General features: G+C 39.0%; 4 protein-coding genes across 7 annotated transcripts; 3 read left to right on the forward strand and 1 right to left on the reverse strand.

Moving 5' to 3' along the window:
• Positions 1-23,211: 23,211 nt before the first annotated feature.
• On the reverse strand, positions 23,212-37,698 carry rps19bp1 (ribosomal protein S19 binding protein 1). 2 transcript variants are annotated; one of them, XM_019360339.2, is made up of 4 exons: positions 37,549-37,698; positions 24,898-25,071; positions 24,524-24,621; positions 23,212-24,133 (listed from the first exon to the last, which is right to left on the reverse strand). In XM_019360339.2, the coding sequence occupies exons 1-4, from the start codon at positions 37,559-37,561 to the stop codon at positions 23,984-23,986; spliced, it is 435 nt and encodes a 144-aa protein (XP_019215884.1). In that variant the 5' UTR covers positions 37,562-37,698; the 3' UTR covers positions 23,212-23,983. The 2 variants fall into 2 exon arrangements, with proteins under 2 accessions (XP_019215884.1, XP_003459399.1); XM_003459351.5 differs by lacking the exon at positions 37,549-37,698 and adding an exon at positions 26,542-26,732.
• LOC100711525 (3-mercaptopyruvate sulfurtransferase) lies at positions 26,783-31,737 on the forward strand. The gene is given in 3 exon segments (XM_005464865.3): positions 26,783-27,969; positions 31,310-31,507; positions 31,510-31,737. Coding segments are annotated over 3 exon segments (876 nt in total). The 5' UTR covers positions 26,783-27,389; the 3' UTR covers positions 31,608-31,737.
• LOC106097203 (interleukin-2 receptor subunit beta) lies at positions 31,769-50,829 on the forward strand. Of its 2 annotated transcripts, none has more exons than XM_019360338.2 (10): positions 31,769-32,610; positions 44,972-45,165; positions 45,270-45,381; positions 45,499-45,589; positions 46,115-46,202; positions 46,320-46,453; positions 46,616-46,820; positions 47,917-47,998; positions 48,124-48,202; positions 48,694-50,829. In XM_019360338.2, exons 2-10 carry the CDS (start codon positions 45,075-45,077, stop codon positions 49,672-49,674), a joined length of 1,863 nt encoding a protein of 620 aa, XP_019215883.1. In that variant the 5' UTR covers positions 31,769-32,610; positions 44,972-45,074; the 3' UTR covers positions 49,675-50,829. The 2 variants fall into 2 exon arrangements, with proteins under 2 accessions (XP_019215883.1, XP_019215882.1); XM_019360337.2 differs by lacking the exon at positions 31,769-32,610 and adding an exon at positions 39,536-39,725.
• Positions 50,830-51,105: 276 nt separating this feature from the next.
• Positions 51,106-60,361, forward strand: LOC102083298 (apolipoprotein L3-like). Of its 2 annotated transcripts, XM_005464866.3 has the most exons (12): positions 51,339-51,357; positions 53,109-53,201; positions 53,364-53,535; positions 53,986-54,163; positions 55,219-55,320; positions 55,444-55,536; positions 55,808-55,894; positions 55,986-56,025; positions 56,120-56,171; positions 58,859-58,988; positions 59,068-59,256; positions 59,576-60,361. In XM_005464866.3, exons 4-12 carry the CDS (start codon positions 54,155-54,157, stop codon positions 59,996-59,998), a joined length of 1,125 nt encoding a protein of 374 aa, XP_005464923.1. In that variant the 5' UTR covers positions 51,339-51,357; positions 53,109-53,201; positions 53,364-53,535; positions 53,986-54,154; the 3' UTR covers positions 59,999-60,361. The 2 variants fall into 2 exon arrangements, with proteins under 2 accessions (XP_025764131.1, XP_005464923.1); XM_025908346.1 differs by lacking the exons at positions 53,109-53,201; positions 53,364-53,535; positions 53,986-54,163 and having other exon boundaries at positions 51,106-51,357.
• Positions 60,362-60,948: the final 587 nt, after the last annotated feature.

Consider the following 60,948-nt stretch of genomic DNA (forward strand, 5'->3'; position numbering starts at 1 on the left):
CTATTGTAGTCAGTGTAGCAAGTGAGATCTGTGAGAATTAAAACAGGAGAGATGGGATGAAAATGAGTAAATGTCAAAAAACAGATTTTAAAGTTAGATATATGATATAAATCAAGAGGGGGGAAAAAAGACGACTAACTCTTTGGAAGGCGGGGACACTCCTCACTTTTGCAGACCAGTAGCAGTGCAGCAGAATAAACAAGGAAAGGGTTTTCTTATTTCTCTCCATACTTCAAGTAGTCAGTTTTCTTCCTTAGAGACCGCTGGGATGGTTTGTTTCCAAAGTTTAGTCACTCAAAGAGTTGAAGGATTGTACTCACTTCAGTACTGACTGCTTCTTGATTCTCCTGCACAGATAAGTATACATGAATGAAGTAAAACATCATGGGGCTGATAAGATACAGACGTCAGTCTGATTCTTCACACTTTTTTTGTGCATGCAGTCACACACAAACACATATAGAAATACATTAATACGAATACAACAAGAATAAGCAGTCCTATAAACAGGTGATAAAACAGAAGATGTTTCACATCCTGCCTCATTTTGTCCTCTGTGCTTCCACTTACACAGACTAAGAAAACAGTCAACGACTTCAGTCAGTGACTTACCTGCTGGTTGACCTGCGACTGATCTGCTCGCAACTGCTGATTTGATTCCATCTGATATACTGTCAAAGAGCATCATGGGACATCTTTGCGTATTACCTGAACCACCCGAAAAAATTCAGCTGATTAATAAGGTTGTATTTACTAGTATACCTATAAACATACAGTTCGGTGGAAACCACCTCCTCCTGGGTTTTTCTTTCAGTTTTATCTGTTTTTATTCATTCTTTTTCTTCTTTGACTGAAGTACAAACTCTCAGTTCCTCCAGGATGCAGCATTTTTGAGTGTGCACAGCAACACATACAAAACACAGCGTGTTATGTATATTAATGCATTAGCAGTAGCTGCGTTTGCATGTGAAACACACTGACATTTAAACTGTATTAAAAACAGGATGAACAATTAAATGTGTTTGTTCAGATTTAGTGTTTTGCATCCATGTGCAAGCTAACCTAGAAAAGTTCACCCAAACTTTTCTTTTTATCGTGATCAGTACAAACATGTTAAGTTTAAATGGACAGTGCTGAAGTTTTAGGTTCTCTATGTGTTTAGATTCTTATTTGCATTATTTATAAAATCACATATAGTATTTGGACTTTATCTCAAACATATGGCCAGAGTCTGGAAATGATTTTCAGCTAAAATCTATTTCACAGTTAAAACAGTTGATTCTTGCAGGATGTGGAGCAAAAGAGTGGAAGCAGCTCAATCACCTGCTTAAGAGCTCCTGAAGCAGACCAGTGTGCCAGGTTAGGGAGTATAGTTAAGAAGGGTTTTAATTTAGATAGTAATGGTTGAAGCTTATGTTATTGGTTTGTTTATAGTACGTGTTGGAAATGTGTATATGTTTGTTATGTGCTCTAATGTTATTGTATGTTTGTTTGTGTGGAGGGTTGTGTTTTCATTTTGATTAGTTAACCCCCATACTTGGGCTAGTCCGGATGCTCACCTGAAAAGGTAGAGTATAAAAGGAAGCCATTTTGTTTTTAGTTGGGGTTGGTGTTTGTGCTGTTAACATGTGCCTTCTTTAATAAAGTGCCAGTCCATGGATATATTTTATTCCAGTCTGCGTCAATTATTGGAAAGAACCTATGACCGCCGGCCAAAACTGACACGGACGGAGATTGTTAAAGTTGTTAGCATCTAAAGAAGGTTTTTTCAGTATAGCATTGACTGAAGCAATCTTGAATAAGGAGGGAACGATACCGGTGGTGAGTGAAGAGTGAATGATAGCAGAAAGGAAGAGAGGCAGGATTTCACAAGCCCTGTAGGCATAGGGTCAAGATGACATGTGGCAGGCTTTGATTTACATATGAACTCAGAAATGTCAGTTAATGAGGAAGATGAAAAGTGGGAAACGGCTTAAAATGGAGAAAAGGTTCTGGAAGGGGGGGTAGACACAACATTTCAACTGAGTTGCTGGTGGATGTTATTGATTTTTGTAGTCCAGAACAGCATCAGAGAGTTACAGGTTTCAGAAGAATAGAAGTGTGGTGTATATTGTTGGGGGGCTGAAGAAGTTTGTTGAGAACCAAAAACAAAATCCTTGTGTTACCCTCATAAGAACTGATAACACCTGAGTAGAAGCTTTGTTTGACCTTGTTGATGGAGTCTTTATACTGAAGTACATGGTATTTGTAGATTTCTGCATCAACAGTTAAGCCAGATTTTATATATCTACGCTCTAGCTGCCGAGCTTTGGCCTTCAATGCTCGGAGGTCATAGGTAAACCAGGCAGCAGAGCGAGCTAAGGAAGCAGAGTGGGTTTTTACAGGAACCAGAGAATCAAGGACACCGAGTAAACAATTATTATAATATAACAACAAGTCATCGGGAGTAGAATAGAAGTCCGGAATCTGTATATTGTCCAATCTGGCAGTGAGATTGTCCATATCAATGTTCTTGATGTTGCGGAACCAGATGAGATGGGTTGGTTTGGTAGAAGAGCAGGTGAGAGTTTTGTCTTCACTTAACAAGAAACATGCGTTGTGTGACTATAAAAGTTTATTCTTTTATCATCTTTTGATTCTTTTATTATGAACATACTGTGGTGGAGAACAAATCCCCCTCGCAGAAAAAATAATGTCACAGTTAAAAAACTTGGTAGAACTTTATAATAATATCACACTTTTAAACATTATTGAGGAAATAACAAGTGTTGTTGGGATTAAATTTATCTTTAAGGCTAATACTTGATGATTAGCAACACACATTTGTTGATCCTTTACTGCACACGATGTGTTGTAGAATAGTCTGGATTCACTCTGATGCTGGCAGACATAAACAGGGGGAAGACCCCTCACAGGAATGTGGATGGAGGTTGTGATAGCTACAAGACAACCCCCTTCTTTAACTCTACAGGCCAGACTGGAGAACGACAGGTGGTTGCCATGGTAATGGGAGTGTTGCCTGCAAAAGGGTCATCTCCATATAAGGCTGATATCCAGAGAGGTGCAGAAGAAGAAACGTGCGAAAGTATCAGACCAAAGGCCACCCTCAACTGATTCCATCAGTCATGTTGACATTCTGTTTCTGTGACCCGCCATACAAGTCTAGACTACTTGGGTGTGCTGCTCTTTGTTCGTTTGGCTCTCCTGAGTGAGCAAAGAGACACGGCAGCCGTTTTTTAACTTGAGCCTTCAAATGCTTAATAAATTTAAAACAATGCACTTTGAGCATGTTTGTCTTCTCTCTCTCAAAAATGAACCTAACAGTGTGTAATTCATGTTTTATATACAATTACTCCTCCTCAGTATGTCATTTTTAAATACAGATATATTTATACATCTGTTACTACTACACCATGTACAGCTATCACTGATAGTAACTCACTGTTAGTATGAATTAAACACTTGCTAATACCTTACTAAAACATTAATAATTCTTAACATTGGACATTATTATTAAGTGCTACCAAAAACCTAAGTTTTACATAGATCTGTGATTTTAAATATCTGGGTACAGGTTGCAATGTGTGCTGTGAAAATTTATAGCAATTCCACATGGTTACTTTTTTTCTTTCTTCATGCTGGTGACTCCCATGATGCAGTGGGGCTCCAGTCACTCCAGGCTCCCTTGCGGTGCTGAAAAACAGACCGCACACGAACACGTGCCTCGTACCTCTCGCCTCGTATCAGCAACTCTGGCTCCAGCTCTGCCTTGCACTCCTGTCCACACTGAATGCCACATTTTTTGTGCACAGCAGGATCCTGACACACAGAAAGCAGCGCGGGGTTGAGAATGAATCTTGCTTGGATTCACACAGCCACAGGGTTGTCATTTAAATGTGCACTTTTAAGATCACTTTACACTTAAACTTGTTCACATTGTGTCACAAAATCTAAACTTACACTCCATGACTGATCCTGCTTCTTCCACTGCACTACACTTCTGTATGAACTGATCCTTTCATGTTTGTGGACTTGGGACAACCAGGAAACAGAGGTGAAGTTGACTTTTGGCTCCGCAGGAGGATTCACCTTTACTGCAAGATCACACACACAGTTGTTTTAGGTCACCATGAATAGCTCACATTGTAAATCACAAAGAGCAAATATATTATACTGTAGATTACACTCACTACGACAGGATGGCTTGAAGGAAGTAATTACACTCTTCATTTGGTTGCAGTTCAGATTAAGGGACAACACATGGAAAGGCAGAAACTGGAAAAAAATGTTTGTCAAATTTCAAATTTGATTTAAAGTCACAGATTGGAGTCACAAATAGCCAATCAGACATCAGAGTAGATATAAACAGAGCAGCCATAAAGAGAGAAGAGATGAAGCTTCTTTAAGACAGATAATGAGTACATGTATCACCGCTCAGTACAAGAGTAAAGCGGTGCAGGTTGAACTGTTCAACAGGCAAAAGTCTAGTAAAATAGAAATTAAAATATCAGAAGCAGAAAATGAGAATTAATAGATTCACTTAAAAGGTTTTTTCTATATTTTCAGATTTCATTGCAACTTCACTTTCTTGCCATTAAAAAGAAGCAGGACAAAAGCTATAATTACCTTAAACTTCACTTCAAATGCAGAACATGGAAAAGTCAAAGAGCATGATTCTGGCAAAAAAAACTATTTTTAAAGATCCCTGCTCACTGACCCCTCTCTCTCTTTCATTAACTGCAGTATATGTGCTTGATAATTTGGCTAACCAGTTTTTAAAATTAATCCAACATCGATCACTACTTAGACTACAAACAGAGATATAGGATATATGATTGTATATCTGGGGCTTGAAAACAATTAGATTTTTTTCACACACTCACAGTGTATTGAATTTCAAAGATCAGGGAGCACTTCTTCCGGGCTGGTCTGGAGACATCAACAGGCTTTAGGTCACAGGAAGCACTGTAAGAACTGAGAAAAACAAAAAAAACAGTATTAATCTCTTTTTGGTGCACATGATGACAGGTGTGCTTTATGTAATGTGAGTATTATGTGTTGAGGATTTCTCTTTGTGACTGAGGTCCTTACAGGCGTCGAGATTTATATTGAGCATCTATCGTGCATGCAGTGTCATCAGACACGTATTTGCTTTTCCACAAACATGTGATGTTTCTATTGTAGTCAGTGTAGCAAGTGAGATCTGTGAGAATTAAAACAGGAGAGATGGGATGAAAATGAGTAAATATGTCAAAAAACAGATCTTAAAGTTAGTTATATGATATAAATCAAGAGGGGGGGAAAAAGAAGACGACTAACTCTTTGGAAGGCGGGGAGAATCAACAGTTTTGCAGACCAGTAGCAGCAGAATAAACAAGGAAAGGGTTTTCTTGTTTCTCTCCATACTTCAAGTAGTCAGTTTTCTTCCTTAGAGACCGCTGGGATGGTTTGTTTCCAAAGTTTAGTCACTCAAAGAGTTGAAGGATTGTACTCACTTCAGTACTGACTGCTTCTTGATTCTCCTGCACAGATAAGTATACATGAATGAAGTAAAACATCATGGGGCTGATAAGATACAGATGTCAGTCTGATTCTTCACTCTTTTTTTGTGCATGCAGTCAAACACAAACACATATAGAAATACATATAAACAAATGCAACAAGAATAAGCAGTCCTATAAACAGGTGATAAAACAGAAGATGTTTCACATCCTGCCTCATTTTGTCCTCTGTGCTTCCACTTCCACAGACTAAGAAAACAGTCAACGACTTCGGTCAGTGACTTACCTGCTGGTTGACCTGCGACTGATCTGTTCGCAACTGCTGATTTGATTCCCTCTTATATACTGACAAAGAGCGTCATGGGACATCTTTGCGTATCACCTGAACCGCCCGAAAAAAAAAACAAAACAAACAACAACAACAACAAAAAGGAAGGTTTAATTTTGTAATACGTCACTGCCAGAAATCGAGACGAGCTCTTGAATACACAAAACTCCTCTGACGAACAGATTTAGTGTTTTGCATCCATGTGCAAGCTAATTATAGTAATTTTGTTGTTGCAACAAAACGATGGAAGGACCCCCCCAAATGACATCGGCGAAGCCTCAACTGGGAAACATTTTCTGTCAAGCTTTTGGAAACTGATGATTTCTGGAACTGTGATTGGAGGATTGGTTTCTGTGTTATTGTTCATTGTCTGAATTATTAAAAGCACTGCATTACTACAATGTCAGAGCCCAGCCATATTTATCTATGAGGCCAGATGAAACTGTTCATTTAGTCCAATATAAGTATATCTTATAGACATAAAGGTCTGGATGAGTCGGGCACAACTAAACTTATTGTAATGACAATTTGTACAAAATACAGACTTTCTAAGTGGAGTATAATTACTTTGAATCATGACTTTTCTTCTTTTTTTCTCTGATATCGATGTTTTAGCCCCTCTCACCATTTTCACAGAGGTGTGAGGCACCTTCCGTCTTCTGACTTTTGGACTTCCCCTGACTCAAAACCTCTTATCTCTTTCTTTCTTTGCAAGAAAATGACTACAATCTGCAAAAATGCACACAAAATGTCAAACCACATCCGAACTCAAAAATAAGTTTGTTTCTATTACGAAAAACAGTCATTTGGTATTCAGAATAATCTTTCCTTCCCTTTTCACCTTTCATCTTTTTTCTTCACATTAGTGTTTGAGGAGGATTTGAGGCCACATCTTCTAACAGGTGGTAAAGAAGCTAGTCTCAGCCCTGCTAACATTTTATACAAAACCTCATTCTGGTACGTATCATGAACATTAATGATAATATTTCTTAACAACCACCTTGATTACTGACTGAAACCCATATTTGATATCTGTTTACTGGAGCTCTTCATATGAAAGATCCTAATGCAAATGGAGGAGGCCAGCATTAAGATGATCAAGCTAAATTAAACTACCACATAGATTTACTGATTTTGCCATGCTAGTTACTTGGCATGAAAGACCACTGACAGCTAAAGTACTGGAGGAGGAGGAGTGGCCTTGTATGTGGACAAATCCTTGAAATTTAATATGGTGGATAAGATGACGATGGTGATTGATAATGTACTGGAATGTATTATAGTTGAAATTTGTAAAGAAAAAAGTAAAAATGTAACCATTAGCTGTATATACAGAGCTCCAGGTAGTAGTATTGGGACATTTATTGAAATAGCTCACAAAAAACTTCTCATTTGTGGAGATCTCAATATTGATTTGCTAAACCCAAATAAACATAAAACCACTGACGAATTTATAAACACAATGTACTGTATGAACCTATTCCCTAAAATTACTAGACCTACCAGGATCACATCACATTGTGCAACTCTCATAGACAATATTTTTACAAATGACATTGAAAATAAGACTGTAAGTGGACTCCTGATTAACGACATAAGTGACCATCTTCCAGTTTTTACAATCTATGATAGGAATTACAAGATCAATAAAATGGACAGTAAAAAAAGAGTACAGACGAGTAAGAGCAGAAGAAAGAATGAATGCATTTAAAAAAGATTTATTGAAACAGAACTGGGGTGAAGTATATCAGGAACATGACGTTAATAGTGCGTATAATGAATTCCTTAGAATATTTACATTATTGTACAATACCAACTGTCCATATAGTAGGAAACATAAATATATGGACTGTCCATGGATAACAAAAGGTCTGCAAAATGCATGTGTAAAGAAAAATGCTCTATACAGAGATTTCTTAAGAAAGATGCAGATGCAGAAATCAGATACAAAAGATATAAAAATAGGTTAACTAATATACTTAGATATAGTAAAAAGGAATACTATATGAAGCAATTACATATAAATAGAAATAATATTAAAAGATTACGGGAAATACTGAACAGTGTTATAAAATGTGGGGCTGGACAAAAGAACTATCCTAAGTATTTCATTTGTAATGACCATGAAGAATACAATATGGATGTTGTGGCAAATGGTCTCAATGAATTCTTTGTAACTGCTGGACCAAATTTAGCAAGAACAATCACTGATCCTGGGGAAGCACAGGAAAAACCGCATACACTGATAGACAGAAATCCATATTCTATGTTTCTCACAGCCATTGATGAAAATGAAGTTTTTGAAATGGTCAAAAAATGTAAAAATAAGAAATCTTTGGATTGTAATGATATTGATATGATAGTGGTTAAAAGAGTAATTGAGGCTATTATAAAACCGTTTACATACATCTGTAATTTATCATTTCAAACTGGTCAATTTCCAGACAGAATGAAAATAGCAAAAGTTATACCTCTATACAAATCTGGCAACAAACACCAATTCACAAACTACAGGCCTGTCTCTTTACTACCTCAATTCTCAAAAATTATGGAAAAACTGTTTAACAACCGACTGGAAAAATTCATAGATAATCATAAACTACTCACTGAGAGTCAGTACGGATTCAGATCAAGCAGATCAACATTATTGGCACTATTAGATTCAATAGAATACGTCACAAATTCCATAGACAAAAAGCAATATGTGGCTGGGTTATTCATAGACTTGACAAAGGCATTTGACGCTATGCTTCCTGTCTATTAAATAACTCCGGACCCAATCTAAAACTACCCCTCTGACACTATAACGTTCCAGTTTTCTTATTAATATATCATGATGTAGTTTGTGAAATTAAATGGTGGTTGCTCCTTATGTATGGACATTGCTTGTGGTGTACCCCAAGGGTCAGTTTTGGGTCCAAAATTCTTCAACTTATACATTGGACACTTTACAGAGGTCGTTAAAGTATTAAAAATGGTACTCTTTGCTGACCATACAAACTTTTTTTTCTCTGGTGATGATCTGCAGAATTTATTGGAGGATATGACTAATGAAATAGGTAAAGTGAAGTTCTGGCTTGATAAAAACAAATTATCATTAAATTTGAATAAATCTAAACTTGTGTTATTTGGAAACAGTAGTTTAAATACAAATGCTAAGATTCAAATAAATGGTGTTCATATTGAAAGAGTCAGTGAAAATAAATTTCTGGGGGTAATAATAGATGAAAAACTTAACTGGAGAGCTCACGTAAGATATATTCATTCCAAAGTATCACGAAGCATTGCGATACTAAACAAGGCAAAGCAGGTATTAGACAGAACATCACTTCATATTCTATACTGTTCACTGGTTTCACCATACTTAAGCTATTGTGCAGAGGTCTGGGGCAACAACTATATAACGATAGTTACATTCACTTTTTACTCTTCAAAAAAAGCAATTTGAATCATCCACAATGTAGGTTATAGGGAACATACAAACTCACTATTTTTGCAGTCTGAAATATTGAAAATTGCCAATTTAGTGAAATTCCAAACAGCAAAAATTCTATTCAAAGCAAAAAATAAAGAACTGCCAGGTAATATTCAGAGTATGTTTTTTATGAAAGAAGGAAGTTATAATTTAAGGGGTTTCTGTAACTTCAAAACAGGGAAGGTACGTACCACAAGAAAAAGCTTTTGTGTTTCTGTGCATGGAGTGAAACTGTGGAACAGTTTGAATATGGAATTAAAGCAATGTCCAAACATAAAACAGTTCAAAAAGAGTTATAAAAATATGATCTTCTCAAACTATAAAGAAAGGGAAAATATTAAAATTAAGTGAATGTCTCTATTTTAAAAATTTCATGATGTGATATCATAGTATATAGTATATATTATATCAGAAATCTATTCACTATTTTTATTACAGATTATATCAGTGAGGAAGCTGATTAAATATTAACTGATGGCAAAGGGGTGGGATTAAATAAGCGTGTACTTCTTCCCACTCCCTTTCAACATGTAAATGAATCAGAACGGTAGCAATATTGAAATGTATTGACTATTGTATAGGATTTTTTTCTCTCTCTTATTTTCTTTACTAAATGTACCTGTATATTGTTTACATGTTTGAAATAAATTAACAATAACAATACTTGATGATAGAATTGCATGGTGAAAAAACAGAAGAAGAAAAAAACAATTCACATAATAAAAACCAAGTAACCTTTGTTACTTAACCTTAATTAGTTAGCTTAATTCCATGCCTTTACTTTTTCTGTCATGGTAAATGGCCTGTATTTGTATAGTGCTTTACTTAGTCCCTAAGGACCTCAAAGTGCTTTACACTACATTCAGTCATCCACTCATTCACACACTGCTGATGGCAAGCTACATTGTAGCCACAGCTGCCCTGGGGCGCACTGACAGAGACAAGGCTGCCGGACACTGGCACCACCGGGCCCTCTGACCACCACCAGTAGGCAACGGGTGAAGTGTCTTGCCCAAGGACACAACAACCAAGACTGTCTGAGCCGGGGCTCGAACCGGCAACCTTCCAATTACAAGACGAACTGCCAACTCTTGAGCCACGATCACCCCATGGATTGCTGTATGAAGGCAGGAGACGAGGACCCAAACGCAGGATTGAAAGAGGCAAACATGAAGTCAAAACAGCTTTAATGCTGACCTCTTAAGTAACAAAACCAGGCAGGCAGGCAGCGGGAGAGGGTGAACCAACATTAATGGCATGACACTGAACACAGGAGGACACACTATAAATACACAGACAGGAACATGAGGGAACGAGGAACAGCTGACCTAATGAGACCTTAGACCTAATGAGACAGAGGAAGCAAAACTAGAAACACTCACATAACACATGGACCTTCAAAATAAAACAGTAAATCCATGGACAGAACTCAGAGGTACAACACCGACAGAGAACGGCGGGAACACAGAGTACAGGGACCTGAGAGACGTGAGACATTACTGACTGGGGAACAAGAGAATTAACACAAGGGCGGAACTAAACCTAAAATCTAGAATTCACAATCTCAGCAGAACAAGAGAAACAGAAACCAAAACCCCAACAGTCATAAACCATGAACCAAAAGGAAAACAGACATCAAATGTATGAGGCAAGTAATAAGAATTATGTAGCAAAGAAAAAAAAAAACTATAATATAGATTCCTGAAAGTAGCCACCCATTGCTTTGTTGAAAGCGCTGCAAACCCCTGGCCTTCTTTTAATAAGCTTCATGATTTAGTCACACCTGTTTCCCTTTACAGGTGTGCCTTGTCAGGCCAGGTTGGTACCCTGCTGACAGCCCGATTTCACAACTGTTAGAATTCATATTATGGCAAGAACCAATCAGCTAAGTAAAAAAAAAAAAAATGACAGTCCATCATTACATTAAGAAGGTCCTGTCTTTATTCATTCATCCATTTCGTGCCACTTATCCGGGTTTGTGTTATGGTCTGTCAGTTGCTTTGTGTACTAACTCTTAGAATTTAGTATTAGAATTTACTGAATTCCTTTCCTCCCAGTCTTCATCAGATTATCTGCCAGTTTTGTATGGTAAACAGACTAAACCAAGTTAATTTTGTGAAACTTACCTTTTGTGTTCTAGCAGTCCTTTTCCTCCTCTTCCAGTATCTCCTCATTGACTGTAGGAGTACTCCTCCTTTTCCATCTCATCACATGGACCCTTCAATGATTACTTACCGCTTCACCTGCCTACCTACGCTCCAACAACTTCATCCTCAGCAAGTCACCACCCTGCAGACCCAAACCCCTTCTGGACGTTGCCTTCTAATAAATCAAGTAAGCAACCTGGATCAGTCTTTTTTTGTCTTTATGGATTTTTGGATGTTTTGGGATTAACTCATCCTGTGTCCTTCTCCCTAGACAACTCACCTCCGCTACCTGTACATTTTCCCAGAGCATTGTGAAAGCCCTATTGGTCGAAAACAAAGTCCTGGGTCTGCCTGGGTGCCTCTTCCTGTTCAGACTTATGGTGTTTATGGTAGGATATTAGAAAAAGAAGTAAACTATTCATTCAAATATAGAAAGCTGCTGGTTGCAGTGGTGACACTAATGGTATGTTCTGACTATATTATTACTTAACAACTGATTTATTGTACGCTTCAAATCCTAAGTGTTAGCAAGTGCTACATGGTGGTATATATGATAGGACTTCTAATTGCGATATTAAATAAATAGTCTGACTAAAGTCTCAGGAGAAATCCTTACAAAGAAAATATGACTAATAAACATGTTTAAGACATTTACAGGCTCATCATTTGGAGAACTAGTTTCATGACTTTATTCAGAGAATTAACTGCTGACTGCATGTATCTGCATAATTTCTGGTAGGTTTTGAAACAGTTACTGATTAAATGTGAACGTCAATCTGCGGTTTGTTCTGAATGGACAGATCTTAGTCATAATAATACACGTAACAGAAAAAAGAAAATATGAGGAGGGTGGAAAATGGCTTCAGTGGCTTGCGTCACTATTTCATACTCCTACTGTAAACCAAGGCAGGAAACCGTCAGAGAAAATAGCTTCGTTGTAAATTTGGCTGCATTAAAACATATTCAGTGTGAAACACTGGAACAAGTAATTGTCACAATCATTTTTCCTGTATGAAGAATTTATTTTAATAAGTTAAATTACTTAATTACTTACTTAAAATTAGCATGTGAGTCTAGCCTAGTTTGGCTCTTAGAATACTTTAATCAATGAATTTCTGAATTGTTACCTGATAAGTGACTGGAAAATATGACATCCTACAATAAAAAAAAAGTTTATATCTACTAAATTACCTAAAATAGTATATCATCATCATTACTTAAAACTTTCCACTGTCTTGTCTTACTATAAAATTTCAATTAAAATACACTATTATTATTTTTTTCTACGGAGGCTTAAATGGTTCTCAGGCAGTTATTGCAGCAGGTCATTTACATCAGCGGTCAACAACCCCTGGGTCACGAACCAGTACCAGGCTGCGAGAGTTGAGGCTCGGGTGTGAATGGTTATGGTTTTCAGGGTTTTTATTGCTAATTTTTTAATCGTTTTTATCGTTGACTCTGTTTCCCTGGGTCTTTTCCCGTGTGTTATGAATAAATCTTCTTTTCTGTGGTACCGGTACTGGTTTTCTTTTGTTGTATTTATCTGCAACACCTTCAAGGCCGGTCTGTGAAAATATTGTCAGACATAAAACGGTCCATGGCGCAAAAAAGGTTGGGGACCGCTGGTCTAGTACACAGGTACTGCATAATCAGACACAGAATCGTTATTATCATTATACAAAATGCACAACTGCAGAAAGAAAGCAATCTCTTAAAATGTTTTTTTATGTGCAACAAAAAAGAGAAGGCATACACTTCAGTTTTCATTTATTTATTATGGCAACAGCCGTTTGGTTTTTATCAGTATGTGTTTTAGCTTTTATTGTCTTGTACGGCCACCCAAAGGGTAATAGCTGGAACAGGAGATGTGTCTTTTGGATGCTGTGGCCTTTACTGTGGCAGTGGGACCCGTGCCTTCAGCATGGTGGTGTTGTGGGCAAAGTGCAGGCAAAGAAACTTGAAAACTTGACGTATATGGGCTGAGGGTCAGACCTGTACTCTTATTTCTTCAGCTTTTCTGGCGTTGAGGACCAGGTCGTTTTTGCTGCGCCATGGTGACAGTTTTTCCAACTTAACACTTCATAATGACTGGTGTGAGATCCACTGGCCAGCAGCCATTTAGAAAGCTGTTTTCCCCCCCCCGGACAGGGATGACGGTTGAGTACTTCAGACAGGAAGGGACAGTGGTCTGTGCTAAGGAAAGGTTGAATAATTAAGACCTCTGTGAGCTGGTCAGCTGGTGTTGGCCGGTAGATGAGATGTAGTTTTTTTTTATGTTTGAAGCGGACAAAGGAGTAGTTCAAACTCAGAGCCGTGAATAGCAGAGGAGTTGGAGTCAGTGATATTTCGGACCCTCATTCCAATACAGTTTATAACAGATCTGATAATGGATATAAGTTAATTAAGCCTGGACTCAAGAGGCATGTAACCCTACATGACTTCAGGTTTTTTATGCAAATTATCAACACGCATGGTATCCACCTAAACAGACACAACCAATCCACAAACTCTCCCGACTTCATGTAACCGGGTAAACAAAGCCTGGTTAGCTAGCTGAGCTCTCACAGACTCCAAAACATCAGGTTTCACTACGCTCTGACCAAAATTCACTGAACCAGGCACAAAAGAAGACCACAAGAAATGCGTAGTGTAGCAAATTTGCTAACACAAAGTGTCGCTTACCGTGCCGGTTTCCTCCGTTGTTTTCACCCCTGTAGCTCTGATAATGGCTGTCAGTCGTTTATTTTTTTTGTAGAAATGTCACTAAAATCTGGAACCACTCTAAACCCTCATTATAAGAAATAATTTGGCTGCCTGAAAGAACCTGCACAAGACCTGTATGTCTCTTGGATCCTGATTATTTTTTTCATCTTCTGTTTTGTTGTGTGTCCACAGCCTTTTTGATCAAAAGTTGACATGGTCCCTCCTTTAGATGAGGTGGTAACTGTACTTAAATCTATACTTGACTATTTGTTTTTCTGACAACTCTTTACTTTTACTACCTACATTTTTTAACAAAGATCAGTAGTTTCTACTCATATTTTTAAACCGGATTTGTTACTCCAGGTTTATTTATAGCGTTTATATTCAGGGGTTAAAGTGGGCTGGGAGGAGTGCAGGTGTCTGCATTTTGTGGTTGCAATACTTCAAAATCTAGTTAGCTCTACAGAAGAAGAGGAAACAGGAAGGGAGACGTGTTTTTAAGTGGCAAGTTATTTCAAATTCAACATTGTGTTGCTAGCTAAAGGCCCAGCTGCTTTACTTCACGGGGTGGGGGGTTAGATTTAAAGGTAAAGACTGCTCAGTGACACTTGATAAACTTGTATTGGATCTGTATAGGAAGTGTTTTGATTATGTATTTTCATGTTGTGAAACTCCTGCAAAACAAAGCCATACTAACTTTGTATTATTCAAGTGCTCCACTTTGACCGACATGGGGTTTTGGGGTTGTTTTTGTTGGGGGGGGGGTATAGAATTGGCCTCAGTCCTGGTCATGAAAACCAACATTTAATTCATATTCAGAACTTTAATCCTTTAAATGCCACTTAAATCAAATAATCCTAAGGATTTATAAATGGAGAAATGCATTTCTTTTTTTTTCCAAATAGTACATGCAACCTGATTTATACTTGACCATCACTTCAGCTCAATGTATATCAGTAATTAATAGTATCAATGATTGTGACGGAGTTGCACCGTCCCGGGCCGCAAACAGCTGATCTGAGCGCATACACCCACCACCACCACTAGTCTACTATTGTCGCACTGGGTTACCGTGGCTGCACGTCATTTAGTCGACCGGGCAGATAAACAAAAAAGGGGTGAGAGGTATATTTTGAGCGGCACAGACGGTGGCCAACATATTTTTTTTGCTTACCTTTAATAAAGCCGGTCACGTAGACTCTCCGTGATTGCCGATTATGCAATAATCGATAATAATATATACATAATTCAAAGTATATATTAGTCACATGAAAAACAGGAAATGATTGTAATTGGCTATTGATGGGGAGATGCCGTAGTTTAGACTTGGAGCCCCCTGATTTGTTCTCCTCAGTCCTCCTGCATGACAACGGTCATGAACCTCCAGTTAAGGATCTTGCCCTGCGTGAGAAAACTCCTCCACACCTTACAGTCATAACCAGGGATGTTTTATTTTCATGCTGATGTAAGCTTTGACTGACACAATGAAGTCTCTATTTCTTGTTGACTAGAGCACACCATGGGGTTAATGCTTGTATCCTTTTAATGAGTATTGCATCAACTATTATACATTGCAATTCATGTTAAAAAGAGACTTTATCAAAAATCGTATTTCAATCGTATGCCAACAACCTTGTCCAGGTTATCTACGCTGCCTTTGCACCTATTGTAGCACAGGATTGCTGCAGGCTTCATATTTTCCCCATCACTGCCTGTGCTTGGTGCTCAAAAGCATTCTTCCCTCAACTGGGCATGTAGGACTCCGCCATGGTTATTTTGGTGAAGGCAAAGACGGATGACAGAATCTTCCTCTTTTGTAGTGGAACAAATCTATTGTAGCTCTGGTTTGTTTCTTGCGATTGTGCCAACCAGAGCCATTTTTTTCTCCCTCTTCCTTCTGAGGAGTTCCTCTGCCAAGGTGAATGGCGTAAAGTTGTCCCATGTGACAGTGTGTCCTTGGAGCCATTCTGTCAGTTGGAGCACAATCCTGGTTAACTTCCCGGGAACTACTGGGTGGGGAGTGGGATTTTTTTTTCCCCTTCTTTTCCCCCTGTGTAAATTTGCACCTTCCAAGCATAGGAGGTTGCCGCATCATGGGTGACCCAGATTTGAATGCCATATTTTGCGGGCTTGTTGAGCATATACCGTTGAAATCAACAGCAGCCTTTGAATGTAACAAGCTGTTCGTCAACATGCACATCAAACCCTGGAAAGAACAACAGGGGAAAACAAGCAACCCATTTTTCCCACAGGATATGATGTGCAGCAAGCTTGTCATGCCTGAAGCGTCCCAGGCAGGTGAGCCTGTCATCAAAGCGGATGTTCAATTCAATTCAATTCAATTCAATTCAATAAAACTTTATTGATCCTGAAGGTTGACCCCGAAGGAAATTGGGTTAAGGCTGCCGACCTTTGCCAGCGCCATCTTACCCTTCTGACCATACATACATTACACAAACATCACATGGGGTAGATGTTAGCACTGATCTGAGAATAGCGGTAGTGGGGCATCGTAGCACAAAATATTGCCCATCTGGTCTTCTCATCCCACAAATCACGTGTTGCTTCATGCCTTGAGTGGTAGACGCCAGCTAGAATCAAAATTCCAATGTAGGCTTTCATCTCAACTTCCTATACATCGCTCCAGTCCTCACACCTTTGCCTCCCATGCATGTCTTGTCATTCTCCATTGGATATGAGTTCTGTTTGGATCCCAATGGCTTTTTTTCCCAAAATCACCTGGGTTCTACTGGCTTGTGTGTGATTCTGAAATGTAATACTACATTGGTTAATTTATTATATGTTCTTTTCAATTTGTTCTACAACTCCTGTTGCACTTATCATCTTCAAAATACCTGGTTCTTGGATTGTGTAATTTTTCATGGACTTTACTGAGCTAAGTAAGCAGGACCAGTACCATGACATCCTGGACCCTCACAGTCCAGTAATGCTGCATGAACACTTTCCAGGAAATGGGTCTTTGGTGGGGTTTCCCCAACATCTTTCTCTAATGAATATTCAGTAATGTATGAAACTATTTTTAACAATATTTCTTACTTTCATGCAGAGTTATGTGTGGTGTTATTTAAATTTCTCATTAAGGTTTTGGTAGTTTAGATATGCGTGACAGGATGATTTCAAAATTCCTTTTTTAAAAACGAACAGATTGCATTTTATTCAGTTAATTTATCTTTTTTATGTAACCTGCACCCAATTTCTGTGAGACAATGAGACACATTCATTTGGAATGACAAAGTAATACTAACTTGCTTTGCGGTCTTCAGCAATCACTTTTCATCAACATCCAGAGTCCCCTTTTTTGCATGAGGAGTTTCAAGTTGTAGTGCTTTGTTACGTTCCTGCCACTACAAGGCCTGCAAAAACACTACTGCTACACTATGGACAACCCCGTCATGTCTTTCATTGAAGAACAACATTCAAGGAGCCCAAACACATGCATTCCAAGCCTGCAGTTTTCTGAAATGCAGGGAAAAGTACATGGAACTACTGTTAGTAGTACTTTTAAACCAGAAATATTAAATTGTCATACCGTTATTGATATAAATGTACACACGTTTTTTAATATATACACAAAGATCCTTAGCATTTTTCATGATGTGGCTCAAACATCAATGAAGACCAGGAAGGTTGAACGTCTATGATGGATGCCAACCAATGATTATTGAAAAGTACTTCTGCAGCAGATCCTCCAGACTTGTTCTGCAGAATGTCATTGAAATTGATTGGAGGAGTACCAGTGATCCATCACACACAAACATTACACGCCTTTTGTAGACCTGATTCCCAAAAAAGTCATGACATCTGTCTGAAATATGTCACAGAGGATGGATTTTCACACCACCAACTTGTCTACACAGTAAGTAATTTTTTCCCCCCTATTATAGCTCCTGTTGCATCAAAGTACACAATTTCTTTGCACCTGTGATCAAAAAGAGACGATGTCGGGGGTTTTTTTCTTCTTTTTTTTTAACCATATCATTATGGACTTTGGATGCAACAAAATCTTCTGCAGGACATCGTTTTCTTCATCATGATATTGTTGAATTATGTTGTGTAAACAAATGATCTCATTGGGATAGCTTCTTTTTACTTTTCTTTGGGCCCATGCAATGTTTCTTAACACTTTTGTTGGAGCATCATCCCTGCACCCAGGATCTATCACATTTTTGTGCCAATTTCTCCAAAGCAGGGTTCTAGACTAACTTTTTGCCACGGTTAGGCGCACCCAAATTTTTCAACCGCATCACTTAAAACCACAGTTTTACATGTGCACTTTTTTGGGGGGGAAATGCTGTCTATACAGACACTATTAATTTGTAAATGATTAACTAACAATCTTGTCAACACAAAGTTCTTTATTTGGAGCACATTTCTACAAGAAAGATAAGTTACTGAAAAAGTGCTTGTGCTTAAAGTGCTTTGGCACTCTTTGGCAATATTGCAGACAATGTTAAACTTAATCATCGAGAAAGTCGAGAAAGAGAAAACTGATTCTGATGCGTCGGGTCCGCACTTTGTGTTTACGTGGAATCTGTTTACCTGCTCTCATTTACTGTTTGTGTAGTTGTTCAAATAGTTTTGTGAGCTTTAATCTGAGATTCTGGCGTTTCTGGCAAAATACATTTATATTTAAAAGTCGATTTAGGATTTCATGAATTGATATCGCTTTATTCAAGCTACTCACCTCCCTCTTCCACCTGCACTTTCAAACGTACGAAGGGGTCCCGCCCCTGACTATCTCTGATTGGTTTAGACCACGATAGGGGCATAATGTGTGTCAGTTGCTGACCACACAGAGACTTTCAGAGTTGCGGATTTTTTTTATTTATTTTTTTTGTACTCGAAAAGTTGGTCGCACCGGTGCGACCTAGGATTGTTTTTAGTTGCACCATTGAAAAATTTGGTCGCACTTCCGTCACACTCTAGAGCCCTGCTCCAAAGACTCCAAATACAGACTCCTGGTAATCTGTTTACGAGGAGTTCTCCAGTAGTGTGACGAGACTGTGCACGCATGGGGCGTCTTTTCAGGTCTTTGGTTCTAATGGCAGATCTCTTTGAAAACAACTTCCACTTTCAGTGTCCTTTTGTCACAAACCAACACATGCAGTGACATGGCAGGACTTAAATCAGTACCCTATACATATTTTAAATTAAGCTTGTAACTTACTCTTATCGCTACTATACTGAAAATGCACAAGTGCTAATTCACTGTTTGGAATATAGCACACTTTTTTTTTCTTTTTTAAAAAAAATGAAGCTTATGCACAAGTTGTTGTAATTGCTCATCTGCCAGCTTTCCTGGGTGTTAGGCTGCTGCTTTTCTGTTCTCTACATCACCACTGCGTTACCACACTGCCAGTTTCAATACTGACATCATTATTTTAGTCTAATCATCTTCTTGCCTGCTTTCTTTGGGAAAGTCAGTCTCCACTTTGTAGATTAAAACTGCTGTTATCCTCTTTCAGACTCATTCATGCAACCCATCTCCACCTCATACACAGATTCCTTTCAAGCCTTAGTCTACATCTTCACCACCACCAGTACCTAGACTCTGGGGATGGGTCCTCTCTGATTTATTGAAACAATTTCTCTGTCTCAATAAATCATGTCCAGTTCTTCAAAGCGATCTCTCTTTTTTGGAATATTATACTAGATTATGTCTATATTGAATGACCAATAAACCATATACACCAGCTGTTAAAGGGAGTTGTTCTGACTGGACTTCATAATGATAATGCAGTGCTTTGAAAGTGCTATTAAATCCAATGACAAATTCAAGCCTGGTCATACTTATTTAGTGATGGAAACTTTATGGACTTTATGACCTGATGTGGCCATCTGCCTGAATCACTTCACTGAGATGATATTTATAACAACCTGAACAGTGTTACTTATTAAGCTTTTTTTTTTAGCAACTATGCAACATACTTAGGCTTTTCAATTCACATTTAATTTTAATCTAACTAATAACTAAAAATACTGATGTTTCATTCCCTTATATGTCATTATGTCACATTTGACAGGGCAATGTGAGAAACTATCACGTGAAAACGGTGACGAAAATACGTTTTACAGAAATGATCCCACGCTGTATGTATAACAGCAGTGAAATAACACAAGCTGCTGTGTGACCTATAACAACAGTGGTCATTGTAGCAATAACCCACTAAACTACTTTAAAAGAGAACAACTTTCTGGGAAAATCCAAATTATGAAATACTGTATATATGACAATAAGTAGTAGCATCATATTATGAAGACATACATGAATACTTGAGACGTGACTAGTGATGAGCACGAACATGGCACACGGTGAACAGACGACCTGACCAAAAACAAGTGACAACTCACAACATAAGTACACAAGAGGGAGACGAGAGAAGAGGAAACACACGGGGAACATAGCAGAGGCGAATAAACATATTGACACAGAAAGCAAAACTGAATGCAGTAAACTATCAAAATTACATGGAAAATGGGAAATTACATGAATGCATATGACAGACAGGGGAGACATGGAATGAGACACAAGGACGGGAAGAGACGTAAAAACAGATGAGACGACGGACACATACTGGCGACACAGAGGAGAGACCAAAACACAAGGGGAACCTAACAGACAAGAAACTAAACAGGGAATACAAGGAACTCAGAGCATAGAATAAATTCAGGACTACCTAATGAACCTTAAATCATCATCATTATAATACATAACAATCACCAAACCACAAGAAAGTCAAAATGCTGGGTCAAATAATCCAGATCCATGACAGCTGCCCTGCCAAACAAAAGAGACTTTGAATTGTGGTTCTGTCAGGAAGCTCCTCTTTGGAGCTTCCTGTGACCTGTGACCACGAGAAGCATTAGGAGGTGGTCAGAGGAGGCCTTAGGGTTGTTTTGACTGACCGGGAGACACTCTGTGAGCCTCACACCAAGGACATCAATGTGCTTACTGAATGTATGACTACATAACCTTCTGCACCGACTCCATTGTTCCAGCTCTCTCTCCACATTGCATTGTTGCCTAAGGTGAATGTCCTGACACCCCACCCATCACTTTCACTCACGACCAGGTTTAGAGGCAAATGAGGAGACTCCACTCAGGCAAGTCTGCTGGACCAGACAGGGTGAGTCCCCGTGTCCTCAAGGCCTGTGCCCCCCAGCTTTGTGGAGTCTTTCAGAAACTGTTCATGTTGAGTCTGAGTCTGCAGAAGGTCCTAGTGCTGAGGAAGACATCATGCCTTGTCCCTGTACCAAAGACGCCACGTCCCAGTGGCCCCCAGGATTCCAGGCCTGTAGCACTGACCTCCCACATCATGAAGAACCTGGAAAGAATCACCCTGGACCAGCTCTGACCCATAGTCAGACCACATCAGCATCAGCTGGATGCATCAGCAGGGGTGATGAGATAGAGTACTGGGCTGTGGTCGACTCCTTCGTCTCGTGGTACAAGCAGAATCATCTGCAGCTCAATGTGGCAAAGACCAAGGAATTGATTGTGGACTTCAGGAAGACCAGGAAACCCTTGACCTCTGTTTCAATCCAGGGGGTCGATGTGGACATTGTGGAGGACTATAAATACCTTGGAGTACACATTGACAATAAACTGGACTGGGTCAAAAACACCACTGCACTTTGCAGGAAAGGCCAGAGTCATCTCTATTTTCTGAGGCAGCTGAGGTCCTTCAACATCTGCCAGACAGGATGTTCAGGATGTTCTGTGAGTCTTTTGTGGTCAGTGCTATCCTCTATGTTGTTGCATGCTAGGGCAGCATGTCAACATTCTTGATATTTATTTATAATCACCTCTGTCAATCCTTGATATTTATTATTGAGTGATTTGTATATATTGTGCTATTTCTTAAATGTCTTAAATTTGTAACATATAGTATTGTTAAATAGTCTAGTCTGTTTCTGTTACTGTTATTTATACTGGAACAACTGTAACCCACATAATTTTCTTAGGGATTAATAAAGTATGCTGATTCTGATTTCTGGAAATTCTGGAAACCTGACCATCCAAAATGGAAGATATGGACCATAGAGTCATCTCTGCAAACTGATGTAACAATGGTTGAAGTCAAGTTTTGGACTCAAATTCAAATTCAGAATAATGGAATAATGGTAGAATAATGGACCAAGATTATCTGAACTGTATTTGAAAAGATACTGTGACGTCTTACAATCGCCAGTTAAACCATAAATAAATTTGGTCTGTGATATGGAGTAAAATATTTAAACTTTGTTTGCGAAAATACAGATCCTGTGGAGGACTGTATATCTGGGATACATATATATATACCATATCTATATCAATCTATACCAGCACAGAAGCACAGATGTACTTTTTAGAGATGTTTTCAAAAAAGAAAGACTATCAGTGCACCCAGAGTTCAGGTGCAAGGCACAGGCAGCTAAAGCTGTGGTGGACAAAATGTTTGACAGAAATAGAGAAAATGTTATTTCATGTCATTTGTTTGACTTTTGTTGTAGAAAGTTAAGATGTTTCGTCGGCATGCGATGTATCTGGGAGAATACGACGGCCGTGGGCGGAGTTCCTTTAGCCATCAGTATTGTTAACTTTAGCTAACTAGTGTGCTAACATAGCTTATAAGACTAGTGTCAATCTCACTTTGGCCATACAAATATGATAGGTCCTGCATTATATTGATATTATACTTTATATACATTGAACTTTAAAATAACATTTTCTTAAGATGGAAACGATATCGGTCTCCATCCAGCAGATGTGGTGATCTGATTTGCCTTGACATGAATGATTCAAAAAACATGAAACATGGTGAAAACCCTTTTTGTCTATGTTGGCACTCTTTCCCTTAAACAAAAAAAGCCCACCTCGAAGGGGAAACAGTTAAGAGCTCACTAAATGAAACAGCTTTTTTTGGTTAATCTTTAAAAAATGTAAAGTGTGAAAATGTCTGTGCTCTTCCCCTCCAGACCTTATTAGGTCACCTTTTAACCTAATAAAAGCAAAATATTGATCTGAACTGAACAAGAATAAACCCATGGCATGAGTCATTATTTCATTACTTTAATAAAGCAACAAGTTTGAGGATGACCATATGAAAGCACGTGTTTATAGGAGGAATGATGAAAATGATGGAAGCTATTAATTCAAGGTGGTTGCAACAGAAATCCCAAACCTTTGTGCTGACTGTGATATTATTTAATAATTGATTAATTAGCAACTCTAATATCTTTAGATCTATGAGATGTTTCATGCAGTTTTATTCCCAGAATTACAGCTTTTATTGAAAAAATAATTCAATAATCTTAAAAAAAAGTCTAAGAAGATATCAAAGAAGAAGGGATGAGAAACAGAAATGTATTGTATAAGTCATCCATAAGCCCAGAATTTCAGGAATTTGTTCTCTCAAACCACCCTGTAATGGCTCTTGCTAAGCTTATCTGGTTATTAAAGCCGTGAATGTGGTGTTTTTCTTGGCTGTGAATTAAAGGTGAGCTTCATTAAGTTTTTAGTTCACAAACAATGAAACAAAGGACTTGCGAGCTATGACTGACACAAATCATATATCAGTAATTTCCTCTCTCTTTGCAAATGACTTTTCACACTTTGTCTATGAAGTTCAACCTGTGGTTGGTTCAAAATGTACGCATATTAGTCACGCAGACACCCTTAAAAGAAAAAAAAAAGGAAAAAAACCCTCAAACCAGACAGACACTACGTAAACATGAATTAGAACAAAATCTAGTCCAGAAATCCACTTCAATCCTCCAAACGCAGCCCTGGAGCTTCTGCTGTGGGCGCAGTGTCTTTGTGTCCGTTTCATTTCTTTTCCTCCACAGTCCTGCCAAAGTATTCCTTCTGAAACTGCTGGAACTCCTCCTCAGTGAACAAAGACTTTGCCTCTTTGGCCTTCTTCGCAGGCCTGTCCGGGTGATTTCTTGACTGCCTCCCTTTATTGTGGTTCACGATCTAAGTCAGACAGAAATCAAATCAGCACTTTAGGGCCAAAGCCACTTGTAGACAACAAAAGCAGTTCATCACTAGCCAGTGATGGCTATGAATCTATTTAGGTTATCAACAATGCAAAAAATAAATAAATCTTTAGATCTTTACTGCACAGGATGTTTATTGTTTGCCGACATTAAAATTGATACCATCGGTGCATCTACTAGCATGCTGAGCGGTACCACTGGATGCCACCAGTATTTTTGTGTCTGTGAGTAAGCTGCTTTTTTATGTAAATATGACTCTTCCTTTTAAATCCTGCTTAACATTTTGGACTCCAGTGTTCCAAGAATAGACAAGAGTCACAGATAATGACAGTACTTGTAAAATGTGAGGGACTGATGACCTGGTTACCTTCAGTGTGTCAGAATCTGTTGCTTTACAGCCAGTTTCCATAAAGTATTTGAGGTTCTCACTCAAATGGCTCTTCCCCTGCTTCTTCCTGAACTCCTCTACAATTCAAACCAAAGAACAAGAAATTTAGAGCACCATCAACTGAATATTAGACTGTAAAAGAGTTTACATTACTGAAACAGAACAATTATTCAGATTTGAGTTCTTTTTCAGTGAAAGGCTGTACATTTTACAACTTAGTTTAAGACCAATGCTGCCACCTACTGGTCCTTACATAAAAAACACAAAAGCATCTGTACTAATTGTTTTTACTTTTTCACAGATGTCTTCTATTCTAAGCATGAAGAAGACTGAAATACAGCAAGCAGACTGACCCACTGCAGACTTGATCCTCTTGTCTTTAACAGTGGCTTTGCTCTTGCCAGGCCCGAGACGGCCTTGCAGTCTTTTGACCTGCTTGGTAACTCCCTGCCGCTTGGTGCTCACCAGCTCCATCACTGTGGCTGAGCTGGGGGTCTGCTGCTGCTTCTTCTTCACTTTAGTGACATCTGGCAGGAAACAAAAAGACAAGCACAAAACCCAAAGTAAGCTGCAGACAAGGAAACATGTTCTTTTAAGAATGTGAATCGATCTTATTGTCATTCAAAAGCTATACACTAATCATAGCATATCTGAATGGGATCGCGTTGCACTGGCTCACAACATTAATAAAAATTGTAGTAACAAACAGAGCTATAGAAAAATAATGTAAAATGCATAAAAAATATACTGTATAAAACACAGCAGTATTGTTAAATTACCAGTATATTACACTTATAGATAGTAATGGAGTATCACAGCAGCAGGGAGATCAGTCCACTGTGTGTGTGTGTGTGTGTGTGTGTGTGTGTGTGTGTGTGTGTGTGTGTAGATGGGAGGGGTATTAAAGAATTAAAGTTTAGAAACCTGATGGCTATGAGAAAGAAACTGTTCTGACTCTGAATCTGACTCCTCTGCTCCAAATACACTCTTCACCTGAGACATTGCTGTGCTCCCATTACAAGAGAACTACAAAGCTAGAAACATAGTGCTGCCGTCCACCTCCACCACAATGTCAAAGTCAAAGTCAAAGTCAGTTTTATTTGTCAATTTCTTCAGATGTACTTGCCATACAAAGGAATTGAAATTACGTTTCACACTGTCCCATGCGTAGACATAGACAACAATAAAGTGCAGATGCACAACATTTAGGTAACATACAGGATATAACAAGACAGGACCTACACATAACGTATAATAAAGTGTAATAAAGTAAATAAATGTTATTGATGAGAAGCTGTGTGTGAAAGACAGTGCTGTTTGTGGTCCACCAGTCCCCATCAATTGTCTCCGCTTGCCGCATTCTTTCATGCTGGACGATGATTGAGTTGAATGCGGAACTGAAATGCACATTGTGAGTCCTAAAAGGTGATAATCATTAAGACATGGGACTGGACTGTTTTTAGGAACTAGTATGATGGTAAAATTCTTGAAACATGATGGTCCAACTGCATGGTTCAGTGAGGTATTGAAGAGGTCTGTGAGGACATGACCCAGCTGATCTGCACATTCCCTGAGCACCAGTCCCGAGGCGCTGCTTTGGTACATCAGTTCTTCTCAGGGTCCTCCTGACATCAGCTGTGCTGAAACCAAGTACCCGCTCACCCAATAAGGAATTGCTTTCCTCACAGGAATGTTATGTAGGTTGAGGTTAAGCATAGTACGGTTATTCACATACGACACTTGTCTTTTTCAGGCTCTACGTTGCTATGATTTAATGACGACAACGTGATTTCCTTATTAAAGACCTCAGAAATAATATTCAAGTAATCAGGTTTAGACCTTAAAGCAACAGTATAAACCCAATCTATTACAGCCCAACTATAACAATGTAAAAACACTGATCAGTCACAAGGAATGGTCAGAATTATACTAGCGAGAGCGCTAATGTCCAATACTGTTAGCCAACTGGCACAGCAAGCTGAAGAGGCTAAACTGACCTTTAATGTCATTGCTCAGCAGCTCCAGTCCTCTCCTGATCAACGAAGCCGACATCCTGATTCAAGCTACAAAAGTTTTCTTCTACTTTCCACAAACTACATCCACAGAAATCTGCTTTTATAACCGGGTAACAACATGTGGTTCCATAAACATCCGGCAAGCTCGCGTGCGTCGGTTAAAAGCAGTCGGCTTGACGAGGTAAAAATGAACAAAGTTCCTACCTGGATAATGCTGCTGGACCTGTTGTTATATTTCAACTACTTTAGTTTAAATTTTTTATTATTATTATTATTAGTAGTAGTAGTAGTAGTAGTAGTACTACTGCTACTACTACTACTACTACAAGTGGTAGTAGTAGTAGTAGTATCAAAACAGAAGGGGCGCACTATGGAAACTGTGGGACAAGGAGAAAGTGTAGTAAAATGATAAGTCATGCTATTTTAAAATGTAGGTCGAAGCAATCTCCAGATTAGGTAAAGAGAATTAGCCAATGAGGTGGCTAATGAGTGGCTCCAGTCCTCTGTTATTTTCACTTCCCACGGAGATGGGTTAATAGATTACGTTTTCTGTTGGAGTTGAAAAAAAATATGCATGTCTCGCTGCAGGCTTACGAATGAGTGTCGGTTTTCAGACTTTGTCTAAAATGTAGGCTAATGCCATTTTTACTGTGTCCCCCTTTCACTTTTATCAGTGTCAGGTGAACCGAGGGGCGTGACGGTTTGGCATGCGCTCTCTCCCCACCATTAGTACCTTTGCTCACTCGACCGCTCCCGACTTTTGGCACGGTTTTGTTAAATACCGTGAAACTTAGGTAAACTTTGTAGCCTGTCTGCATCTTCAGTTCACCATGGCTCTCCAAGCCACCGCTCTGGTCACCTCTAAGTGGCTGGCTCGGGCTGTAAAGGTCCAGGGGAAAATGCGGGTCTTGGACACTTCGTGGTATTTACCCAAACTGCGGAGAAACGCAAAGAGCGAGTTCAAGAAGAAGCACGTGCCGGGAGCAGCTTTCTTTGACATTGACCAGTGCTGCGATAAAACCTCTCCTCTGGACCATATGTTGCCGTCAGAGGACTATTTTGCGGAATACGTCGGGAAATTGGGAATAGAAAACGACACGCACGTCGTGGTCTACGATGGCAGCGAGTTCGGGGCGTTCTCGGCGCCCCGTGTGTGGTGGATGTTCCGGGTGTTTGGGCACAGTGCGGTCTCTATGCTCAATGGGGGGCTCAGGAACTGGGAGCTGGAGGGTCGACCTGTGAGTGACCGGTACGTCAGACCCACAGCGACCGAGTTCAAAGCCTCTCTGAACCGCTCGTGGATTAAAACCTACGAGGATATCCTGGATAACCTGGAGACTAAAGAGTTCCAGGTGGTGGATGCCAGGCCCACAGGCAGGTTCAAAGGACTGGACCCTGAACCCAGAGACAGTGAGTAGTCTGCATTAGAGCCTTCATGATGGTTACAGTCCTGCATGCCCCACTCAGGCTTTTGTTTTTCAGATTACTGACACCCTCATTTCATCCCACAGACTACAGGCACACTGTCATGAGGGGGCGTGTACTGTATCTTTATTCGTATTGCCCCTTGATGACAAATGCCTTGATTAAGATAACTTCACAACTCAGTTATTGTTGGGACACACTTGTGCCAGGATTTCCGGTCTGACTCATGTCCGTGTGTAACTGAAATACTTCCAAAGAACCCAACGTTACACTCTTTCTCCCTGGAAAAGATGGTGACATGTATTTTTTTTAATAGAATTTTTATGTTAGTCAAAGTGATGACTGAGTGACTCACAGTAACGTTCCTCAGTAGCTTTTATTAGGTACATTGTTGATCGTCACTTTTTCATTAAAGGGTTTATAGACAACATTGATGATCTTATCGTTCCTGTTTTAAGATAATCAGAATGACTGAACCAATCAACTTGTTTAAGAGTGTTTAAGAATGACCGATCAGAAACTGGTTCGAGGATTGCAGCTGGAGGAGGGTATCAATTACCAGTTTGAAATTCTCCAAATGTCTTCCTATTGTCTGTACAGACTTGTTTTTCTGGTAGTTTTACACTGCAAAACAAAGACTTTAAACTCATGGCAGTGGAGGTGGATAGACACACAAACGTGTCACAATAAGTTATTATTGTTATTAGGGGAGGATATCATGACTCATGATTATATTTTATGTTACTGCCCCACTGAAACTCTTCTCTTTAGTATTGATGGGATATTTAATGAACAAACATGAACAATAAATAGTATCTTATAAAACACAATTACAGTTTGACTCTGACAGTGACGTCAGGGAGACACAGGTATGCAATGGGGGGAAAAACAAGATAATGGTTTGCTAGTTCCTTGTACATAGAGTTTTATGGAGTTTGCTCTGTGCAAACCCAGCAGGATGGGCTTGGATGACTGAACAAGACAAACATGAAAAGAGGTCAGGCAGACAGGCCGTACTCAGCCTGCATTTTAGCTATAGTCAATGAAACACACACACACTGCTGTACCATAGTAGCAGACAAAGTGAATGGTTAAACATTTAGATGCAGCAATAGTCCAACCTTTGATCTGCTGATGTTTTTTAAAGACGGCACTCAGTGAATGGACAAAACAGTGATAAGATATACATGTCTTATCCATATACTTCTCACAGTACACACACTGTTAGAGGGTAAAGCTCTGATGTGCTGTTACAGGGCTCCTCTGCAAGCAGAACACTTCTGAAAGCAGTTTGAGCAGTGACCTTTCTGACTGCTCTCTTAAAAAAAAAAAAAGAAGCACTTCCCTTTTCATTGCACGTGTAAATTCAGCCAGGATTCAGTTTTGGGGGGCAATGAATAAAATTTTCACATGCTAAATCTGCTCTTCTGAATGACTCACTTGGGAGTTTAAGCATCAGTTTTTGTAATGTCTGTTTATATATCAAACATTGATACAAACACACATATTTGACTGTGGTAGTGAAAACGTAGCAAATGCGGGTTTCACTTTCTTTTCCTCGATACAGAGCTTTGCTTTTGAAACACTGAACCAATTTTCCATTATAACTGATATAGTCAAGACTAAAATACTGTCTGTCCCAGTGTGGTTGTGGTTTATTAACACCTGACTATTTTTTTTTTTTCACAACCCTTTCTGGGGTTTCGTCCACATGGTCCTTCTGTATCCAAAAGGTCACAGGGTTGAGTCATCAATTATCACATTATGTTCCTTTTCTTATCTCATTTTTAAGACTGTCATCCTTCCTCATCCGGACTTTAGGAGCCCTCTGTCACATGCCTCTCTACTGATTTGTTCAGAGTCGAATGCAGCTGAGCTGGACCAATATAACGTACGCCATGTGACCTCTTACTCTCTCTTATGCTAGCAGAGTGGAGACGGAAATGCCATACTAAGAGGCAGTCAATACAAAGGCAGATTATAATGATTTGCTAATCATGTGTACTCTGCTAGGCGATCGTGGCTCAAGAATTGGCAGTTCGTGTTGTAATCGGAAGGTTGCCGGTTCGAGCCCCGGCTCCGACAGTCTCGGTCGTTGTGTCCTTGGGCAAGACACTTCACCCGTTGCCTACTGGTGGTGGTCAGAGGGCCCAGTGTCGCCAGTGTCTGGCAGCCTCGCCTCTGTCAGTGCGCCCCAGAGTGGCTGTGGCTACAATGTAGCTTGCCATCACCAGTGTGTGAATGTGTGTGGGGATGACTGAATGTGTAAAGCGCTTTGGGGTCCTTAGGGACTAGTAAAGCGCTATACAAATACAGGCCATTTACTCTATAACAAATTATTCAGAAATGGGGATGATAACAGTTTTACTAATGGCACTAAACATGTGTGGTAAAATTATTTATGATGTAAAAGGTCACTCCAGGATTAGAGACTGCATCAAGGAGGGTGTAGCTAGAAAGGTCTAAAAAGTGAAGCCAAAACAGAAGTGCCTTAAGCCTGAATTCTTTTTAATGGCTGGCACAACTTCAATAGTAAGTTTTTACCCAATGATTGTGCAGTGTCATTGGTTTCACAATTGCTTGCCACATGTGGTTTTAAAACACCACAGTCACAATGCTGAAATAAGTCACAGCGAGACTTCACTTACTAGTCAATGGGTGATGTCATAGTTGCTACAATACAGTGCAAAAGCCTTAAGCCACTCGTCATTTCATAATAGCTGGACTCCAAGAAGCCAGACTTTCTTGTTTTTTTTTCTTTTGAAAGTGGTTTTGAGCTACAGTTTGCCAATCTTAAAAACATCTTTTAAGGTTTTTCTTCTTCATGGACAGTGTAAATGTCCTTAAGAAACCTGAAGAACTATTCCTGAAGCCTACTTAAAGAAATGACAAAGCTTGTCTAAGAGAGTTTGGGCTGTGTTGAAGAATAAAGGTGGTCATACCAAATATCAACAAACTCTGTTTTTGCCTCATATACTGTATTTCCATGTATGTTTGCGTGTGTTTCATAAATTGCTGCACGTATTTTCCATTTTCCCTGCAAAATATTTAGAAAAAAGAGCGGCAGCTCAAGAATTTTACTTTAGTCCACATTCAAAGTGTAGAACATAATCCAGACTGAGAAAAACAGAAGGGATCAACACAGGACAACACATGACTTAAAATCTTAGCTTCAGAGCCACCAAGGCTAATCAAAATCTCTAAAGGTCTTTTTTATTGCATGTTTCTTTGTAACTGCCCGTCTCTTAATTAATTAAGAATACACATTTGCTATTTCAGATTATTTAATCATATTCTGAATGTATCTGCTCTTTCTGATTGACAGACACAGAGCCGGGCCACATCCCTGGCTCCATCAGCATTCCTTTCCACTCCTTCCTGTCACCTTCTGGTCACTTCCTGCCAAAGGAACAACTCCAGGCTCTGTTCGCCCGTGCTGGTGTGGATCTCGACCGCCCGCTTTGTGTCTTATGCGGCTCTGCAGTGACCGCGTGCCACGTGGCGGTGGCGGCCCACGAGTGTGGGCACCCGGGGTGTCAGTGTACGACGGTGGGTGGTCGGAGTGGTACACCCGCGCCGTGCCCGAGCACGTCATATCAGATGGCAGAGGGAAACATTTGTGATAACAGGAAGGACCTGGGACCGATGGTTTTAGGCTGGATCACTTGTGCTGTTGTTGCTGTTGTAGTTTGGCCATTTGGGATTTGTATGACTTCCTCCTGTGAAGTCACAGCCAGCAGCAGGTTAGCAAAATTTCCCAGAATGTCCAAAAAGCTTCTGTATTAATAACACACCACTGGGAATTTTTTTTTTTTTTTTTTTTTTGAAGTTGTTCATCTATTATATACTGATAGATGATTTGTAATTAAAGTTGTTATTGGCACTCAAAGACACCTACACTTTGTAATCTTGTCTAATCTTTGGTAAAATAAATATGAACATGTTTATCAGGGCTGTAACTGATTAAAAAGGACTGAAAATGGGCAGAAAGCAGAGTCTACTTTGTTAGGCTCTTAGAATAATGCAGTTTAAACGATGGACTTTTGACCTGTTGACTGATTACAGCCTAAGGATTGTGATGTTTTCTTGTTTGTTTTTGTTTTTTTCCCCTTCCAAAATCAGATATCCTCCAAGTGAAACAAGACATTTGTGTCTAAAGAAAAAATAAATTAATATATTATCATGATTGCTACTGTCTCATCTCATGTTACACATTGCCAATTACTGTACAGCATTTTAAAAGATTGTTTTTCTGTGGTGACTTAAAGGGATTTCAGTGTAAAGTTCAGCATGAACAGATATAAAATAGTCTTGCATTCAATTAAAAGCTAAAGGAAACATGAAGGTGGCGTCAAAACCCACTTTGCTGTGACGTACTTGGTGATAGTCACATGTATTTTATTAATGGCATTTTTCCACTGCATAGCAAAAGAGTTGCTGTACATAAGTTGAAATGTTAAAGCTGACCTTTGACAGGGAAGTGAGACTCAAATGTCCTCTCTTCCTCTTTCGCATTAAAAAAGCCTTTTGCTTTTTCTGAGCAGTGTAGTTGTACGTGTCACCGAGAAGACAAATTCATTATTTGTGCTGTTGCAATGTGGGAGTAGTCACCCTGTCTCTTAACTGGTGAGTGTGCTGCTATGATAAATGATTTCTGTTATCTTGCTGTGAATATGAGTTCCTTTGGAAAGTTGTTGGTGATAACTTAGAATAGCAGCGGAGTCCCAAGATAATCTCTTGGTTTGTTTCTCTGTTTTCTCTTGGTTTGTTTTTTTTCTGTCATAAATAATTGAATTTTTTAACATTTTAAGTTTAATTTTATTTTATTTCAAATCACAACCTAAATTCTAGTTAGACTAAAAACAAATCAAAATACCAATAAGAAGAAAAAGCTCGCTTGTTTTAACACTGATTATATTTTCAGGGCTTCAATGTGAAGTTGTCGTTGTGAAGTTAATATGTAAACCTTTCCACTTTATAATTACCAGCATTAAATGCCATTTGATTTTGTGTAGTATCAAAATGTTTCTGAAGCTTCCACACGAGGGCAGCACTACACTAGAGTTTTAAACCTTGGCATTCAGCACTGTTGTATAGTAGGAGCTCAGGTGAAATTGTCTGAACATTTAATCATGAGTATTTTTAATTAGTTTCTCTGAGCAGCTTTGCTGAGCACCTGCATCTACACACAGAGTTGTCTCAGGATTGTATCCACTTGAAAAATGTGTTACTTTGTATAAAAAAATGGCTGAAATTCTTAAATAGTTCTTGTTAAAGTGTTGCTGTAAATCTCACCCAAATGGTCGCATCAGATGGCTGCCTCACCCTGAATCTGTTTCTGCCGGAGGTTTCCTCCTGTTAAAAGGGAGCTTTTCCTTCTCACTGTCGACAAGTGCTTGCTATTTGGGGGGTCATGTTATTGTTGTGGTTTTTGCTCTGTCATTATAGTGATCTTACATCACAATAAAAAGTGCTGTGAGGGAACTGTTATTTTGATTTGATAACATTGAACAGAACTGAAACTGACATTGTTAAAAAATTTGTGGAACAGTCAAACATTTTCTCATCAAACCGTAAATGAAGGTTTTTCTTCAAGAACACTGTCAACATTTTAAATTTATTAAGTATCTTTTGGTTATAATTACTGATTAAATTCATATTACGATCATTTATTTGTCTATACATAACTGTAATGTACAGTTGGTGATCTTAACTTGGCTTTAATGTCCTTTATGAGTCTAATGGGCACCATAACTTAGAAAATATAAATCATGTTTTAAATAAATGTTGGAACTGGTCATTAAGACCCATCAGGAAAATGTTTCCTGAGGTCTTTTTTCTTTAGAGTTCAAGGCTTTTTTGAAACTAGAGTCTTGAGATATTTCCATCTCTGATTGGTCTCTTGCTGTTAGCTGTTTTTTAGCATGCTATTGATGCTTAGAGAGATCTAATGTTCTGTTCGCAGCAGTGCAAAGGCAGACATCACAGACCCCCTGCCAAATGCAAAAAATAATATAAAAGATAAAGGTAGATAAAGTTGTAAAAACACTTTATAAACTGTTCCTGTTTTCATCCGTCTAAGAAATGCATGATTTAGAAAGTAAAAATACAACATAATGATATTTTTTTCCTTAAAATGTCAAGCATCATGGACAAATGACATTACATAGCAGTCAACAGTAGTTACAAAAGGTGCAATGAACAATCAGCTAATACCTGCCACAAGATGTCACAACAGTACAAAATATTAGTATAATATTATACTATTATATACTACTATAATTTTATTTATAATATAGGCAATGTGCTAAGAAGTGAAGAGTGGACTGAGAAGATGAAAGGAATACTTTAAGAAGCTAATGAATGTAAAAAAAAATGAGAGCTAGAGGGGGACGGAAAGCGAATAGTTAGCCAATAAGGAAGTGCAGAGGATTAGTAGCAAGGAAGTGAGGCAGCTATAGAAGAGTGGAAAGGCAGTTAATCCAGATGACATAACTGTGGAGGTATGGAGGTGTCCAGGAGAGAGGGCAGTGGACTTTCTTACTAGATTGTTTAACACAATCCTAGAGATTGAGAGGACCCATGAGGAATGGAGAAGAAGTACACATGTTCTTCATTCCTTTCCAAGAACAAAGGTGATGTGAAGAGCTGTGGAGGTATGGCTTCATGCTGTAAAAGAGCACTTCAGGTGTAATGTTTGCTTTAAGAGTGTTGCTGGATGGGCACTGGTTTAGCATAGTTGGATGAGCAGGCGACCATGTGCTGCACGTCTCCCACTCTGTCTCTTTTCACTTTCCTGTCAGTCTTCACTGTATCCATCCAATAAAGCCAGAAAAAGGCCCCCCCCCAAAAAATTTTTTTAAAGTGTTGCTGGAACATCAAAAGGGGTTGCAGTCTTCATGGATCCAGAGAAAACATATGATAGGGCGCCTGAGGTAGTGTGTTAGGAAATCAGAAGTGTATGTGAGTGTGGTGCAAGACATGCAGGACGCCAGCGAGACAGTGGGTGAGGTGTGTGATAGAAGTGACAGATGAGTTCAAGGTGGGAATGGGATTACATCAGGGTTTGACGTTGAGTCCCTTCCTGTTTTTGATGGTGATGGACAGCCTGACAGGTGAAGTCAGGCCAGGGTCAACGTGAACTATTGATGCTTACAGATGATATTTTGCAGTGGCAAGAAGGTAGCAGAGAGCCTGGACATGTGGAGGTTTGCACTGGAGAATAGAGGAATGAAAGTCAGTAGAAGATAGAATACATGAGTGAGAATGAGAGGGATACAGGGGGAACGGTAAACATGCAACTAGAAGAGGTGGTGAAGGTGGGGTCAACCATCCAAAGCCTCATATAGTAGACAACAGAGGTGAAGAAGAGAGTGCAGTGGGTGGAGATGAGTGTCAAGGGTGATGTGTGACAAGAGTGAATGGAAAGAATGGAAAGTGAGTTTAAGCATGCAGTTATTCATCCCTTACTTAAGAAGCCAGGCTCAGATATTTCAGTAATGTCAAATTTTAGACCCATCTCTAAACTTCCTTTTCTGAGTAAGATCTTGGAAAAGGTTGTTCACACTCAGCTGATGGATTATCTAAACAACTCTCAAATGTTTGAAGTTTTTCAGTCCGGCTTTAGGCCGTTTCATAGCACAGAGACAGCTCTCATAAAGGTTATGAACGATATTCTTGTAGTGACAGACTGTGGTAAACATGTAGTGCTTATACTACTAGATATGACTGCTGCATTTGACACAGTCGATCACGACCTGCTGATCTCTCGATTACAGCATTGTGTGGGCATTTCTGGCTTGGCACTCCTGTGGATAAAATCATATTTCTCAAACAGGAGCTTCTGTGTTAAGTTGGGCTCGTTATCGTCCTCTGTGGCCCCTCTGTCATGGGGTGTACCACAGGGATCTATTCTTGGGCCATTACTGTTTTCATTGTATCTCCTGCCACTGGGTGCGATCTTTCGTAAACACAATGTTTCATTTCATCTATATGCTGATGATTGCAGCTCTATTTTCCTTTCAGTCATTGTGATAGCTCCCCAATTAGACTCCTGCTTGATTGCCTTAGTGATGTTAAGTCAGTGGTTCCCAAACTTTTTTTGCCAGGCCCCCCTTTTTCACAAGAAAAATGTTCGCGCCCCCCATCACCTACCCCCCCCCGCACAAACACATCCTCCAAACACACACACCCATATGTGTAGCTTGCCATCACCAGTGTGTGAATGTGTGTGTGAATGGGTGGATGTATGTAAAGCGCTTTGGGGTCCTTAGGGACTAGTAAAGCGCTATATAAATACAGGCCATTTACACACACCACACTCCATTGCGGTTTATTTCACACCTCAAACATTTAGTAAACAATTAAGCAAATACAAGTAAACGACAATAAATTACAGGTAGTAATAAAATATACTACTAACTCTTTTACGCTGCGTCCACACCTACACGGGTATTTTTGAAAACGCAGCTGTTTCTATGCGTTTGGGCTTTTCGTCCACACGTAAACGGCGTTGCGATTCACCGAAAACGGAGATTATTTAAAACTCCTTTTTTTGCGTTTACGTGTGGACGAGGAATACAGAGTTCGTCACGCAATATCAAAGGTATGTCCCTTTTTCACGTCACGCTGTGCGCCACGTTATTGTTTACATGAGATGAATTGCAGAATGGCAGATAGAGACAAAATACTGTTAATCTGACTATCTTCAGGTTTTACACGCTTACATATACACAGGCAGTTACTGTCCCTGCATTTAGAAAGGCAGAGGCGTCACGGTGTAATTATTTTACGTGTAGTTGTTTTTTTTTTTCCTGTGTAATAATATTCAACATTGCTGTCAATACATTTTTCAAAAAATGTCTCTCTGTGCAAAATGGGTTTAAACACATAAACAGCTGTGGGATACTGTTTGTCCGTGATTTGAACCGGGGGGACAAATTACGGCAGGATCAGCCTGATATTTGTATCCCACTGTAACTTTACTGCATAAAGAGCTAACATGTCCAAAATGTCAGGAGTAGTTAGTTATTACAAGAAGTGTTTGTCAACTAAAAATCAAGAATGTGGGATACTGTTTGTCCGTGATTTGGAGAGCCCAGCGCTGCTCCCGACGCAGGGAAACTAATTTTGCAGGGGAGACCTACCTTGGCACTTGTGCAGGTGAAGCCAAAGGGAAGATATGCTTCACCATATTTTCCTGTCTTTGGCTTGGAAGGAAGTTGGTTTGGAAACATATTTGGCGATGCTTCATCTCCTGCTTTGCGTTTATGTGGGAGCCCCGTCAAAAACCTGTCCACAGTGTCCAAGCGCTCTTTTTTTTTTTTTTTTTTTCTTTTCATACCGCGCCCCCCCCTGCAATGGCTCTGCCCCACACTTTGGGAACCTCTGTGTTAAGTCATGGATGGCTCAAAACTTTTTAAATTTTAATGAACGTAAAACGGAAGCAATTCTGTTTGGCCCGAATCGTTCCTCTGATATGCCTGATGTTGACCTTGCTGCTCTGACCCCTCACCTGAAGAGCTCGATTACCAATCTTGGGTTAAAAATCGACTCTGCACTTACCTTTGATGGCCATGTGAATGGGGTGGTGAAATCGTCATTCTATCACCTCAGGCGTCTGTCGAAGGTTAAACCTTTTCTTGTGACTTGGAGACTGTTATCCACGCTTTTATAACCTCACGCTTGGATTATTGTAACTCCCTTTTAATATGGGTTGGACTGGGCACTCTGACACGCCTGCAACTAGTACAGAATGCTGCTGCACGGTTTTTATCTGGTAAAAGGAAATTTGAGCACATTACTCCGGTCCTGGCCTCCCTGCACTGGCTTCCAATTGAATTTAGGATTCATTTTAAAGTTCTTTTATTGGTTTTTAAATCTTTAAATGGTCTGGCACCTGCATATATGTCTGATTTGCTGAAGCCCTATGTCCCCACTCGTTCGCTCCGGTCAGCTGAGCAGTTGTTGCTCTCAGTCCCCAAATCACGGTTGAAACTGAGAGGAGACCGAGCGTTCTCTATTGTGGCTCCTAAGCTTTGGAATAATCTTCCTCTTCACATTAGGCAATCGACATCAGTGATGGTGTTTAAATCCAGATTGAAAACGCATTTTTATTTACTGGCTTTTGACTCAGTGGTTGACTGACTTGTATTTACTTACATTTTATTGTTTTCGCTATGTTTATTATTTTATTGTATTTATTATTCTTATGGTGTCTATTATGTTTTATTGTTCAGCACTTTGGTCAGCCTTGTGTGTTTTTAAAGTGCTATATAAATAAACGATGATGATGATTTCCAGTGTGGTGGTGAAACCTGCTATGATGTACGGTCTGGAGACGATGGCACTGACAAAAAGGCAGGAGGCTGATGTGGAGGCGGCAGAGTTGAAAATACCAAGATGTTTTACTAGGAGTGACCAGGATGGACAGAATTGAAAATGAGTACATGAGAGGTATAGCTCATGTTGAAAATCATTTTTGGGGGGATTAAGGGTTTCAGGATATTCAACCCCTCATGAACAAAATGCATTGCCTAAACCTTTTATACGTGTCTGGCCAGGTTCTAGTAAGTTATGCACAAGTTGGCTTCTTGTATATCCTGTGTGCTGTGGCTTAAAAGCGCCCCTAATCGTGAGACTGGCCTACTTTTTGGTTATCTGCTTGTGTGTGCCTGACGTGTCACAGCGCATGATTAATATTTGTTTTGGTGTATGTGTTAAAATATTGTCTTTAACACTTTCTCACCTGCGAGTCCCAGTTCAGTCAGATTTAGGCTGTCTATTTTTATCTGCTGTGTGCAGCTGGATGTGGTACTTGCAACACTGGCATATTAAAAAAAAAAGTACAACACCCTAGCACACGTGCACACTTCAGCACCTCCAATTTTAAGTCCTTTCCCAAACTGATAGCATTTCACCAGCAGTGGATAGTTGTTTATTACCTGGGCACAGTCACTTTCTTGTAGTATAGACTGTTCTGCCACTTATATCGTGCCTCCAGGAAACTGCAGTAGGATGATTGCTGTGTGAGTGCATGCACACGAGAACAAAACTAAATTTAGGACAGTGATGTGTTGTATTACTCAAAACAGGTACATGCATTGTGATTACAGTAACACCAACACTGTGTTTTACCCACAGAAAAAACAGGTAGGATGAGAAATAGAGGTTTTCACACTTTAATTAAATTAACCAATAAGCTTATTTAGTAAGCCAGCTGTTTCCCCCATTCTCACCCTTTATCACTTGCTAAGCTAACCTTCATATTTCTTATGTAAACATATGAGATATCGAACTTTTCCCAAGTAATCATTTAACCTGGCCTTAAAAAGAGTTGACTTTGAATTTAGTTTAGCAAAGCAAACAAAACAGAGGCATGAAATTATAGTTTCTGCACTAGCATACTACTTTTACTTCTTACCAAGTCATAGTAACACACCTCTTTTTTGAAATAACAAATAATAGAAACTCCGTGCAAAGGGAACAGAAAGTGTTTATGCGAACATAGAAAAAGGGGTTTTCACCATGTTTCACATTTCTTGACACGCTGATTGAATGTCACCAAGTTACAACCCCAAGGGAAACCACAGCACCACAGCCTCTTTTTTTCTCAGAAAATTTTCCAATACGTCACTCTAGACACAAGACGGTAAAACTTCAGTCAAAGAAATGTTTAGGGCACACGGCCTGAATAACCTTAGAGACATGGCAATGACGGCACACTGAACAACTCTGGAACGGTAAGTTCAATGTTTACTTGGTTTATCAGCTCTTTTCTAAGAGAGATCAAAAACAATTTTTAGTTGCTATGAATGAATGAACCTGCGGTGAGAAAAGATGGTGTTGCAGTAGTTATAGTCGTGATGGAGAAAGCGATAAAGTCTACTCTGAAGCGAGATTAGTAGTGTCTGGTTACGTGCATGTGATGAATGGGAAATGCTTTCTTTTTTTCTGTATCTAAGTCATAAAATCATATCAAGTTAAAGCTCACCTACTGTCTTTATGCAAGAGTTCTGACTGTATTGTCCACAATATAATTGTGAAGAAGACTTTTCACAGTAATATTGTGATTGTAATGTATTCTACACTAAAGATAACCTTAAAAGTCCAAGTAGACAGAAATATATTTAGATATAAAAACTAGTCCCAGTAAGATACCTAATGCTGTCTCTTTAATAAAAATGCTAACTCGGAAAGATGCACTTTAAAAGGCACAGGAAAACAGGTGTGGGGGTGAGGCAGGGGGAGGTGGCAGAATGTCAAGACACAAAATAGTGTGGAGGAGCGAGAGAAAGAAAACAAGCCAGAGTTAAAGGGCTTCTAAAAGGACATGTGGATAGTTTTGACAAATAAACAAAAGTCTTCCATGCACACAAAAGCTTTTGGGGGGAGTGGAGTTTGAAATGTGTCAGCATGCTAACAAGCAAGTTTATCATGTTGATTTTACCCATAAACAGTATTAAACAAATTAAAATTCAGACATGTCACAAAGCTAGTGGTAAGCTGTAAACACCCAAATTTCTACCTGCCAGCAGTATTAAAGGAAACAGCTCAGGGGATTTATTGTCTGCCTGTACAAAATTATGTGTCCCTGCGTGCTCAACAGTCATACTGCTGCCGCCGCTGTTGTTTCAGGATACGCCTACTCCTAAAGTGTGGCTATGGTATGCTAATTTCTCCCACCTTCAACCCTTTCAGTTATGAATTCAAGCCATAGCGGCATAATCAACCCAACCATCTCATTTCCAAGCATCTGATCACGTAAAAGCTACTCTGCAGATTCTGCTCTTGTCTCTGACACCATAATAATAATGATCATGTTTCCATGAATCACTTACAGTAAACAAGACAAGTTTACACCAACTGACAACCCTGCTCATTTTAGCTATTTATAGTCGGGATGCAACAAACATCTTTACTGCCTCTGTTTGGTTGAACATCAGCCAAAACGCAAAAGAAGGAAAGAAAAAATACCCAGACAGGTCAGCAGCCTTCTGGTAACCACCAGTTGCCTGGGGAAATCTGCATTTCCTGACACCAACCATCTAATGAGTGACATTTTTGTCAGTCATGTAGGTTGGCAGGGTGGACCGGACTCTAAACCATGTGACTGAAGCTTAACATGATGATTATTAAGAAGCAGTTATGATCTTTATGTCCACAGGAATGAGTGAAACATGTTACTCCAGCTCATCACTAACTGTGGTTTCAGAAACCGCTGCACCAGTAATGTCAAGAAAAAAAGTAGTTCAAGAAATGAAGAGCAGACTTTCTGGATTGTGAATGAGGTTTTTTTTTTTTTGCTTTTTTGTTATTGGAAACAAACATATCTTTCTGGGAAGACAAAGGGGTTAGGATGTGGTTTAAGTTTTCAGTGTGTATTTGTATTCAGTTTGTGGTTGTTTTTTTTCACGTGTGTCAGTGAAGTGAGTAAGGAAAGAGAGAAAGAGACGAAAGAGAAAAAAAAGAGATCAAAGAGTGTCAACTTTTTCACTTTGCTGTAGGACCAGTGTAGGGGAAGTCCAAAAGTCAGTAGACAAATGATATAAAGAGAACTTGTGCTTAACACATGAAAAATGGTTCTTAGAAGGTAAAGTATTAAGATAGTGTCTGATAAGAAGAGGCAAGAAGAGGAATCTTGATTTTCTGAAGTTACTGACAAAGCGGGTTTTCCACAATTGGATAAGTGGACTAAGTGAACTGACCTAAATCGTTAGAATCTCCTGTTAGTTGGGGAAGTCTGTGGACTGTCCAGTATGACTTTGACCAGTGTCATTAATCACATGACTTCAGGTTTGATTCAAAACAGACTTGTGATTTGAGTCTTATGAACTTTTTTTTCAAAAAATCCACCAGAACAGAAAAAGTCTTGTTGAAGTCAAACCAAAAACAACAAACAGCAGTAATCAGAAACAATGGACACAACTGGACAATATTACGCAGCTGAAACAAGGCTGTCCAAAAGACTTGGCTTTGATGACATTGTAAGGGTAAAAAAATGGTTTGTCAGAGTGGGAATACTTAAGGCTGAGGCATTGCTATCCAAAGTAATTACAGTGACTCTGTTCATGCTCTGTATTCTATACACAACACCAGAGGTTACAAGTAGGCAATTTTACATAATCCAGACCTTTATGTCTTTAAGAAACACTTAAATGTGACTAAATGGACAGTTTCACCTAAATAAATATAGCTTGGCTCTGTCATCATAGCTATGAAAATGTGTGCAATGTTTACTAGTGATATTGTTGAAGATGAATAAAGGTGAGTGTTGGCACAGAACCTCATGGAACTTCACGATGAATCTTTTGCATTTAAAAGAGTCACTGTTCTATGAAACCACTGCAGTCTGAATGGTTTAACTGCAGAGGACTTCTACACAGGCAAGAAGAAAGAGTTTGCTGTGATTAAACCAAAACACCCACATCAAACATGTGCCTTGTTTGAGCCGTCTGCTACAGATTGATGTGACTGCAGTGCGACGTTTATAGATCTGGTAGAGTGAAAGGTCAGTTTCTAGAGATTACTCACACTGAGGAGCAGCAGTGCATTAGAGGTGTCAGGTAGGTTTATGTTGTCAGACCATTTGCATGCGGAAAGAACAGATAACGAATAAAATATAAGCAGTCTCATATCAGTCTCATCTACTTCATTTCCTATCCCATACTGGTGTTTCACTTTTTTATTCTGGAAGATTTCAAGGCTGTTATCTTCTTGGATCACTACATGCCAGATTGTCACCCTAAACGAGCTTTCATCAGAGAGTCTCAATGTCAGGATGGAACTGATATTGTTTTTATGCTGCAGCACATGACTCAGTCTAATAGTACATTTTAAGAGGATGTAGTTAGTGTAACTCCCCCCCCCCCCCCCCCCCCGACAACTTGTTAATTTTTACACAAAGTGCCTCCTGTTAAGCTTATCAACTTCCTGACTACTAAAACAGTTTCTTGTAATGTGCATAACTGGAAATTGTATAGTCCATTTATTTAAATCCTGCAAGTCTGAGCTCATTGCATGCAATCAGATTAAGCTTTTTTAAGTGCCGTTAGCAGGAAGTGAACCTGTCAGAATAATGGAACATTTGAGTTCTCAGAAAAACATTTTGACCTTTATTAAACCTTGCAAACAGGTGACCGTAGAAGCACCAAGAAAATGTGCTTTCCCCTGTGCACGGAAATGGAAGAAAAACAGTAGTGTGCAACAGTTTAGGCTAGAAAAAAGGAGAAGAACACTTTTTCTTTTTTTCTAAAAGAGATGATACTGGCACCACAAATATTTATCAGTTAATGGTTTTTAAAATGTCTCATTGCATTTTAAACTGCAGCAACTCATGGTATACTTGCCACGAATTGCCACAAGTGTTGACTTCTGCACGACACTTGGAACATGCTTTGTTAGGCAGTTATTCTATGGAATTTGGCGGAAGATCATATTTAGGGTTCCAGCTGCAGGTTTAATTTTTCTATCATGATGCAAAGCAGAATATATGTTATGTTATGAATGGGAATCTAAACGTAAAGAATCTAAAACGCCAGCACTGTGCAGTATAAACTTAATATGTTTGCGTTAATCACAATGAAAAGAAAGGTTCATTTGAATATCAATGTGTTCTTGCAGAGATAAAATGCTTTAAAAAAGTATTTACAGATAATGCTGCAGTAAACGCACGATGTGAAAGTTTTAGGTCAGGCTGTGGGTGTTTGTGGGTCAGCTTGCACTTGGCAGCAAAACCACAAAAACCACGAATCCACACAAACACTTTTTTTTTTTCATCCTGTTTTTCACAGAGTTTAAATGTCATTGCGGTCCACATGCAAAGGCAGCTGCAGCTAATACATTTATAAGTATTAGCTGTAGCATGCCTATGTGTGAATTGCTGTGCACGGTTAAAAATCCAACAGGCTGGGGGAAATGGCAGGCTGTATTAAAGTCAACAAACTAATAAATGAGGATGAAGTTTACAACTGAAACATTAACGCAGAAGCTGCCAGTTTCTACCTGACTGCATCTTTAAATGTGTCATCAGGTACTAAATTTAACCTTATTTGTCAGTTGAAGGAAATGTTAGGAAGTAGGAAACACGTGTTGATGTGCTTCAAATGCTCAGAAGTGAAGAATAATTAATCAAAAGTTCACATTTTAGTCTGGAGAGCAGTGTCGATTTGAAGTAATATCCTCTACAGTGTTAATTGATTGTATTGCTTGAATTCAAAGCAAAAGTTGAATTCAATGAATTCAACCTTTGCTTTTTTCTTTTTCTTTTATCTGTTTGGGTTTGTGTAGCCGACAAAATTATTAATATTATTATTATTATTTTATTAAGAGAACTGTTTGATGTTTAAACTGCATGTTATTAAAATGTTTTGCTGAATTCCAATGGCGTTTGAATGGAAACAGCTGATATACAGAAATTATGCACAAATGTGGGCGGGATGAAAAAGGCAGACTGCTGTATGTTCTAAAAAGGAAGCTGATGAAAAGCTTTTACATGCCTTGAGTGTGCGTGGCTGAGTGTAAATGAGAATTTGACCAGAGTATTTATTTTCATTACATGTTTTAATGGCTGTATGAGTGTGGTCTTTCCGAAAAAACAGCTGGTCTTGTTTTACCCTGAAAAAGGAAATATCAATGACATTGTATTTGGTGTTCATTTTGATTCAAAAGCCTGATTTACATTGGAACTTTGTTGTCTCAAGTCATCATTGTTCATTTATCCTGTTTCTGCAAGAGAACAAATGTCACATTTGTACAGATGTGGAACCGCAGAGGAGTGGGGCAGGATCTGAAACACTTCTATTTCTGTTTTTCCATCGACTGCTTACGTTACAACTTATTCTTGATGTGTTTGTAGGCAGCAGTTTTTTTTCTATGTGTGGAAGCAGAAATAAAACTGTGACAAACTCCTCTGTCACCTCGTTGCATCTTGTCAACCGGATGATTAAAAAAAACACTTTTTAAATTTTTTTTTTTTTTATCTGGGCAGGATGACTCTGGAGCGACTACAGTCCTTCAAATCTTCCAGTCACCGAGCTTTGGAAACAAACCATCCCAGTGGCCTCGAAGAAAGAAAACTGAGGACTTAACAAATGGAGAGAAATAAGAAAACCCTTTCCCTGTTTATTCTGCTGCCTGTGCTGCTGCTCTGCAGAAGTGATAAGTGTCCCAGCCTGCCACAGAGTTAGTCTTTTTTTTCTCTTGATTCATGTTTAACTGATTTTAAGATCTGTCGTTTGACATATTTACTCATTTTCATCCCATCTCTCCTGTTTTATTTCTCACAGATCTCAATTGCTACACTGACTACAATAGAATCATCACATGTTTGTGGAACAGCAGATCCGTGTCTGATGACACTGCATGCACGATACATGCTCACCATAAATCTCGCTACATGTAAGGACCTCAGTAACAAAAAGAAAACCCAGATGCATAATACTTACAATACACAAGTCACAGATGTCATCAGTAACATAATCTAAAGCAAAATCAAATGAATATTCTTCTTCTCAGTTCTTACAACGCTTCCTGTGACCTAAAGTCTGTTGACATCTCCAGACCAGCCCTAAAGGAGTGCTCCCTGATCTTTGAAATGGAATACACTGTGAGTGTGTGAACAACTAGCATTGTTATTGGATACCCTGTTTATTAAAAATATGTTTAGAATCTTTACAAGATCCTGTCTGTATAACTCAGACAGGATCAGGCTTCTTTTTTACTTGAAGTGAAATTAAAGCTAATTGTGGCTTCTGTGCAGACACAGACTACTATCAGTATTCCTGACAAGAAAGTGAAAATGCAAACTTCTCGAAACGTAGAAGCTACTCTGAGAGAGCATTCTGGACCCTTTTTTTCTAATATGTGCGGGTATACCTGCACATATGAAATAATAATATATCAAAAATTAAGAAGAAGCATACCTGGTCCCACCCTTGTGATCACAATCTGAGTTTCACTCTGTGACACCAAAGAAAACCTCAAGCCTCAAGCACATATACATCACTTATAGATTTACATCGAAACTATTATCTGTAGATTTAAATCAAAACATTTTAAATTTACCAATCGATTTAGATCTGCACTAGTTTGGGATCATTTTATTTAATTTTTTTTTAAATTTTTCTTTCAGTTTCTGTCTTTCCATGTGTTGTCCATGAATCTGAGCTGTGCTCATATGAAGCAGAGTCTAATCACTTTGTACAAGCCATTCTGCCACAGTGAGTGTAATCTATAATATACTACCTCATTGTCACTTACAATATGAGCTATTTACGGTGCCCATAAAACATATTTGTGTGATTCATGTGTTTGTGTTCATGTGCAAACTATTACAGTAAAGGTGAATCCTCCTTCGAAGCCAGAAGTCAACGTCACCTCTGTTTCCTGGTTGTCCCAAGACCCTGAACATGAAAGGATCAGTTCATACAGAAGTGAACTGCAGTGGAAGCAGCAGGATCAGTCATGGAGTGTAAGTTTAGATTTTCTATCACAATGTGAATGAGTTTGGGTATGAAGTTGAGATCCTGAAAGTGCACGTTTAAATAGTGTGTACAAACGATCCTTGCCCTGTGTTTGTGTGAATTCAGAGCAAGAGTAAATAAAGTGATATAAAAATCTTTCTGTCTGTCAGGATCCCACCGTGCAGAAAAACCTTGACATTCAGTGCGAGGATGAGTGCAAGGCAGAGCTGGAGCCAGACAAACTGATACAAGGCGAGAAGTACGAGGCACGAGTTCGTGTGCGGTCTGTTAAACCTCAACCCGAGGGAGCCTGGAGCGACTGGAGCCCCACTGCATCATGGGAGTCACCAGTAGGAAAAAGAAAACCACCATCAGGTACTTTTTTTTTTTTTTGCCAAATGGCTCCAAAGCCAAATGGTTAAGTTTAAGAAACTCTGCAGTTAAAAGCAACATCTTACCAGAGTTCTCTTTTACATTCAGTCCTGCCTTCTCTCATTTTTCTAAGCTAACGTGATCGGCTCTGTCTTCTGTTTCAGTACAACAAGGGCACACATTTTATAAGAGCAACTAAAGCCCACAGAAAATTTGTAGTTGTTTTACCTGATGAAATTGTAGTCAGAACAAGGGCTCCTCAAGGGTGTGTTTTATTACCATTGTTATTCTCTGTTTATATAAATGGCATGCAGCTCCAAGATAGGAGGTGAAAATGTGAAAATATGCTGATGATATGGCTACTGTTGGTCTTCTATAGGAACTCAAGCCCCAATGATTTTGCTCAGGGATGCAGGTTGAAAGAAGGGTGTAAATTTCATTATTTCCTTATTAAAAATGAAAAAGCTTGTCTTGAATTACCCGGTCCCCATGACTGGCTTCACTTTCTGGTCAGTCTGTGAGAGTCGTTAATATCTTTAAGTATCTGGAAACATATTTTGAGGACAAGGTTTATTTTTTATGCTCATTCCATTTACAAGAAAGCTAATTGGAGATTATTTTGTAACATGATTGTTAGAACTGCTGGAACAATTACTGGTCGATCGCAACCTTGAGGCGACATTTGTTGTGATTTGGCGCTATATAAATAAAATTGAATTGAATTGAATTATCTTCAGGCTGTCTTAAGGAAAGCCTGGTCTATTGTTACTGACCCCGAACACTCTCTTTACTCTGATTTTGATTAATACTTTCAGGACGATGTTACAGGATGCCTCTAGCTAGCAAAAAAGTCTATAAGAGATCCTTTGTGTCAAAAGCATTTATTATTTAAAAAAATCCATCATATACTGTGATGTATTTCTATAGGTATATTGGAGTTTTATTTATGCTTAGGTTTGAATGTGGTCTGATTACTACCAATATTTTTATTATGACTTTATTGCCTGCTTGATTTTTGACTTGGTGAACCGAAAACAATTTTCTATTAATGTGGTCGATAAAGTTATTCTATTCTGTTTTATTTTCTTGTATTTTTCAGGTGTTCCTAGACTTGTTGTGTGCATAATTACAGCAGGTGTAGCGTTAATGGCAGTCATTCTCTGCACAACTAAAAAACACTGGTAAGCAAACTTTTCCAAAAATATCTCAATGTGCAGTATATTATGATTAGTTATTCTGGTATGATGTATTAAAAAAAAAGATTCTTTTGACAGCTTTGGTTTTGATTGTAATTTTGTTTCCTCAGGGTTTACGTAGTAAAGACAATGAAAGGTCAGCCCATACCAGACCCAGGAAAATCCTTCCTGCAGAATGTACCTTTTAAGGTAAGCATACAGGCTCCAGATGCGTCCTCTTTACTGTCTACTGTTAAATCATGTAATCATGTTACAGTTTACAGTTTAAACTGAAAAAAATTGAAACTGCCATTTCAAGGCAGTAAAAAATACTGTGTACTATCGTACTATCATGGTGAACATGTTTGGAGGAAATGTACATGACTAGCAGCTGTCATTAGCATTTATTTTGAGCTATGTGTCAGCCACATATGGCTGTAAGTCGAATACGGAATCTTCTTTAGTTTTGAATTCAAATAGTTTGTCATTACCATCTACAAATAAAAATGAGATAACTGCAGCTGATAAACAGACACAGCATGCAACATAAAAAGTCTAACCAGACAAACAAAATTGCTCACCGATCCAGTATATTTACCCATTCATCTTTTTAATCCTTTTCTTGAAGTGCAGATTGAATATCTTGTATATTTCAAATCTTTCTAATCTCTTCTTCTGTTCTGTGACTTTCTCTCCTCCAGAGTGGGTTCACCAGTGAATACTTTCAGTCCTTCTTGAAACCAGTGGAAATAATCACTGTAGAATTAACCTCGCCTGTGGATGCTGTTGTGGCCTACAAGCCAGATGAGAAGATGATGTTGAACAAAGGCAGCTATGACTCCACCAGCTCCAGCTTCTCTAACCCAAGTTACTCTGAGCTTTGTAGCCCTCCTCCTATTTCCTCACTCACTGCTGGGAACCTGAAGCCCTGTGCGGCTGACACGCCTTATGGCCCTGTTGGTGCTCAGGGTGAAGGAAAAAGCACAGAACAGGAAAGCGATGAAGCGAGAGAGAAAGAAAAGGAGACGTTAATGTTGCTGCTCAAAGGCAGCAGTAACAGTGAGCCAGTGCAGGTGATTTCAGACTACGAGAAAACTGAGAGGCTCGACAATGATCGATTTAGGCTCCAGAGTCTAGATTCAGGCATGTGCAGTTGTGAAGAGGTCAGTGAAGAGAGCATGGAGGCAGATAGCATCAATATGACTGATAGCCATGATGAGGAACCTGAGGGTGAGGAAAAGAAGGAGGGAGGGAATGAACAAAAGGCAGATTTTCGGAGGCTGTTTGGAAGCAGCGGAGGTGTGTTTGGCAAGTTTATTCCAGTTTGTTCTGATTATGAGCGAGTGGAGAAACAGCAGGCTGACAGCCCGGAGCTTCCCAGCTTGGATTCAGGTGTTAGCAGTGGGGGAGAGGAGCAGCTGAGTCAGGATGAGGGCATGGAGGATGCTGATAAGTCCACTGAATCTACACGCTTCCTGTTTCCACCTCATCCTTCCAGTGCTTTACCATGCTCCCTGCTTTCTTTTCCACAACTGCCTCTGAACTTGCCTGGGCCACGTCTGAGTCCAGCTGTGCAGCGCCAGCCAGGTCACATGACACAGGGGTTTGCTCTGATGTCAGCAGGCAGGTCGGTGGAGCCCTCTGGTGATGGATATATGCCAGTGAAACAGGAGGAGGGCTGAGAGCAGACAGCAGGCTCAACTAGCAGGACAAAATAGCATGTAGCACTTGGAGGAGTCATCACAGCCAGTCAGTTCTCAGGAAAATGTAACATCACATGAATATTTCTCTTCTGCTCAGTTTTCAGCAACTTTAACAGTTTCATGAATGTATTTTACTTTTATTTTTCATATATTTATGTTAATATTTATGCCTGCTTAGAAGCTCATACACAGTTACTGTCACCCCAGAATAAAATAATGTGACTCTTTCTACAATGTAAAGGCTGCCCTCTCTGCCATCACACTAGCTGACCTGACTAACTTTAAACTGTGTAAATCTATGTAAACTGTGGTAAAATTCCCTACATGGGCTGAAGTTCTTGGCCACATACATACTGAGCTGCTTGGCTATTTAAATCCATACCATGAAGCTTCCAGTGCACATTTTTGATGCTTCTGTCTGTGGCAGAGGAGGTTTGGAGCTGTGCAGAGCCTTGGTGGCTTTGACTATGCACCCCTGCACTCACTTTCTCAGCATATATTGTCAGACACTTCATAGCATAGTATTACAGTACCACAGTGTGAGAGCAGTGAACTGTTCAGACCCATTTTTTCACAAATATTTGCAAAGGAAGACTGCATGGATGCTTAATTTTATAGACCTGTAGTCATGGGACTGAAACACCTGAATTCATAGATTCAGAGGCGTGGCCCAATAGTTTTGGCCATATAGCAGCGTATTTAACAATGTTGAATTGTTTGCAACAGATTAACTTGGTAACTTTATTACAGGAAACATATTACGATGTGTGCTACAGCAGACAAATAACCAGAGTACTCTATTATGTGTATACTTTATCATGCTTGGTTTCAGGACTGCAGTGTTGACGGTCTTTATGTTGTGTTTTTCTGGATTCGCAAATTTTATTTTAACCAAATGTCTTAAAGAGCGCATTTTAACTAATATGTTTTGGATACATAAAGGCAGTGTGTACAGATAGTTAAATGACCGCACTGTAGGTACAGTGACAATGATTTTGATTTTATTTATTCTTGTGTGGCAGCTATTTACTTATTTGAAATTATGTCATGTCATGAATAACACAGTTATTTTCCATGAAAACTAAAAACGGTTAAAATCTCAATAAAGAATAACCAGAAATACATGTAATTTTACATTTTTTGTTGTGTGTGTGTGTGTGTGTGTGTGTGTGTACTTGTTTAAACTTCTTTGTGAGGACCAAAAATTGGCATGCCACTATATTTGTGGGGACCAACAGTCAGTGCGGGGACCAAATGCTGGTCCACACAAATTTGAAGGCATGTTTTTAGGCTCAACATGTCGTTTTGAGGTTAGAGGTGCAATTAGGTCATGGTTAGGTTTTTGGGTAAGGGTTAGGGTTAGGCATTGATTTCTGATGGTTAGGGTTAGGGTAAGGGCTATTATGTCAATTCAATGTCCTCACCAAGATGTGAAAACGACTGTGTGTGTCTGTGTGACGTTTTGATGTGACTCTGAAAAACACAATTTTGAAAACACTGGAAAGACCTGAAGACACTTTTTGCCTTTTCTTTCTATGCAAACAAAAATTCCCACTGAGGCTTTTCAGTGTGAAATTTTGTTTATATAGAAAACACCTGTGCCAGTCACTCATTTGTCCCTGTTACCATCTACTGGTGAACATCACCTTACCACTACATCCGGTGAGTTTTTCACTCTGCACAGCGACACAGAATTTTTTAATTAACTAAAATCCAGCTGAGTCAGCCCCCAAAAACCTCGGATCTTTTAAGAATTTGTCCATAAACAGGAGCTTTGCTCTTGAAATGCTGGGGCTAAATCCAGACCTGAAATCTTTGGAATTTTTACTCAATAACAGCACCTGTTTCGTATTATTTACTGTATTAAATAGTAAAATGTAAAATATCAAACATTATATGCTACCTAAAGGTTGGAGTCACAGAATGAAATCATCAATGCAAATTGGGTTTGTTGTTTGCTGCTAAAGTAAAACTTTTGATGAAGCTCTGGTGTTAGAGCTTGTGCCTTTATGGCGCCATAATGTCTCCTTTTAAGCTGTCTCCTTGTTCGTCTTTTGGGTGCTCAGCTCTTCTTCAACTGCTCCTTTCACCAAACTGTTGACTCTTGTTCTCTTCTGCTCTCACTTCCTGTTCTGGTTATAAGAAGAATGCAGTCAGCATGTGTCAGAGAAACTCCCTCCAAATCTATAATTTTTTGATATGATGATTAGATCTTTAACATGTTATTTATCAACTTATTTTATGCACTGAATAAATCAATTATTAAACAACTATCATACTGTAGAAAAGCAAATTATTAATGCTCTAAGCAATTTAAAGCCATAAGAGCTAAATGATCTTGAAAGAAAATACTGAATGCCTGTAGAGTACAGGCCAGTATTTAATGCAGCCACAGATCTACATCAGTCAGCATTCTGCACTTTCCACCTCATGACATCTGTCTTCACAGTCATGTCACTTCCTCTTTTGTTAATCTTTGTTTACTCTTAAATTTTGCAGTATTTAGTTTATTGGGGGGTTTTTTTTCCCTTTACACTGTTCCTTTTAGTTTTATCCTTCCTTTACACCATTTTTGTCTACGTGTTTTAATGCTTATTCATGCTCAATCATCTGGGTAAAGAAATCCGAAAAAGTTGATTCTGTTCATCTGGACGTAGCGTTTTCAGTGAGAGAAATGTTTCATCACTCATCCAAGTGACTTCTTCAGTCTCAGCTGACTGCAGGTTTCCCCAACCTTATAAACAGTACATTTGCATGACTGGCACTAACAATGGGCCATGAGGTCAGTTTTGTGATAATTAATATGCAAATTGTCATGATCATTGGTCAATGGCCATTCACAGAGAGTTGGGGAATGGCTGCAATCACAGCATTGTGAGATGGTAAAAGAGGTACTCTTATGCTATCTTGCTAAGTGGATGGGACAACACAGAAGAGCTAACTGTCTAGGCCAGGACTCTGCAGTCTATTTACACCTACAGGCATGATGAACCATGCTGGACACAGATGAACGCTGGTTTGAGTGGGGAATCAAGGGGGCCATTTATGTAAAAGGGCAAAGACCATCTCTGAAACAAGGAGGGGGCCTAAGGGTGAATCACAATGGGCATGGTTTTTGGTCTGAGTGGTCTTTTTGGTCTTCTTGATGCTCTGTTTGACTTCATGAGGCTGTGTTGAACATCTCTACATGCCTAAATGCTTTGAATTGCTGACTCACGATTTATTAATTTGGTATTTGCATTATTGAGCAGTTGAACAGATGTACCTAAAAAAGTTGGTGCTGAATGTATGTAGTGTGACTTTGCTGGACTATACAGTAGTTGGTGCTATGTTCTCAGGCTGTATATATTTTCTTTGTCTGTTTTCTGATCTGTATGTTTTCACAAGTATTATTTTGCTTTTCTCCATTTCAGCAATTTTTCACATAAATCCATCACATTTAATTTTTCTGTCTGGATCCTTTTTACTCTGCATTATGCCTAGAGTTTTGCTGAAACCTTTGCAAAGTGAGTAAGGTTTTGATAAAAGTAAAAAACAATTTAATGTCCAAGTCTTAAAAAGATGGTGAAAGATTTTTATTCATTAATCACAGAGTTGAAGTGATTGACTGACTGGCACATTTGACAAATGTGAAGAAGGTTTTGATTATTGTCATGTCTTTTGTACAGGTGAGTCTCCGTCATAAAAAGTATTTTGAGAACTGCATGAAGTGCAGTGAGAATAACATTCCTGCTGTGCACATTGTGGCTAATTGATCAAGACAAACTGTAAAGCCAGGGCGTGAGTTACTGTGGAGCCTGGCATGACATTAGGACTCTTCGTTCTCATACCTGAGAAAAGGTTTGCAGTTTTTCTCAGTTGCTTTGGTGCAATTCTCACATCTGTAACCTCTTTCTCAAAACAATGATCATTAGTGGAAAAGAGTGGTGAGATTGATGTTCCAGCTCTGAGAATTCCACAAAGTGACTAAAAAAACAACAAAAAAACTGTGTTACAAATATGAAATTTTGTCTTTCTGGTGCAACTGTATTACAGTGACATAAAAGACAGTTATCCTACTTAACATACTTGAAAAGGCACACATAGAGACCTCTGAATAAGCAGTTGCTAATCAGATTCACCACAACGTATATCCCGGTTTTTGAAAAACTTTAGCAAAAGCAGAAGTTGTCTTTCTGTTCACGCAATAACATTTATGCATTGAATTTAGTTAGAAAAACAAATTTAAGTATTCTTTTAATATATCTTGTGATGAGTGGAAGGTGTTGTTATGCTACAAATATTTTCCAGTCCAATAACAGAAGTGAATGAAAAACGGAGAATGAATACCATAACGTGACGTTTCAGTCACCGTCATGCCTAACCTGTTTGGACTGTGCGATTAGCATTCATTTAGTGGAGCAGCCAGCCAAAGTGCAGCATCCTGTAGTGACACAAAGACAAGAGACAACGTTACACAATGCCACCGGTAAGAAATTTAAATGGAATTTTAATGAAGTTTAGATGACTCAGAACAAACTTTTACTCAAACTTCCATGCATATTGTTTTGGTCAAAATATCCTACCTATCTGGAATTTGTTTCAAAATATTATTTGCCAGAATCATAAAAAAAATTTTTTTAAATCAGATTTTGTCAGTTAATTTGGTCATTTTGCACTGAAGAATGCTCTGTCCAGCTCTCAATATCCACTAACCTCACAGTAAACTGTTATCTTTAGAACTGCTTTCTAGTACTTTCTATATCACCATGTTGTTGCAAGGCCTTTCAAATGTCATTTTTTGTGCTTGCTTTGTAAACTGCAAACTTTATGCAACTCACCTTGAAATCATAGTCAAGAAAAATGTCTTAAATATGGTGCTTGGATGTGCTTGTTTGTCATTTCTTTTTTTGGTGATTTGTTCTGAAACTTTATTTAGATGTTACATTTACATTACATTGACATACATATAATCATATTTACAAGCATGGCTGAAGATAATTGGAGTTTATAATAAATGAGTTATTACATAATAATAGATCACTGGAATTCCTATTACATACAGCTCCTTTCCATATTTACTGTATGGGTACCATCATTTCCAACATCATATTGTCTTAGAAATGCTTGGATGTTTGAATGCATCTTTAGTGTGTCTTCAGCGTTGTTGCTTTATTTTTGAAAGGCTGACTGATGGAACAATGCCGCTGACAGATAAACTGATAAACGGCCATGATCAAATATTACTCGGAGCAAAAGTGAAACCAGTCAACAATAGGTGTGTTAGCTTCAGAGACATAATCAGCCTTGTTTAGCGGACCTGAGATCTTGAGACAAATTCCTCTGTAAAAATGTATAGATCACTAGATTTGACTCAACGCTGTACTGTGAACATGCACTCATGGTCTCTAACAAAATAGTTTCGGAGGTGGGGGTGGGGCATTGAAACTGTAGATGCATTTTTTGATAAACTTATTCTGTATCACATAACTCTTTTTATAACATAGTGGCACCACCCTCAATTATGTTCCTTCTTTTCTACAGCCAAAGCATCCCCCTCCCCTGCCAAGGAAACAAATCTCCCGTCCAATCAGTTTTGATGAGCCAGAAAAAAGTGCTCCCCTGTCTCCCACGAAATCTGGAGAGGTTTGGGTTCAGTCGCCTATACTCTCAGAAGTTTAAGCAGTGGCTATATATAAACATATATGATTGCATTCTAATGATTTTTAATTAATTGATGGATTTTTTTTCCCTCTATTTTAAACTCAGGATATCTGCTCGAGTCCACCACCAGTGTCACCAAAGACGTGGACTGTTAAAAAGAGTCCAGAAGGAAATGGAGTTTTCAGGGAAAAAATACAGGTACCGATGGTCTATATCTAGTGTGTGGGGTTTTTTCCGCATCTACTGACACAATGAATGCTTTTAATGTGTCACAGAAATGCAGTTTATCTGAAAGTAGTTGAATTGTAGCAGTACAGAGGTCAGACGTGCATTCAAAGAATCTGAAACTGGTGTCTCTGATCAAACTCTCTCTCATGTGAGATAACACATAAAGTATGTGCACTGTTCAAACAGGATTAATATGTTCAAGGTTCATCTAACAAACGTGGATTATTTCTCTTTTTCTAAGATGCTGGATCAGTGTTTTAAGGATAAAGGTGAGCTCCCTCTACTGCCTCCTAAACCCAATCGACTGCAGCTTGATGATGAATCCCTGGTAATTACTTAAAATAAATACAGCATTAAATTGATATTAGGTGATTGTTTTGTCATGTTTTAGCCACTTTAAATCATCTATCTTTAATTAGGATGCTGAGAGTCTGTCAAACTTCTTCGAAGAGTCGACACGTGAGTAAAAAGATCCAGCTTGAAAAGATTTCAATTGAATGTTGTTTTTTGTGGTATCCTGTTGTTGCTGAACTGTAATGTCATTTGCTTCTAGCCTGGAAAACTCTGTCTAATGAGCTCCAACTTGGTAGAGTGCCAGAAAAAGTGTAAGTTTTTCATCCATGCTTTTACATGTGGGAACAATAGCTATAGTTAAAATGACTGTTTGTTGGCACTAAGTTTGTCTTTGGATTAATTTCATCTTCAATTCAATGCAGCTTGATTCAATTCAGTGACAAGCAGACACACCATGCAAATGTGAGGTTCTTCCTCTCTTCAGCCATCATTGTATTTCAGTCTTTAACAAAGGGTGGACAGACCAACAGTACTGTCATGAACCTACTCGTGCACTCCTTTGGCTACAGCACCTCTTTTATACCATACAGCTGGTTGGCTGATTGCACGTGTTTAAGTTCAGGCCTAATTTTAGTTCCCAGCCATTCACATAGCCTTTTTTCTTAAAGAACATCTTTGCATGCTACACTGGCTCTCACTGCCCAAAGCTGAGGAGAAAAGCAGTTTTCAAGGCCACAAAATTTCACAAAACAATTGGAAAAAAGAAAGAAAAAGAAGAAGAAAAAGAACAATGCAAGTGAAAGTGAAGGCATGCAGAGATGCTGGAAGGGGCTCATTCTCTGTGACCTTTTTTTTCATGAACGTTACACAACTAGGGCAGGGCTGGCAACTCCCATATCTCTCATGATAATAATTAAATATGAATGCCTTTTTGTTATCCATTAGTTTCACTTTCTTAATTCAATTAAACAAGTTAAACAGGAATAAGTTCCATAAACATTGAAGGGCACAAAAGAACATTTTATTTGCCTTAGTCACCAAACATTGGTGACTAAGGCAAATAAAACAGTTTTTTTGTGTGTTGTTATTTTATTCTAAATGAGATTCATCAGAATGGTGCGGCTAAGGATGTCGATTCGAGCCGTTAGAAGGAGTCTTTCCTGTAATTTCATTACATGCCTCCTGCTTCAAATGATTAACCACATGCAGATTCACACTGATTTTTTTACACAACAGACAGTCAAATAGAGTCCTGAGTGCTGCTTTCCATTTGGTCCAAATAATTCTGTAGAGAAAAGAACCAAAACAACAGCAGATAGAAAAACTCTTAATAGTCTCAAACACATAAAACTAAGTGACCTGGTTAAGAAAAGATATACTTACAGCAGGCAGTCATGACCAGTGATGGGAATAACGGCGTTACAAGTAAAGGCGTTACTAACTTTACTTTTTTCAGTAACGAGTAATCTAACTAATTACTATTCCTATCGTTACAGCGCCGTTACCGTTTCTAGCAAGAAAATGCGGTGCGGTCGCGTTACTATTTTTCAGTAAACAGACGGTTGAAGCTGTGTTCAGTTTACCGCATCTTATATCAGTTGCACGGAAGTAGCTGGGCGCTACAGCTCTAAGCAGCTGCGCGCTCCCGTGGACAGCAATCACTTTCTGGCAGACGATCACTTTTTGGCACAACACCTGGAGCTAACGGGGCAAAAGAATAACATGAGTGCTGCTGTTTGACTGAGGAAGAATAAAGTAGTTGTGGTAAGCCAATCACATGACCACTTCAAGATGACAAAGCAACAATGTGATATATACCAGTTTTTAAATTGTGCTGATAATTTTACTGGCCGTAAAACCAGAGTCATGATAAACAATATATATGCGTGATTTTTCCTCAATAGTTTCGTCACGTTTACTGTCTAAGGACAGTGCAGCAAGCACACTCTGCTTATGACCAAAAAAGAAAAAAAAAACAGCCCGTTCGTGTTGGTGGTAAAATGCACCATGTCGACCAATCAAAAAACTGATATGACAACATGACATTTGGTTGTTTAGGAAGAGGGGGAAGTTTAAGGAGTGATGACGAGAGAGAGAGAGAAAGACAGCAGAAAAAGAGGGTGTAGTTAATGTGTTGTCTTGTGTAGTTAGTGTGTAGTGTTGTGGATAGTTTGTGTTGTGTGTCAGAACAATGAGGCGACTGCTGAATGAAAACAGGAGCAGTGATACACTGCACCAGGTCTGCTGTCAGACCTGCAGGTATCAGGCTGTGATGTTCTCCTTTACAGTGGACAGAAATAATTTTTTTGGAGTGGCACAAATAATTTGTGTGGCATCTCACTGAATGCAGAACAGCTGATTGTTATGTAAACAGTTTGAAATGATTTTTTTTTAAAGGGGGTGAAAGGTGAATGACTGCAAATAACTTTGTTGTTTGCAAAACTTGTCCATATGATTTTAAAATTGACAATTTATATTTGCATTTAAAGTTATGAAATATGATTCAATAAACATGTTTGTGGTTGTTACAGTAAAAAATATACTTTTCTACTCTACTATTTTATGTTTTTTGTCTGATTTTAGATCAAATTTGTCAATACAGTATGTCAAAATGAAAACATAACTCTAAATTCAGACACGCGAGGTTGTGCTGAAAAGGATGATACTAAACAAGGCAAAGTAAATAGTTTTTAAAGGTAAAATTTCAAAGTAACTTGCCCAACACTGGTCATGACACACGTGCTTCACCAAATAATCTACCACAAACAAAATTAAAGAAGCAGCTCGTGAAGCAAATGAAGACTTACACTGTAAATTAAAGTGCAGTGTTCCAGTTATCCGTAATAAATGCAGTGCTTTTCCTACTTTAGGACAAGTCAGAGAATCACCAAAGTTATTACAGTCTGTTATCTGGGGAGCATGAATAAGTGTGTTTAAAATGCAAATGCTTTTGTCAATATTAAAGGTGAATTAATAAAGTTTTTATAACACATTCTAGGGTCATAGAAGTTAAAGCCGAACATCTGTGTAAAGCGTTCAATTCTTACATCTCGATGACATCTGGGTGTCAAGGCGAGCTACAAGAAAAAATTGACGAGCTTGGCTGCATCGCTGACAACTTAGATAAGGTAAGAAGGTGTGGATATATGTATGGATATATGTATATCTGTGTCCATGGGTTCCCTTTTTAATCATTTTCTTTTTCAGGTTTCAAAGGGGACAAAAATCGCTGGTATCACAGGAGGTGCTACAACTGTAGCAGGAGGTGTGGCAGCAGCTGCTGGGGTGATCCTGTCCCCGTTCACACTGGGAGCCTCGCTGGCACTAACTGCTGTCGGGGTCGGCGTGGCTGCAGCCGGCGGTGTTACTGGTGCATCAGCAGCCATCGCAAATAAGGTGATGGTCTTTAAGGCACCGCCTTAAAACATCTTTGTTCATGGTTTTTGTAGGTTGATAGGTTTTCCTAACTTTTTAAGAGAAAATACATTTTTAAATCTATTCTGGTTCACTTTTGTTTTTGTTCTTTTGTTAATTTGGAGTTCCAGGACTTCAATCTAAAATGCTGAATGTCTTCTTTTACAGTATAAACTCTCCTGAGATCAAAAGCCCTGTTTTTATGTTATCACAATTTTTAAAAAGGGTACTAACTGGAAACTACCCACTCTAGTTATCTGAATTTCTAGTATTGAACTGATTGTGAAGCATGTTTTTCCAGGTGAACTGCAACCAGGACCAGAAGAAAATTGAAAAGATCTTTACTGACTACGAGTCACTCAGTAAGGGCATTCAGGAGAAACTGGTTTATGTCCATGAGGGCATAGAGCAGCTGAGGCAGTATGGTGTCATCATGCTTGAGAGGACCAAGGTGAAGTCAGAGAGGGCCTCCAAGGTGCTGGAGTTCTTTGGTCAAGGAGGGCCATGTGCCAAGGTCTTGGAGGCAAACTCCAAGCCATCTGGGATGATAGAAGGCTTTGCCCTCGGCATGGATATGTACTTCATCAAAGGAAAAGATGGAACCAAGGTGAAGAAGGGCTTTGAGTCAAAGTTGGCAAAGAAACTCCGCTCCTTGGCGGTGGATCTCCAGGAACGACTGGATGAGTTCATCGAAATGAAAGAACTGTTTGAGAAGTATTGTTAGGAGGGTATTTTTCTCCACCTGAATATCTTTTGTTTTGGGGTTGTCTTTTAATGTTAATCTTCAGTTTTTACTAAAGTTTATTGATCGACATATATTTCCTCTTTGGCAACAGGTTCGAAAACAGAACAAAACTTTTAGTACAACTTTAGGAATTGTAACTTCAAGCAGTTTCTTTTAAATGGTTTATGGTTATTAATGCTGTATAAAACTGAGATTGTGTTAACCTCCCTTACTTTAGCCGATTTTTCCTGTTAAGATGATTTCTTAAACTAATCTAATCAGATTTTGTTTCACACCTTAAACTAGGTGTGAAACAAAATGCCATGACATTTTAAAAAATGACTTCTAAATAAACTACTTAAAGACCGATACCATCCACCAGGGGGGAGTGTAATTCTTTTTTCTGTTTTTATTTAATCTGATGCTGAGTACAGTTTTAAAATACATAGACTTTTGTCATTCCTAGCTTGACTTTATATGTCATGAGTGGTTGTTAACTAGAAGCTTAAAATGAAACATTTTAAATGCAACAGCATAGTTAAGGCTCCCTCATAAGATGAATAGTTAAAAATAGCCATGGTGCCAGTCTCAAATCCTTCAGTCACCTATCGGGGGGAAAAATCTCAGTAAGCTTAAAACAACAAAAAAAAAATTAGAAAGAGAAACTGGCTCTGCACAGTGGACTGCAAAGGACTGTCTTAATTTGAGAAACGTGGAACGTTGGATGTATCTGCCAGGGTGCAGGGAGCTTGAGACAAACCACCGACACTGATTGCAGTGTCAATCTCATACGGGCCAATGATGTTGGGTTCCAACTTATGAGAAGGCACCCACAAAGGGATGTCTTTGGCAGCTAGCCATACCTTCAGCTGAGAGAACCTTCAAATGTCGATAATCCTCTAGTACAGAGGTTCCCAAAGTGTGGGGCCCGCCCCCAAGAGTCATTGCAG

The sequence above is a fragment of the Oreochromis niloticus genome, linkage group LG6 (assembly GCF_001858045.2).
Source record: "Oreochromis niloticus isolate F11D_XX linkage group LG6, O_niloticus_UMD_NMBU, whole genome shotgun sequence".
NCBI classification, from domain to species: Eukaryota; Metazoa; Chordata; class Actinopteri; order Cichliformes; family Cichlidae; genus Oreochromis; species Oreochromis niloticus.

Excerpts from the sequence above, each read along its gene's own strand:
- rps19bp1 (XM_003459351.5), bottom strand. The coding sequence starts at position 26,596 with ATGTCGGCTTCGTTGATCAGGAGAGGACTGGAGCTGCTGAGCAATGAC. Across the intron at positions 25,072-26,541 it reads GCTGAGCAATGACATTAAAG|ATGTCACTAAAGTGAAGAAG; the intron begins GTCAGTTTAGCC and ends GTTTCCTGCCAG. Across the intron at positions 24,622-24,897 it reads GAGGATCAAGTCTGCAGTGG|AGGAGTTCAGGAAGAAGCAG; the intron begins GTCAGTCTGCTT and ends TTTGAATTGTAG.
- LOC106097203 (XM_019360338.2), top strand. The coding sequence starts at position 45,075 with ATGGAGAGAAATAAGAAAACCCTTTCCCTGTTTATTCTGCTGCCTGTG. Across the intron at positions 45,166-45,269 it reads GTGTCCCAGCCTGCCACAGA|ATCTCAATTGCTACACTGAC; the intron begins GTTAGTCTTTTT and ends TATTTCTCACAG. Across the intron at positions 46,821-47,916 it reads AAAAAGAAAACCACCATCAG|GTGTTCCTAGACTTGTTGTG; the intron begins GTACTTTTTTTT and ends TGTATTTTTCAG.
- LOC102083298 (XM_005464866.3), top strand. Across the intron at positions 55,895-55,985 it reads AGCTTGATGATGAATCCCTG|GATGCTGAGAGTCTGTCAAA; the intron begins GTAATTACTTAA and ends ATCTTTAATTAG. Across the intron at positions 58,989-59,067 it reads TCGCTGACAACTTAGATAAG|GTTTCAAAGGGGACAAAAAT; the intron begins GTAAGAAGGTGT and ends TTTCTTTTTCAG.